This window comes from Camponotus vicinus, unplaced genomic scaffold (genome assembly GCF_025532165.1).
Source record: "Camponotus vicinus isolate PSW18456_S1 unplaced genomic scaffold, iyCamVici1.0 SCAF_10, whole genome shotgun sequence".
Lineage (NCBI taxonomy): Eukaryota > Metazoa > Arthropoda > Insecta > Hymenoptera > Formicidae > Camponotus > Camponotus vicinus.
In genome coordinates this window covers 10,875,722-10,947,810 of record NW_028141946.1, presented here as the reverse complement: position 1 = coordinate 10,947,810, position 72,089 = coordinate 10,875,722, and the positions used below count along the sequence as shown (strand labels likewise).

Sequence of the window (72,089 nt, the reverse complement as noted above, 5' to 3'; positions counted from 1 at the left end):
TACAATCTTCAGAAAATTTCCTCATGAGAACACAAGCTCTCAAATATTTAAAACGTTTTCGATTATAACTTGGAAGACCAAAAATGTATGGATTTTCTGCAGGAACTTTAGCTTTTTCGCGAAAATGTAGTATTAATTTTACACATTCTAACAAATTAGAATTTAATATCACAGGTACTGTGCGACCAAGTTTGCCTCTAATCACAAATCGTACGTATTTTTTTGCTGCTTCTTGTGCCTTTAATGAAATTTTCTTAAAGAGACCATTAGTTGTGTCTTGATCAATATCTCTGTACTGTTCAAAATCAGCAATCAAAATGCGTTCAATTTCACCAACTTACGATTGAACAATTGTACTGAAGTTAACGTACATCCTGCTTACGTCAACTAAGAGTTTTCTGTCGTTTACATTTTAAATACATGTACAATTTACCTATGTCGTCCAATGATGGAAGATAATCACTTCATTATCTTTGATGTTGTAAGCGTGATGTTCCATAACTATTTTGTTAACACTGGTACCGTAATCTTCTGTTATAATAAAATAGATATAATATTTGTATATTTGTTTAATAATGGAAACATAGGTAAAAAGAATGTTAAGAAGAAATGTTACATACCATTACATAGCTCCATTAAATAAATCAATTATTATATATGTTATAATTATAGCAAGCAATGTAAACCGTAATCTTCTGTTAATAACTCTAAAAAATCTTTGACTAAAGCTTTTTTTCATCATCCTGACGTTTTATACATTCCGTAATAAGTATGTGACCAACTTTTTTTATTAATGTTCCTAACAATGCTGCTGTAGTAGGTTCAGAATAAATTCCTACTTCATCGTCTAAACCTGCTACTTTGTTAACTGTACTAATAACGTCTTTATAAAATTTTGGATGATATATAGATTCAAAATCAATTATATTTTTATTATTTTCTTCAATAGTTAATAAAAGACGACCCAACAATCTTAAATGCGCGCAAATCATATCATGTTGGTGTTGAAGTTTATACTTTATAGATAATTTGTTATCATGTAAAATATTAAGCTTATCATATTTTATTACGCAACTATAAGTTATTACAACAAACTTTATTATCTCTTAGACAGGTAATATTACAGATCGTAATTTTTTATTAGCCGCGTATGAACTCCACCTAAAATTGAACGTCTCAAAATTGTTACTGCTTTAGCATGTTTGCTACTACGACCAGTGCAGCGATAAAAATGTTGACGAAGTGAAATTTTTGAAAAAATTCCATAACATTTTGCGCAGGGTAAATAATCTTTAGCTTCCTTATTTTTCTAATCTTGTGGTCTTCGACAGACGATTAAATCACATTTGCCAACGTTTTTTGTCAGCGTTGTACTAAAAATTTACTTTGCGTTTAATTGTATCTATTATTTTTAATCTCTCTGTGCATTTTTTAGGTAGTAAACTGAATTTCTTAACTTCATTTTCATTCAAATTAATGGTCTCTAAATGACGTGCTATTTTTGTATATAATCTTTTACAAAAGAGGCAGCAGTTTCTTTTTTTATCTTTACTACTTTTAGATGAATTTTCAATGTATAAATCTTTATCATCAAACGTTCCTGCTGCTGGTACTTCTACAGATATAATTTCCAGAGATGTATTTGATTTAATAGGTGGTTTTGTATATATTTTGTATATAACTTTGTATATAACTTTTATATAACTTTGTATATAACTTTGTATATAACTTTTGTATATAACTATTGTATATAACTTTGTATATAACTTTCACAAAAGAGGCAGCAGTTTCTTTCTCTATCTTTACTTTTAGATGACATTGATGAGTATGCAAAGGCAAATAATTGTGGTATAATATTAACAACAAAAAATTATTTCTTTATTATAAAAAAAATAATTTTTATTCCTTTGAACTTTTTATTACATTAAAACTTGTAGCATCATAGTGATGGTGATTTTTCTTTATCAGAAGCATTATTATATTTTAAGCAGTTATTTTTTAATGAAATACTTCTATGGTTGTTTAATGATAAGTCAAAATTAAAAATTTAAATTAATCTTTCATTGGTTTTCATATACATGTGTGCATTTCCATATCAAAGCCATTATTATCCTTATTAGTCAGTATGCAGTTGTAAATGTGCAATACATTACTAGAACTATACTATATTCTTTTAGTTACATATGCGTTTACTCACTAATATAAATACCATACTGTGTAGACTGTGTACTGTTTCAGCACTTTTAAATTCTTTTTCTAACAAACTAGATATAATATTTCTCAAGTAATGGTAACATAAGTAAAAAGAATATTAAAAAGGAATGTTACATATCACTAACTCAATTTAAATGAATCATTATTATGATTATAGAAAAAAACAGTAAACAAACATCTAAGCAAACATTTTGAATCGTATAAAATTATTTTAATATATCAAATTAGAATTAATTTTGAATATGCGTACTTGTTTTCTTATGATGTTTTGAATTTCACAGTCAAATTTTTGTTTCTTCCAACGACAAGTATACAAATACGAATGATTGTGGTATTATATTAAGCAAGGAATTTTTGTTGTTATTGTTCAAAATGTTTTTTTGGATCACTATCACAAACCATAAAACTTGAAGAATCATATTTATACAGACTTATTTATGAAAAGCATAATAAATTGTAAACAGTTATTTTGTAATGAAACAACTATATAATATATAATTGTATTGTTACTAAATGATATGTCAAAATAAAACTATATCATATTTAAATTAATCTATCATTTGTTTTCATATATGCCTCTTTACGTTTCCTTAACAAAACCAATAGTTTTAGCTGCCAGTATGTAATTTTAAATGCACATTACATTACTGACAAAATAAACGATATTCTTTTAGTTCCATATGCGTCAACTTATTTATATGAATGTATTACTATGTAGATGTAATTAAAAATTAAACATTTTTTTCGTTCTTAACAAAATCATTTGGTTCACGCTTTGTTTCTATATGTACTTTAATTGTGGAAAAGCATTTATTATTTTAATTAACTAATTAAAAGAAAAGAATGCGGAAATATGTTTTTATCGATAAAACGGCGTTTGGGAACTCCTTAAAGAGATGCTGGAGTGACGGCCGAACTCCGAAAGGTTAGCACCACACATATACAAACATATGCACGTATACACATATACACACGATAGGTTAGCACCACACATATCCAAACATATGCACATATACGCATATACACACACATATGCACGAAAATTTTCTGCACCGTTTTCTTATTTATTAGGTTTCTAAACTTATATCTAAAAGTTCACTAATACTTCTTCATTCAATTTCTAGTAGAAACCTATCTTATTTTGTACGTACAAACAGCAGAACTTTTATATTAAACAATTATTTTTTTGATCTGACGACAAAAGCCGTCTCTCTGCCGATAAGAAAATTATAGTTTTTTAATTTTTTCTTGTTTTTTACATAAAATCGATAGGTTCCCACTTTGTTTCTGTACGTAATTTAATTGTGGAAAAGCATTTATTATTTTATTAAATTAATAAAAAGCTTTCGGTACAGAAAGATCTATAATCATCCGATCAATAAAATAGACCTTCCGGCATCCCCTTAAGGGGATGCTGACCAGGTCTGTTTTATCGACAAATATTTTCATTTAATTCTTTATTGACTTTACAGAATAAAAAATCCTTTACTATAATTAAAGTATTGATAATAATAAATCTGGACTACTATATGTGTATTTAAAAAGAAATCAAGAAAATTAAATCATTACAGTTTTCTTATCGTTTAGGTTTAGGTTAGGTTGACCCAATGCAAAAGACCGATAGAAAAACTGTAATTATTTAGCTTTCTTGTTTTTTTATGTACATTTGTAGTAGCCCAGATTTGTTATTATGAATACTTTAATTCTAGTAAAGGATTTTTTATTCTGTATCGCCAATAAAGAGTTAAATGAAAATCATGTTTGTCGATAAAACAGACCTAATCAGCATCCCCTTAAGGGGATGCCGGATTAGTTATATTTTATCGATCGAAAAGTGAGGTTAGATTCGACTATAAATCAAGTTATTATGGTTATACAGATTTATTACCTGAAATTATAAGTTAACACGGTTTGTTAAAATTAATACTTTAATTGTGAAAAAGGATTTATCAATCTGTATAGCCAATAAAAAAATATAAATAAAAAATAAAAATATTTTAATATAATACTAAAATATTTTAATTTTTAAAAAATATTTTAATTTTTAAAATTTATATTTTGATTGGCTATACAGATTGATAAATCCTTTTCCACAATTAAAGTATTAATATTAATAAACCGCGTTAGCTTATAATTTCAGGTAATAAACAATCCGTATAGCCAATAAATAGATTTATAATCGAATCTAACTTCACTTTTTGATCGATAACAAAACTACTCCGGCATCCTTTTAAACCTGTATCAGACCACGTATTGAAGATCGAATTAAAAGATTGAAGATGGAAATTTGTCAAGGTATCAGTCAAGACAAGAACATTTTATTGCATTTTATTTTAATTAGTTAAATTCCAATCTTTAATCTTCTATTTTCAATTTTCAATGTATTCTGATATAAACTTTACGATTACGACTAAAATTTATTTTTTAAAATAATATTCCATTCATCTAAGCCACTCAATTATTGTGATAGTAATTCGTCGGTGTCTTTATTGAAGACCTCAAAATACATATTTTACTAAAAATGTTATTGAGGACACTTAGTGTCCTCCATAGTAACAATGTAACATATTTCACTAAAAATTTTATTGAGGACACTTGGTGTCCTCCATAGTAACAATGTAACATATTTCACTAAAAATGTTATTGAGGACATTTTGGTGTTCTCAATAGTAACAATGTAACATATTTCACTAAAAATGTTATTGATGACATTTTGGTGTCCTCAATAGTAACAATGTAACATATTTGATTAAAAATGTTATTGAGGACATTTTGGTGTTCTCAATAGTAACAATGTAACATATTTCACTAAAAATGTTATTGAGGACATTTTGGTGTCCTCAATAGTAACAATGTAACATATTTGATTAAAAATGTTATTGAGGACATTTTGGTGTCCTCAATAGTAACAATGTAACATATTTCACTAAAAATGTTATTGAGGACATTTTGGTGTCCCCAATAGTAGCAATGTAACATATTTTACTAAAAATGTTATTGAGGACATTTTGATGTCCTCAGTAGTAACATTTTACTAAATATGTTATTGAGGACATTTTTCTCAATAGTAACAATGTATGGTTGTGATTACCAACGAGGACAGTCCTCGAAAACGTCTATGTATATGTACATAAACGAGGACGGTCCTCAATGAATACAAATGTCCTCAAAAACTATTATTCTTCATAAGAAATGTCCTCGGAACCATCGATTAATATATATATATACTTTTATTGTTTTAATATATTGTGCCCCGAAATTTTATTAATGAATATTTTTTATTTTCAGTGTAGTACGTTCGTCGGGTGATGCAAGTGTTGACATACGGGAGATAACGGAGCGAACGAAGATTACCTTGGACCCTTGGACACTTATAAGGCTCATAGTTCGGCGTGCAGCATAAAGTTATGTATAAATTAAATTTTATTCATATTATTATTTCTTATTATACTAGAGGCCTCATTTGCATCTATTATTTTTAGTTAATTTATAATTGGTTCAATACATTTTTTTCGTTATTAGATTTTCTTATTTTTATATGCATGCATGCATCTATAAAATATAGATTTGACGAGCTTTATGATTTTAATATTTTACAATAATAATACCTTTTACACAGACTGGTTTCTTAAAATATCTATTACATTTTATATTAGGTTAACTTTCTATATGGTCAAATATTATTTAACTATTAATTTTCAGCTTTCGAGGCCTGGAATTTCTGCTGCTTATTTATGGCAAGCTGCCTTGTACTATTATGACGGAAATGTATGCAGAATCATAGGATCATCTATCAACGGAATTCAGGTATGTATTATTTTTATAAGTATTTTACCTAATATTTTATAATAATTTCCTTCCTATATGGTTATTATATTGTAAATATTTCGTTCATTCCATCTCAATTACTTTAGAACATTGTGATTATGTTATTAAATTGGATATGATAAAAAAAAATACGATAAAGTATCTAAATATTTTGATTTTCAACAATTGCTAATATTTTGTTAATAATTTATTGTTTAAATAATTTTTGTATATATATATATATTAATTAATTCACTTTTTACAGTATTTTCAACATTGCTTGCATGAATTTGCAGGAATATATTTTTCGAAGCTATGAAGCTTCGAAGTTGTCAAAAGTAACAGCTCTAGCACTTGATTTTTAACAATGAACATATAAGTATGTATCTCTTTCTTTATGGACCTATATCTACCTTCAATATTTAATGAAAATATTGAACAAGAGTTGGAGACCAGAAGTTAATTAGAATTTTCGAGAAAATATTAAATAGAGATTTTGCTCAATTAATTATACTTTATTAATTAAGAAGCATTTAAGCCATTGATTTAAAGAGGTTATTGCTTGTATCTGATTATAATATAAAATGATTGACTATTTAGTCAGTACTGGTTGTTTATTATTATATTCTTGATAGTGTATAAACTTTCATAATTGAATAGTCGGTGTGAGCATATATATATATATATTTCATAGTCATTATATTTCCAATGGTTTTGAAAATAAGAGTTCAAATTTTTAATGATTAATAATTGATATTAATGTCTGGTCCTTAACACTTGAATACCAATATTAATGCTTTAAGAAAATTTTATGTTTTAATGTTTTAATACTACACTACGAATTTATGTATTGATATTTAAAACGAATTTTCTTTTGAATAATTACATAGAGTATACGTATATGAAAGGAGAATTTTGTGACATCTTAATGAGATTGCACATTCGACAGTACCCTTGCATACTGAGAATATATAATGGAATTTTTATTATAAAGTTTCAAAGAATTAGTTTAAAGAATTTATTAGTTTTATTTTCCTTGATTATATAGAATATTAGTTATTCCATTATTATCATTATTATTAATATTCAAAATTTTATAAGGCGAAGTTAACATATTATTTCAATAGTAATTATTATTCATGGATATTGATTCTTTAATTAATTTGGTACATCTTGTTTATTATTCATTTCCTTATTTTTTCATATGTATATGTATACGTGTAGTTATAGAATATTAATTTAATAAATTTCCTTTGGTTACACGTAACTCTCTATTAACGTTTTATATTAGTAAAGCTTTATGTGGACTTTCTTTCAAAGTGTTTGTTAGTATTTTTGCTGTAGGTTATGCCTCGTTATATCCAAATATTAATTTATTTTTTTTCATGTTTCAAGATTTGTAATTGCTGCAGTTCACTTTTGGCAAGCTAGTTATACTATTTATTGAAGGGATACCCGCAGGATCACAAGGTTATTTATTAACAGAATTTAGGTAAGTATCATTTTATAAAATATTTTGACTCGTATGCAGGTTTTCCCATAGAGCCTTTGTAGTATCTTTCTTTACGGCATTATTGCCCTGACGATATAAATTACTTGAATTTACAAATATCCAATAAAAATTTAAATCTATCCTTCTTTCAACTACAGGAGTTAACTATAATAATGTTTTATATAACATATGTTCACTTTTCCCGTAATTAATTTAGAATATATAATTGTTTTGTATGTATGATTACTGCTAGTATAATATAATATTATTTCCTATATTCTCTATATTCCTTTTTGTTATATGTAATATATTAATTAATTAAGGATTACCATATATGGCATATAGAATATATATATATAATAGATTTTTATAATGAAAACTTTTTGTTGTTCATAACATAATATTTTATGGGTAATTTTAACGTGATTATATAAGATGTGAGTAGTTAAAACGACTTAATGAATTGTTTCTATTATTACTCTATAATTTTCAGGTGGAGAATGGTGTCTTATTAGATAGCATAGTTGGTCCATGAATGTTTCCATGTTCTATTGCCGTGGAGGTTTTGTGGAGCTTTATAATATGGTAAGTATATATGCGCGTACAGATTATTTAATAAGATTTTGAGTCTGCCCTTGACAAAATTTAATTTCACTATTTGATTTATATATATAACGTAAAATATTTTGATATATATATATATATATATATATATATACATATATATATTGTGACGTGACACTTGGCGGTCCGTCACAAGGATCGCGAGATCCGACCGAGAATGAATTTGGGCCCTCGTTCTCCCCTAATTTAGGGAGAGAGCGGCTATTGGAGGCGAGGTTATACCCGCCTCCCGTGCGTAATTTATTTGTTAGCATAATAAGATTAGGCTTAAGCGCGGATGTGATGGGAAACGCTGGCGGGATCTCACCCGGTGGCTCAACTTGAGGAAGAAATCCAGTATACAAGAAAACGGGCGAGCGGAGGCGCCGACTAAAAGGAACACGCCAAACTAAGTATTATTATCTAATTTCGTCAATAGTAAAGTCCACTTAAGGCTGTCGCTGCCGCCCCTGTGAACATTCATATGCCCAGCAGGTGCGGGGAACAATAGCGGGGAAGGCCAACCAGCGGATAAATTAACACTGGGACCCCGAGTCGGAGCCCCCTCGGCCAGAACAGCGCTAAAGAAGAACATTATAAATAACGGCGAGTGACTGCCGAAAATATCCCTCCTGACGGGCATCAACGAGAGGAATTAGGAAAAATCCAAGAGAAAACGGGGTGCGACAGGCACATGTACGGCCCTGAAGGCCGCAGGATAAGATGGACCACACGACGACCCTGAGGGTTGCGGAAGCGCCACAGGTGGCCTAGTTACGCGTTAATTCGCCGGCGTGATTTCGACGGGCCTTCCGCTCGCCACTGTTCGGCGGACCGGCGAAGGGAACGACGGCCCAAAAATATCGATCCGATGTTACGTCCCGCAACAAAATTTTTATTTTTATTTAAACACGCAAAATTTGCCTCTATAATATTTAAACTGTAATTCCACCAACGAACATATAAATCTTAATCCCACCGCGTAACATATTATTGTTAATATAAATTAATATTGTTAATTAAAATTCCATCACGCCATCTATTATCACCAATATTTCTTATTATAAAATCTCACCGCGCAATGTAATATCACCAATACTTATAGTACATCAATATCATTCCGCCGCACGATATACTATTGTCAATATCTCCGAAAATAATCTTTCTTTGTTAAGAAGCTAACTATACATAACATAACCTCACTTAGGAATGATAGAAATAATTTTAAGTATTTGCCCACATATAGTATCATTCGCATAAAAATTACCTACTTTACCGACAATAGGCAAAATCACCCACACGAAAGTTACCGACAGTCGATAAAATAAATTCCTACTTTACCGACAGAGTAAAAGTTACCGACAGAAAAGTTACCGACGGATGGTAAAGTAATTTCCTACTTTACCAACAGTAGGTAATGTTACCCGCACAAAAATTACCGACGGTCGGTAAGGAAGTTTTCTGCCTCACCGACCGAGCAAAAGTTACCGATAGAAAAATTACCGACGGTCGATAAGGAAGTTTTCTACCTTACCGACCGAGCAAAAGTTACCGATAGAAAAATTACCGACGGTTGATAAGGACGTTCTCTACCTTACCGACCGAGCAAAAGTTACCGACAGAAAAATTACCGACCTATGATAACACAGTTACCGACGTTACCGACTGAGGATAAAGTCATTTCCTACCTTACCGACAGTGAAGACTGTCCGTACCCACATTACCGACAGAGGGCAGCGCCACCTCTGGGGAAGCGATGATACTAACTTTACCGACATATAAGAGAATACCTCCTTTATTAATATGTAATCCTGATACACAAGAAATTTTACAAATCAAAAACCAAAAGACTTTATATACATATATATATATTTTTGAACACGTCTCAGCACCGACTACACGTATATCTAATTATTTTGGGACCTAAATTATATCAAAAATCATTGATTCCAGATTACTAGAACTCGAAAAATACTATAAATAAAAATCTTATGACAATTTTCCCTTAAGGAGCATAAAAAGTCAGACCGACACGTGTATACATAATGATGAAAACTCCAATACTACTAATTTTATAAACGAAGTTTTAAAATATAATTTTCCGTATGCGATATTATGAGTCATCATCACATTCCAAACTAAGACTATGGAATATTCCGCTCGAATACTATTGCACAACATTACGCAACATGATGAAATAATTAATTATCATTAAGTAACAAATGAATTTATTGTTATTAAGCGTATGCAATAACTTCCATTTATATATTAATTCACAAAAAATCCGTTCAAGAGAACATTGCGCAACATAACGAAATAATTAACTTATTAATATTAAGTATATGCAATAATTTTTATTCAAGAACCTAATAGATATAAATATTAAAAATAAAAGCAAAGAATAAAAATTGTTGCACCATTTATTGAAATAATTTATAGTCTTATATCCCACCGCATAATCATAAATACTTATGTTAAAATAATTGTAATTATAATAATTATGATGTCAGAATTTATTAACAATATTTAAAGGCATTTTCCATAATAATACATAGAGACAAAAATGAACTTTCGAACGGAGCATGCTAGAAACTTCGTTGACATTTCTACAGCTAGAGCTTAAAAAACTACATTAGAAAATATATGCATGTAAACTGCAAAGAAATTCTGATGGTCTAATAATTATTATAAAACTTATGTGTCAAAATACAATGTAACCAGTATAGCCGATTCTATACTGACCGCTCCGTCACCCCCACTCCAATTCTGAAGAGTCCCACCATCTACAAATTAAACTACGCCCAAACTACGCCCAATTCCTGCGGCAACGCCCAGCAGCGCGCGCATCTTCCCCACGCTTGTGCCAGCGGCGCGCGCAACCAGCCCGGAGAAGGGAACCAATGAGCGACCGCGCCGCCCACGCCGAGGCGCGCGCATCTTCCGAGGCGCGCGCATCCGTCAAGTCAGCGGGAGCCAATCCCAAATCATTGCGCAACAATCACGTCAGAGAAAACCAATCACCCGTTGACAACGCGGCACATCCCTCGAGGCGCACGCATCTTTCGAGGCGCGCGCAGCCAGAAGCAGAGGAGGGAACCAATCACTGCTCGACTCCCTCCACGGAGAAGCGCATCTCCTACTATTGGGACCGTGTGCAAAACTGGGACTGACGACTATATAAACCCGTGCAGAGCGGTCCTCCTCGCCCAGCGCTTTCAACACTTAACAACTACAGGCATTTGGCCCAACGATATTCAACATTCAACTACAGTTAACAACTACTGGCATTTGGCCCACCGATCTTCAAGTTAATACTTATATCTCCGAGATTTTGTACGTGTATTCAGTTAATAAATTCAGTGACTATTGAACATTGAGTTTCTCAATCGAACTCCTGGACTGCAACCTCCATCCCGAACTGTCACTGAGGTAGACGGTATCCAGCGGAAGGAAGCAGCATCCACTCATCAGCCTAGTGAAGGGAATCAGCCTTCACACACTAGGACATTTCAGACACTGGTAAATATCCGGCCACTTGTCATTAATCTAACCTTTAATTTCTACTAACAACTAAATTCAGTGAAACAGTGCGCGACAATTCAGGAACCTTACCTTTGATTACCCGTATCCCTTAATCCAATTATTCAACTTAGTAAATATCATTTTCAATTGGAAAATTTATCTGGGACTTATCTCTTTGATAAGACGACGCGATAGACAGTGAGCGAGTGCGAAACTGCAGCGGCAGGTCGAACCCAAGTCTGGCTCGGTGGAAAAATAATTATCTTGAGGAATTTATTCCCATGATGGAGGTTGTTTCTCAACCTAGAGCTGGTGAGGCAATAGAAAAAATAAGCGGCCTCCTGTCAATCGACGTTTGAGTAGGCGAAAATACAGTTTTCGATTAATAGGCAATTATCTTGAGGGATTTATCCCAATGATAGAAGTTGACCTTTTGATCGTGGATTGAATTTAGCCTTAACTTCAAAACACGAGATACATCCCAGGACTTAGAGACAATACACTGGCTTAGTTTATAACAATTTGAATCATTATCACTACTTGCAATTATAACCTAACCTTACGAGGTTAATACTAAGCCAGCCGTATGATAGGTGGATACCTTGTCAGCGTATCCAAACTCCTAATTTTTCCTCGAATCCCCTTTCGATTTTCAGAGAATCAAAATAAAATAAGAATTTATTTGAAATCAAGATAACACATTAACATTTCAAACAAATAAATTCTCGATAATCCTAATTTACCATCAGTTGGTAATTTTTCCAATAGTCATCAATCTAAACTTACCATCGGTCGATAACTTACCATCAGTCGATAACTTACCATCGGTCGGTAAAACAGAAAGTGACGTTAACCATCGGTCGGTAAAACAGAAATCTAACTTACCATCGGTCGGTAAAACAGAAATCTACATTACCGACGGTCGGTAATTTTCGGGAGTCAACGTTACCAATAATAAAATTTTTTTATACTAATCTTTCTATTTCTGCCGGTCTATACTTCTATCAACTTTGGGGACATCTATCTGACTATACTCGGGATAACAATTACAAATTGTACATTTATATGGAATTCCTTTTTCTTTTTTTTTATTAACAGGTATCGGGTATTCTTAAATTCAACTTTACGCAAAAGTAAGTGACTTCAAAATCATCAAAGACTCAAATACTAAATAGACAGGTTTATAATTGGTTAATTAAACGATAGATGGTCCGAGTGAGACAAGGTAACTTCAATACCCGTCGAAATATTCTACGCCGTGTGAGACGAAATAGGCAAACGCGACGTACCTTCTTCCCTATCATCACTCTTGAGAATGAAATCATTGCACCAGTTCCCGAGATCATCGACTTAGAACCTCAGTCACCTATCCCCATAATCACTATTGAGGAAGAAAGCCACGAAATTATCCCAGTCCCACATAATCAATATTCTCCCGCCAATCTAGTAGAAGGAATTACCGAAGATAGAAGCAACTGTTCAACCATCTCGTTAAACTCCGACCAGGCATCCATCCCCGGACCTTCAGTGGATTGAAGTCAGAGTCCAGAGACTGCTTCCATCTCGGGGACATTCCAACATCTTGACACCGTACCCCTATACAACTACTATCCCGAGGAAAACGGCTTATATAGTCCTCCTAACTATTCCCCCGTGGCATGTGAAGATCCAGACCCCTTCGAGCCCTTAGAGATTTCCCTAGCTTCCCCAGAAAGACCCATCTCAACCATAAACATCGAATATTCTTACTTTCTACCAGAATTGTACGGTTACCCGAGGGAGGAATAAAAGGATATTCAAATTTGTAAAATAAAAAATATATATACTTTGAACAAAATAGAATAAACTTATAAAATTCAGTGTGAACGTTTATTCACTCTCCACCTAGAATCCTCTCTGCCAAGCACAATAGATCTTCAATCTCTCGGCGTCCCAGGGTATAGCCGGCCAAGCAGGTTGCCCTAAAACAAATTGAGAGATTAATTGCGTCCAACTGGGAAAGTAAGACTTCCAGACCAGTCCTGAGGAACTGGGGACGTAACACCGACAAGTGGATGCCAAGAGGACGGAGAACCGCAAGGAGTCACCGGTGAGACAAGCGTCGACCCCATCTGGCCGTCTTTGTTAAATCATTCAGGTAGAATTAGCTCGAACAATGTCGGTGCCGTATAGCTGCCGTCATTAAATTCATTGTGAGATTCTTTTTCTTGCGTTCTCGATATTTGCGTCTTAAAGTACGACGGCCGGCCGAAAGACTTTGTTCGAGCTTTCGTAAAATTAAGTGCCCTCTCTCCCAGTTGCGCGCCGACAGTCACTATAAGTGTTTATTTATACAATTATTACTGCTAGCTGTAAAACTTTGTCTGTTAAAAGTACTGTAACCGAGCTCACACACACAAGGCGATCTCGATATTCGATAGCTGGCAATTGCGTTGCGGCGTCGACTCGTATACGCCCGAGTCTCGCATTCCGTGTATTATATTATAGTGAGTAATTACTCGCGTTTGATTTAGTGTGTCTTTTATTAATTAATCGAGTCGTATCTAAATTCTTTTCGTTAACGTGTAACATACCGGTAATTGATAATCAAATTCATTGTGTAAAGAATTCACTCATTTTGCGTCCGGCTATTTATTCTAATCTTATAATTCGCTCTCTTTCTTTCACGCAGGGTAAATAAAATTAACCGGGCGAATAGCGCGGTGATTATTATCAAAGATTAATTTAAATTCCTAGCTGTCGAGACTCCGACAAGCCTCGCATAGCGCGGAATTCCAAAAACTCTCTCAACGCTTTTTGTCACCGCTTGGCGTGTGTTACCGCGATACTTGTGTCCGCACACCGGCCCGTTGCTGCCGGTGATAAAATAAAACCAATTGTATAAACTTTTTCTCGAACCGCCCGCGTAGGCCTGTTATCAAACATTAATGTTCTTAATTATCCATGTCAAATATACTACCATTTTTGTCATTTTAATAACTTGTGTTATTTCTACCGACCTTGCATTCTCGATCCTTCCTAATTAAATTAGAAACTAAACGGACCGCCCCTCTACCATTCTCGATACGGGGCTAGCCGAGTGTCCGTCGCGATAGCTTTGAAATTCTTTCGCTTTCTTTTAAGTGTCGTATATCGTCCAAAGACTTTATTAGAGCGGTGCGTATTCCCGCACCTGGCGCCCATGCAAATTTAGAGTTGAAGTTTGAAGAGAAATCGCGCCGAAGGTGTGCCGTGGGCCAAAATCACCGGCCAAGTAATATCATCAGCCCTTAATAAATTAACGGTCACAAAATGGCGCCCAACGTGGGGCTCACTATAAAAAGGGCATATCGAAAGTTGTTAGCATTATCTTTTGAATAAAATCCGTTAAGACGGAACGGATCGAGAATAGCAAGGTTAACCTGTTAGTACTACGCTTGTATATTATTTGTATTTTTTTTTCTTTGTTATACTGTGCCTTGTATTATTCGCGTATGTTTGAGGGTCGCAAGCAAATACGATTTTGAAAACAACCGTTTTGAAAGTATCGGAAATTCTCAGAAGCATATGTAATATAGATTAATATTTTTCCCGTACGGGAAACTTTTCAAATATTGGTAATACCTTCTAATTAATCGATTTGATAAAATATCTCAAATTATAGCTGTCGATTGGAAGAAATTTTGTAATTAATTTTAATTAAGGAAAATATTCTTTTTTTTTTACCGGTATTAAAACTTCTGAGGTACTATATATTGGAATTCGATTTTTTTTTGTAAGAATTTTATTCACTTCTAGAGCCTTTATTCTTATTTTTCGGTTATTATTAATGATTGTTGATAACTTTTTGAAAACTTCGTAACCTTTTGATTAATTTTTTTTTATATTATGGCTAATTCTTCGTTTTTATTAGGCTGTTGAAAGGTCAGTATAGAGAATTAAAAGTCAATATAGAGAACCTTATTATTTATCTAATTATGGAATGCTTGCGCACCCCTCTTCCTTTCTTTCATTTATTGGCGCATTAATTGCTGCCTACTGCTATAATCCTAGACTTTATTTCTTGTATATTGGTGTGCTACTATTTTTGACTTATTTTTCTTGTGTATTTTTTTTGTGTGTTTGCGAGGGAGATTATTTGCTTTGATTTATATTTTGTGTGTTAATGTGCCTTTCTTTCAGGATCTAATTACTGTAGTAAAATTCTTATTTTGAATCAATCTTTGCCTTTTTTTTTATCTGTGGAATTTCGGTGTGATTTTGTAAAAGGAAATTATTGGGGAAAATTATATTATTAGTAAGGATTGCTTGCTCGGAGTTTACGGAACGCGAGAGTCGTTTGTCTTCGCACGAGTGTTTATATTCTTTTTTTGGACTACCGTTCGGAGCGATCGCCTATTATTTTCGAATTTAACGATTATCATTGTTCGCTTCTCTCAAGGATCTCTCGACTAAAGCCTTCACAGCATATCATACATATTTGCGTCCTCGGGAAACCACAGCCTTCGTCGATCGAAATACGTTATATTTTTGACTCGTGTAGTTGCCGTGAGATAACGGCCAATTTTGAATTTTATTTCGAGATCGAGTGGTCGCGATGAGCGTAGAAAATAGGAACGATACGGAATGGGTTCACACGCTGTCGGTGGACCAGCTTAGGGCGAAGTTGGAGCGACGGGGTCAGAGTAGTGAGGGTACCGCCCCCGCGTTAAGGGCTCGATTAATCAAGCATGAGAACTGTACACTACTGGGATGGGAGACGCCGCGTACACCCACCGGAGTCGATCTGGAAGCGTTCGAACAGCCGAAAGGAGCGCCCAGAAGGCCCAGTGCTAGAGAGGAGCGGTCCGTAGCTGCCGAAGGGGCGGCAGAGGGGGATCGCTGTCGGTTGCGTGTACGACCCCCATGAATAGAACTACCCCCGCAGCCCGTAGATAATCGAACCACTCCGAGATCGACGTCTTCCGCCATGGACGTTTATCATATCATGCGTCAGTGGAACTTGCAATTTTCCGGCGCGAGAGGTAGCGACGCGGAAACGTTTTTAACACGTATCGAGGAGGGCCGCGCGTTGATAACGGTCAGCGACGAAGAAATTTTTAAATGCATTCCGTTCTTTTTATCGGGCATCGCGCTATATTGGTACCGTGGGGAACGTAATCGGTGGAGGACATGGCGAGATTTTGAGACTGCATGGCGTGAAAGATTCGGGAATCCTGACTTCCAATTTGCCTTACGAGACGAGATCATGCGGTGTACGCAGGGCGAACACGAACTTATCGCGGATTATTTAACCTGTATTCGCGCTCTTTTCGATAGATTAAGTCCTCCGTGGAGTTTGGAGGAACAGTTAAATTACGCCCATCGTAATATGCTGCCGCGCTTACAGATTTCGGTCCACCGCTGTAATGTTTACGATTTCGCCTCGCTGGAATATGCGGCTACGCGTGTTGAACGTAGCTACGACGCTTTAGCGCAGTATCGCCCTCCGCCAACTCCGGACCAGTCTATTTTTCCTGATCTAGCGTATCGTCCTCCGCGCAAGACCGCGAAAGGCCCGACTGCCGTAGCTGCCGCCGGAATAGCTGACGTGCAGTCCACTAAGAAGAAAAGGAACGACAAGCGAGCCCAGAAAGGGGCAACCGATACCCGGGCTGCACCGGCGACCGTTGCCGTTGCGTCTCCCGCGGCCGCGACCACAGGTACTTCCGTTCCAACTCCTAGCGCCTCAGTGTCGTCCAACCGAAAGGTGAAGTGTTGGAATTGTGAAAAGACCGGCCATATAGCGCGTGAATGCTCGGAATCGCGTCGCCAATACTGCTACCGCTGCGGCAAGGCGAATGTCATCGTGAAAACTTGCCCCTCGTGCTCGGGAAACGAGGCCGAGAGTCGTTAGGGAAGGCCGCTGCGACTCTGAATAATGAAGGGGAGGCCCGCGTCGCGAGCTTCACGCGCGAGATAGTCTTGTCTTCGAACATGGTCGATCCCACCGATTCTTTAGAGCTACCACCATTGCATTATCTTATAGTTGCCGTTAATAAGGAACCTTTAAGGGCGCTCGTCGATTCAGGATCGACTCGTACGATCCTTGGAGCTGAGGCCATTCAGATCGTTCGAAGATTAAATCTGCCTACTCGCCAACGAGTTACTCGGATTCGCACCGCGAATGGGCAGATAGCGAGAGCACGCGAAGAGGTCGATCTATCGTTTCGATTGGGGGATCGGATTCGTACCATTTCAGCTTGTTTGCTGCCGGACTTGACCGTCTCGTGTTTAATCGGCATGGATTTTTTGCGAAAATTTGGCGTGGTTATCGATTACGAGCTATCGGAATGGAATTTGAGAGATAGTCCTGCCGTAAGATATCCATTTGAGTCGCAGAACGAGGACTCGCGAGTATGCTGTGGACTCCCCGAGTTAACGCTTTCGCAAAACGAACAGTTACAGTCGTTCTTAGAGAACCGAATACCCGAAGCGGTCGAAAATCCCGGTGTCACTTCTCTTACAGAGCATGTTATTGACGTTGGCCAACATCGACCTATTAAACAGCGATGTTATTTGGTTTCGCCTAAGGTTCAGGAGGCTATTCGCGATGAAGTGGATAAAATGTTAGAGGCTGGAATTATAGAGCCTTCTTTTAGTGAGTGGTCAAATCCTGTCGTTATGGTAAAGAAATCTAACGGGAAATATAGATTCTGTTTGGACTTTCGGAAAGTGAATGACATCTCAAAAAAAGATGCGTATCCGCTGCTGAATATGAACGGTATCTTAGATAAGCTAAAATCTGCTAAATATATCTCAACTCTCGACTTGAGCCAGGCGTACTTTCAAATACCGTTGGCCGAGGACAGCAGAGAGATTACTGCCTTTAGTGTTCCCGGGAAGGGGCTGTACCACTTCACGCGAATGCCTTATGGACTTACAGGAGCACCTGCGACATTCCAGCGACTGTTGGATAAATTGATAGGGCCGGAAATGGAACCGCACGCGTTCGCGTATCTAGACGATATCGTGATCGTGACGCCGACTTTCGAGGAACACCTGGAATGATTAGGACGCGTGTTGGATAAAATTTTTGCTGCCGGTCTTACTATAAATCCGTCGAAATGTGAGTTTTGCCGCTCACAAGTTCGGTATCTCGGGTTTATTGTACAGAGAGACGGGCTAACAGTAGACCTCGATAAAGTACAACCGATCTTAGAATATCCGGCCCCGCGGAACATTAAACAGTTACGTCGTTTGTTGGGTATGTCCTCCTGGTACAGACGATTCATTCCGCAGTTCGCGACGGTTAGTGAACCATTAACGCGATTGTTAAAAAAGAATCAACGCTGGGAGTGGACGGAGGACCAAGTCCGTGCGTTTGAACAGATCCGTTACCACTTAATGACCGCGCCTACGTTATCGTGTCCTGATTTTAGTATTCCATTCACGTTACAAACCGACGCGAGTTCCGTCGGGATAGGAGCCGTCCTAACGCAAATTATTGACGAGAAAGAAAACATAATAGCTTTCGCGAGTCGAGCCTTATCGGACCCCGAACGGAAATACTCCGTGACGGAGCAAGAATGTTTGGCGGTAGTATGGGCAATTAAGAAATTTAGACCGTATTTAGAGGGCTACAAATTCACCGTAGTGACCGATCATAGTAGCTTGCGATGGCTGCACAATCTTAAAAACCCTACGGGCCGACTCGCGAGATGGGCGTTAGAAATGTTCGAGTACGACTATGAAATCGTACATCGAAAGGGGGCGTTACATCACGTACCGGATGCTCTGTCGAGAATGTACGAGGGTAACACCGAGGTTAGATCACTAGTTGCCGTAGAGGCGAACATAGCCGCAAATACCGCGGATGAGTGGTACCGCAAGCGTTTCGGGGAGGTGGCCGACAGGACTAAAAAATATACAGACTGGAAAGTAGTGGACGACCAGCTGTATTACTGTCGGCCGAGAGAGATCATATCGGATATCGTGGAGGACCTCGATAGGTGGAAATTGGTCTTACCACACGAATTACGGGAGGAGGCTTTGGGAGAGGCTCACAATGAGCCACAAGCGGGACATTTGGGAGTAGAGAAAACATTTCAAAGACTCGTCCGTTTGAATGGTGATTTTGCTAGTAAAGTGCATGTGCAAGATCTCAAACCCTATCATATTTCGCTTCCTTAGATAACCACGAAAGGATCTTAGAGTCCTCCTTAATAGCTGCCGAAGGGGAAAGAGATAAGGGATGGACAACGGTTGGCGTCTTTTCAGACTCCGATACCGGGATGTCATTGACGGCATCCACCGGGACCATCCCGGCTTCTGGGCGGAGCTCCACGATTTGGCGGAGAACCGTGAGCGCCGAAGACGCACCACCAGAGGGGCCGTAGTGCGCGAGTTCCCGGACACCCGGGAGCAAGGCGCCCAAACTGAGGATGGGCGCACACTGGGGCAACGAATTTTCGGGGTCGCCGCTCCTGACTGGCGCACCCAGGGGACCCAAACGACCCCTGTCGAGAGGAAATCCAGGGAGGTCCAGGCGGATCCCCCTCCGCCTATACTAGCTGCCGTCAATTTGACCTGCCGGAGGGGAAGGGGGCGAGGACGCGAAACCCCGGCGCCATCGATGCCGCTCCGCCCGGGAATAACGTTACAAGGGACACCCCCACCGATTGAAAGACCAATGGTGCTCCCAACCCGCGCAGCACCCGAGCAAATCAGGCGGGAATCCTCACCACCTCGGACAGTGGCGATCTCGCGTGCTCAACCACCTACGAGGGGAGCCAACCTATGTTGGAATTGCCGTTCGGCAGACCACCGTTACTCTCAATGCCCACTGCTTAGGGACCGGCCATACTGCTACGGATGTGGCCGGGAGGGGGTGACCCTCCGTACCTGCCCCAACTGTCGGGAAGACTGGAGGGATATGGGACCCTATCACCTGGACCGGGGCCACCTGGGTCAGAAGTAGCTGCCGTTTCTTTTTTTTTCTTTTCTCTTTTCTTCCGACCACGGACCTTCTCCGCTCATAAGAAACAATAAAAAGATTGAGGAACCGAATCATCGTCTTGTTTGACTACTACCCTTTTCTCCACACCACTAATAACCAGCGTACTCGGCTAAGGGATCCGCTTCGCTCATCCTGTGTTTTTGCTTTCGGTTTTATGATTGAATGGTCGTTGGTTGTGTCGCATGCTCCTAGCCCGAATAAAATTGACTGAAAGCGCAATCCACTGCGGAAGAGAGCGGACTAATGTTAGAATTTTGTTTAAGGAACGCCACGAGGAAAATCCTCGAGAGATTAGCTGGATCTGAGAAAATTAAGCGGCTGTCGATGTTGGTCGGTAGCCGAGACTTCTTCGGTCCTCTCCTAGGAAGGGGGAGTTGTGATGTGACACTTGGCGGTCCGTCACAAGGATCGCGAGATCCGACCGAGAATGAATTTGGGCCCTCGTTCTCCCCTAATTTAGGGAGAGAGCGGCTATTGGAGGCGAGATTATACCCGCCTCCCGTGCGTAAAAATTTATTTGTTAGCATAATAAGATTAGGCTTAAGCGCGGACGTGATGGGAAACGCTGGCGGGATCTCACCCGGTGGCTCAACTTGAGGAAGAAATCCAGGATACAAGGAAACGGGCGAGCGGAGGCGCCGACTAAAAGGAACACGCCAAGCTAAGTATTATTATCTAATTTCGTCAATAGTAAAGTCCACTTAAGGCTGTCGCTGCCGCCCCTGTGAACATTCATATGCCCAGCAGGTGCGGGGAACAATAGCGGGGAAGGCCAACCAGCGGATAAATTAACACTGGGACCCCGAGTCAGAGCCCCCTCGGTCGGAACAGCGCTAAGAAGAACATTATAAATAACGGCGAGTGGCTGCCGAAAATATCCCTCCTGACGGCCCTCAACGAGAGGAATTAGGAAAAATCCAAGAGAAAACGGGGTGCGACAGGCACATGTACGGCCCTGAAGGCCGCAGGATAAGATGGACCACACGACAACCCTGAGGGTTGCGGAAGCGCCACAGGTGGCCTAGTTACGCGTTAATTCGCCGGCGTGATTCCGACGGGCCTTCCGCTTAGTGATGTGCGATCGTATGATAAAAATCGATTTTTGAATCGATTTTGAATCGCACATGTAAAAATCGATTCTCATAAAAATCGGAATACAAAAAATCGATCTCGTGAAAATCGATTTTTTTTACATTATAAAAGAAGAAATATGCCGAAACATAAAGAAATTAATTAAAGTGTACTTTTTTTATTTAAAAAATCATAGCAGACCTTCGGGAATTCAAGCTGGTCGAGCTAATCCTAAAGAGAGCCGAGGCCGAGATCCTTTGCGAGTCGACAATTTTAGTCGAGTGTAGAATCGAATTCTAGCTAAAGCCGCAAACCTTGGAGGACCGACGATTACTAGTTCAGGAGTTAAGTAGGTTTTGAAAGGTGTAAGATAAATACTTTAAATAACGCATTGATCTTTTTCAATTTTCTTTATTAATCATTGAGCCAGTCTTTAAATGAAAGCGACGAAAGAAACAACAATTGTTGTAAATGTGTTGGTGAAAGCCTGTTTCGACGTTCGGTTACAATATTACCTGCCTTTGAAAATAAGCGTTCTGACGGGACAGATGTTGCTACTGCAGATAGATAACGATGTGCTACCTTACTTAATATCGGATACATATTATTATTGTACCAGTATTTCAAAGGGTCATCATTCAATTTAGATGTCGATTGATTCAGGTAATGTTTCAGATCTGCTGGCATTTCACTTTGAGAAGAGGTTTCTTCTTCATTAACTGTCTGATATTTACTGAGGAGGCTCTCGTGGTAAGACCAGAGACTATCATCGTTGGGGAGCTCTTTCTCTGGAGTAAAGTTTTCTTTATTTTGAACATTTAGTGATTCTTTAGAAATTAATTTCATCTCTTTTATAATCTTTTGCATCGCTTATGAGTACGCGAGTGGACTATTAAAATACAATTTTTTGAACCTTGGATCCAGGATTGTTGAAACAGCGAGAAGAGTAATGTATTCGACTTTTCCGAATCTCTTCTCAAAACTGTCCAAAAGTAGCACTCTTAACTTAATTCCTCCGCTTGTGGTCAAATTCGTCTCTGATGTATCGATTTTATTTTTCACAAAGTTTATTAAAGGGATGACTCTGCTGGCCGTTACATAAATTTGTCCACACGCTTCTCGCGATGCGCTTTCGACAGGCTTCAATATTTGGACCGTCTCTTTTGCAAGCTGCAATTCACTTGCTGTTAACATTACAGGCGATTTGGGAAATTTGAGTAGTACTGCGCTGACGCTTTCTGATATTTCAATAAATCGATCGAGCATAAAGTATGTCGAATTCCACCTGGTGGAAACACTTTGAATCAGTTTTTTATCAGTGTATTTCCTAAGCTCATCCGCCGCTGCTACAGATTGTTTAAGAAACGTGACAAGTGCTTTTACCTTCTCGCATAAAGCGTGAATCATCGGTTCTCCATCGATGACCTTGGATGCAACGAGATTCAAAGTGTGAGCGAAGCATGCTATGTGTTTTTGTTTTCCGAAACTGTCTGTGACAGCCTTCAATATGTTTGCACCGTTATCTGTTACAACAGCGACAACTTTCTCTGTCGCGATTCTCCATTGTGTACAGGTATGCAGCAACCATTCGCTCAAATAATCCGCTGTATGTCGTTCTTCGAGTGGAGTTACGCCTAGCATAACGGATTCTAGTTTATCTTCCGATATAAAGTGTGCAGTCATTCCTAAATAACTTCGTGTATTCAAAGTATCCGTCCAGACGTCTGATGTTAACGTTATTGCATCCGCAACCGAAAGCTTCGATTTGATAACCATGGATAATAATTCGTATTTTTCTTCCATCAGACGTGTGATCGATTTTCGGCTAGGAATCTTATATAGAGGAATTGCTGTTTTAACAAAATGTTGAAATCCTTCGTCTTCCACTATTTGATAAGGCTGGTTATCCTACGCTATCATAAATAAAATAGCATTTGTGATTTGACCAGCTTTGGAACCTCCTTCTGAAAAAATAAATAACATTTATATATATTTATTATATTTACATTTATTATTTATATATACATTTATTATTATATATATATTATATTTATTATTATTATTATATTACATATATATATATATAGTATATTATATTGTTTTGATATAAAGAGCAGGTACGAAATTACTCAAAAAACAAGGCATGAGAGAAAAAATAAAAATAATTTAAATTTTTACCACGGAAGGATTGTACATCTTCAAATGTACTGTCAATCTTCGGTTGTTTAGATTTTGATTGAAATGATAACAAAGCTTCAGATCTAGATGCAGGCCTGAATGTGGTTGGGACATTTGACGAATCTGAAAGTAGTGCGGTAATCTCACTACATTCTATCTCTTTAGTTTGTACCCTGTTAGGATTATCAGCATCACTTTGTTCGGCCTATATTAGAATATAGAGAATATGAGAGAATATATATATTAAAATAACCAATCAGTACTTTCACTACTTTCAGTCTTCAAATAATTAAAATTGTTCATTAAAATATACAACAGAATGAGTCATATCATACGTTAGATTCTGAATTCAGACACATTTTTTTAATTACAGGCTCTGTTTCGATGACTTCGAGATGATTTCGTTTAAGATGGTTCATCAAATTCGTCGTGTTGCCGCCTGTTTTAACGTTAACATGACAAATTTTGCATTTAGCACTGCCACCACTTATAAAAAATTTCCACGTAGAACTCTTCTTTGACTTAACAGACACTGCAAAGTGCAAAAACAATCATATTTTAAAGCAATAAAAAGAATGTCACTTCGAAAGATAGTTTCTTATGCAGATTAGTACACTAAGCTAAGCACTGTTTAGTATTATGTTGAATATTTTTTTTTCTATATGTACAAAAAGTTATTTGAGTAATATTGAGTAGGTCATGCTATTCGACATTACTTGAAATAGATATTTTTTTTGCTTACTGCTTACTCTGGTCAGAGACAAAAGACAAACCAATGAAAACCCAAAGAGTCCAATGAAAGTTAATAAAAATTCCTTCTTCCTTCTAGAAATTAAATTCAGAGTTCCGTGCACATGCACACACAAAGCATATCATTAGAACCTATTAGCCCATAACAATCTGCTATATTAATATGAAAAATAGGGTAAAGCGCTATGCTAAGAATAGTAAATTTGAGGTTAACGGCATACATTTAAACTTTATTATCTATTTAAAACTTAGTATTCACTATTTAAAACTTAATACTCACCGATATCAGTAGAATGTCAGAAAAACGATGACGAATAACGAATAAAACTTGATGTACGTATCATTAACGAGAATCTATCAGCCTACGACGATCCGCTATATTTATTACGTCTTACGAAAAGTGTGTGTTAGTGTGGGTCCACAACCTTGCTTTAAGTGACGGAGTCGTAAGAAATTAGCCGATCACAGTTGAATATGAGAAGAATAATTGAATACAATTGGTTAGTTTCTTACGACTCCGTCACTTAAAGCAAGATTGTGGACCAAGGGTTATGCGTCGTCTACAATGAGATTTAAAGGAGACTTAAGGCGTAAGACTTAAGAAATTGACCAATTACAGTCGAGTATTCTCTTAATACTTGACTGTGATTGGCCCATTTCTTCAGTCTTACGCCTTAAGTCTCCTTAAAATCTCATTGTAGACGCCGCATAACATCAGTAGAATGTCAGAAAACAGCACAAAAAATAATCGATTCTAGCTTTAAAAAATCGATTTTCTCAAAAATCAGGTACTATGGAATCGATACAAAAAATCGATTTTTCTCGTCGAGAAAATCGATTTTCATGAAGATCGATTCAGAATCGCACATCACTACTTCCGCTCGCCACTGTTCGGCGGACCGGCGAAGGGAACGATGGCCCAAAAATATCGATCCGACAAGTGGATGCCGAGAGCACGGAGAACCGCAAGGAGTCACCGGTGAGACAAGCGTCGACCCCATCTGGCCGTCTTTGTTAAATCATTCAGGTAGAATTAGCTCGAACAATGTCGGTGCCGTATAGCTGCCGTCATTAAATTCATTGTGAGATTCTTTTTCTTGCGTTCTCGATATTTGCGTCTTAAAGTACGACGGCCGGCCGAAAGACTTTGTTCGAGCTTTCGTAAAATTAAGTGCCCTCTCTCCCAGTTGCGCGCTGAAAGTCACTATAAATGTTTATTTGTACAATTATTACTGCTAGCGGTAAAACTTTGTCTGTTAAAAATACTGTAACCGAGCTCACACACACAAGGCGATCTCGATATTCGATAGCTGGCAATTGCGTTGCGGCGTCGACTCGTATACGCCCGAGTCTCGCATTCCGTGTATTATATTATAGTGAGTAATTACTCGCGTTTGATTTAGTGTGTCTTTTATTAATTAATCGAGTCGTATCTAAATTCTTTTCGTTAACGTGTAACATACCGGTAATTGATAATCAAATTCATTGTGTAAAGAATTCACTCATTTTGCGTCCGGCTATTTATTCTAATCTTATAATTCGCTCTCTTTCTTTCACGCAGGGTAAATAAAATTAACCGGGCGAATAGCGCGGTGATTATTATCAAAGATTAATTTAAATTCCTAGCTGTCGAGACTCCGACAAGCCTCGCATAGCGCGGAATTCCAAAAACTCTCTCAACGCTTTTTGTCACCGCTTGGCGTGTATTACCGCGATACTTGTGTCCGCACATCGGCCCGTTGCTGCCGGTGATAAAATAAAACCAATTGTATAAACTTTTTCTCGAACCGCCCGCGTAGGCCTGTTATCAAACATTAATGTTCTTAATTATCCATGTCAAATATACTACCATTTTTGTCATTTTAATAACTTGTGTTATTTCTACCGACCTTGCATTCTCGATCCTTCCTAATTAAATTAGAAACTAAACGGACCGCCCCTCTACCATTCTCGATACGGGGCTAGCCGAGTGTCCGTCGCGATAGCTTTGAAATTCTTTCGCTTTCTTTTAAGTGTCGTATATCGTCCAAAGACTTTATTAGAGCGGTGCGTATTCCCGCACCTGGCGCCCATGCAAATTTAGAGTTGAAGTTTGAAGAGAAATCGCGCCGAAGGTGTGCCGTGGGCCAAAATCACCGGCCAAGTAATATCATCAGCCCTTAATAAATTAACGGTCACAATATATATACTATTCCAATTAATTATCGATTAAATATACTTAGATATTTAAAATAATGGAATTTTGTGATGATATTTATATAATGACTTATACTAAAATTCGTCGCGAATACTTTTAACACAGTTGCATTATTCAGAGTAATTTTTGTTGAAGGGTTTTCCTTGATAATAAAATTTTGTATCTATTTCTCTCTTGAATAAAGTTGATTAATAATAATACCTTATATAAATATCTTCGTACTGGTTAGTACTGTCAATATATCATAATATACTTATGGCTATATACTATATTAATCAATTTATTATTGATGATTGAAATTTGTGATATATATATATATATATAAAATTATTAGTAGCATATTACGGTCTTCTTGGTGCCGTACAACTTTTATAAGTACAAAATTTTTGTATCTAAAAATAACGGAGATATTCTAGGTGGACAGAGTTATTGGTCCACCCTGTATATACATATATTCGGTATTTTCGATTATTGATTTATAAAGTTTTATGAGTGATTTTTAAAGTAGTCATGTGGGAATTGCATATTCATATAGTGAAATCTTTATTACAATAGTTATAAACAACTAATCTGAGAAATTTATTAATTTTACTTGATTATATAATATATGTATATAAGACCAGCTATTCAGTTAGCACTGGTGGTTTGCTAATATTTTGGTTATATAAGATAACTAAATAATATGAATATTAAGTGAATACGATTATATATAATTACACGTAAAGGTTATATGGGATGAAAAATTCTTTATACTATTCTACAAAGCAATATTTAAATTTTTTGTTGCGGGACGTAACACCTCCCCCCCTAATAAGAACAAAATCCGATTGTTTTCGGAGGATTTTGGTCTAGGGAGATTAAATATTTTCGTCTAGAGTGTTTAAGCGGTCTCTTAAGTTTGTACATGATGTAGGCATATTTACGTTTTTGATGGTTTCCTCGTGGCAAGGTTTCATTGTCCTTGCAGGTTTGACTCGAGGAGGTTGTTGAACGATTACTTCCGGTGGTGCAGTGGGATCGATACTGGAGGTTTGCATGGTTGTTTCTCTGCCAGGTGATTGAATGTCTCGGTTATCATTTCCGTTCTTCTTAGAAGGTTCTTGTGCCAAATGAAGTAACAAGTTTGCAAGGGAGCTCCACAGTACTCCGAATAAATGAAGGCTGCAACCATATACAGTGTGGAGAGCGTATCCGTGGATGACTGTGTCAATAACCAATTTGACTAGGCGAATAATCATGAAGATTCCAACGAGTCCTGCGGTAGCTGATCCAAAGTTTATGAATCCTTTCCAGATCTGCGAGGCTGCGCTCTCGACAATTTTATTTAGAGAATTTTCATCCAGCAGGTTATATACTGAGATTCCTTCAGTGTTCATGGAATGGCCAGTTAGTCCTCTAGCAACGGCGTTGAGTAAAGCTGGCTTTTCGGCAGGGAACATAATATGGTTTCATAATGTCTCCAGGTCTGTATCAGAATATATTCCGCTTATGGCCAAAGGTCCTGGTGTGAGGTATCTCCCAGATTAGAGCAGCCATAGGTTTTAGCTGTTGAGGTGGTAGCTGTCTAACTTGGATATTAGGTGTGGACCCATGTATCTTCGATTCGATACAAGGTAGGCAGTTCTATACTGCATTCTCTTTCATTGCCGATTTTGGTGATGATTCTTGACTTAGGCGTAAGGAAGAAAGAGTGGTTGCGCACAGAAATGGGAAGTTCAGTATAACATTTTTCTGTTTTCCTCACCATCACTTCGACAGGAATGCATTTAATTATTTGTACAGCTTCTCCCGTGGTGACGGCCATATATCCCGGTCCTTTCATTAGTCGATAGGCGAATTCATCGTTGAAGAGTGGCGAAGGACAAGGCATTAGTGATTACTTGTCTTTCGAGTTCACATTTTTGTAGGATGACGTTATTATAAAGAGACGTCATTTGCTGCTTGACATGTTTCTCGATAAACACGAATTTAGAGTTCATGTATGTAACTCCCCCGATGGTGCGCCACCTTGTCGTGGTGGGGGAGCTCCCTTCCCAATAGGGAAGGGTCTAAGAGCGCACCTAGAGAAAAGAAAACCTCGATAAAAAAACCCGGTCTGGACAGCCCGTTAGCCTCTGGACGGCGTGTCCTAAGGGAAGGAAAAACCTCGACAGAAAACCATCCTTAATTTTTCATGAATATGTCGACTAAGGATAAAAAACGTACCGGCCCAGGGGTTTCGGACCCCCAGAGCCCTGCGGGTGTGGGGGGTATCGTCCCGGCCCCCTCCCCGTCATCATCTGGCGTCGGGCTACCCTCGGGGTCTCCAGAGAGCCCCGGGGGAAAATCGGCTATCTCTGTGATGGCAGCAGGGCTAGCGAAAGCCCTTTCCGCATCCAAGCCGAAGGGCGCTAGCCGAGAAGGGAGCTCCGGGCAAAGATCCAGCCCGGAGACGGACATCGGGGCGCGGGCCGATCCAGGGCCTTCTACCCTGGGTCCATCAAGAGTGGAGGCAGTGGCCGGGGATGCTGCTTTTAAGCGTCCCTGACCACTGTCCAAAAAGAAGAAGAAGGCCACCGTGGAGCCTTCTGGTAAGAGCTCGTCCGATGGCATGTCGGGGACGGTGACATGACGTCGTTCTCCGGCATGTCCTCGGACACTAACAGGGTGGTGTCCCAGGGAGGACATCAAGAGGTCATTGGGAGGCTCTACGAAGAAGTGGCGGTGGAGCGGAGTCTCCTCGCAGGCCGTTTTGGGGCGTCCTTCAGGACGGCCGTGGGGAGGATCCCCTCCGCTGATGACTTGATGAGGGATTATGCGGATTACACCGTGGACTCCCTCATCAATATCATTTTTGAAGAGATGGAGGTGGTTGAGTTCATCGCGGAGCGGTCGGGCTCCTTGAGGGTTATAGGGACCTGTTACGTCCCGGGATGTCGCGGCTCGATCGCTTTTTCGAATCAAGCGAACCTATGCGGTTCTTCCCGGGGATACGTGCGGTCTGAAGCGCTCGGAATTATTGTTCGGGCTCAGAATCGGTGGACTCTTCGTCGGAGTACACGATAGGGATGACTATATTACCGTCTTGTATTACTGGATGATTGGCAGAGCGTAGCCAATAGTCTAGAAGTCGCTCAGGGCACTCGGGCCACTCGTCGCTAATTCTGATGCTGCTTAATCTATTTCCACATGGCCGGGCCGCATTAATTAGTCAGGCTGCACTGGTCGGCGGGGATCGCGGCGCTCCACGCGGGTCTCCGGGATGAGTGGAAGTGGATTGATGCGGCTGGTTATCAACGTCAATGGGGATGAGATGATCCGACCACTTTATTAAGCACGTGGTTTTGTTAGCACTCGCGAATAATTGTTCGTATTCGTGGTCACAACGGTAATCTGTTTCAATGAACGTCGTATGCCTGTCTACGGTGCCGCGTTCGTATCTCGCGAGTAATCTGCGGAGCTGATTTTTCCTACCAGCACGGCGAGTTTTAGGCATTGCGTAATGAAAAGTAATTAAGCATTCTTGGATTCGCTGTTGCTTCAGATATGTCTCAATGTGCGGTGGTCCTCACTAATTGAGAGTTCTTAGGCTGTATCTGTGAGCGGTGATCCTCTCTTAACAGATACCAGTGAAGCCAGAATTTATGAGATTGCAATTTATTATAAAAGTGTGCACGTGCGTGATGGAAGTATAGCTTTGATCGCATAGGTTAATATGGGATGTATGAATTTGAATAAACACGAGTTTTAATATGAACACTAATATATTTCCTAAGTTAATACACACAAAATTAAATAGCGGTTGAGTAAGAACTAGAAATTGAATTTTTAGACTTAGAATTTAGATTTGGAAGAGGAGTCCAGCTTAGGACTTGCTAGTTCGAGATCGCGGGTTAGACTGGCTGAGTCTGGGCCTGCTCCGGGGTCCCTCGATTTCGGCGGCTCGGCCGCTGCGGCGGTCGAGAGTGGGGAGCTTGGAGAGAGAGGGTCCTTAGCTGAGCGCCATCTCTGGGCGCTTGGCGTGCTTAAGTCTAACACAGTGCCGCGTTCGGCCGCTAGTCGGGGTTCGGTGTCATGGCACGCCTTGGCGCGCGTTTCAAATGCGCTGAAAGGAACTTAGAGGATTTACATGGAAATTCGCGGAAAAAATTCAGGCGCGGGACGTAACACTTTATCATGTCATATCTAAGTGCAGTATATTGTATTTAATATCATATGTAATATGTGTATTATATGTATATATTATCTGTGTCCAAAGAGAAGAACTTTATAATATGTTGTTCTTAATCGATGTAGCAACTTAACAATTTGATTGAATTGTATATATGAGAACACACTATTTTTGAATGAAATAATTCTACATCAATATAATAATTATACTTATATTAAGTACACTTGATGTGATTAACATTTACATATAGTCTTGTATAATGCATATACATATTCAAGTATAGTATTAGAATAGGTATATTTATATATTTGTATATTGATGTTTTCCATATGATATGCTCCCATATAATGCATATACATGTATGTACATGTTATAATATATAAATACATAAATATACCTATTTTATCTTATTTCAATATATATGTATATTGAAACATGATAAAATAAGTATATTATATATTTACATATCGGTATTTTTCGTATGATATACTGTTTATAAACAATTAAGAATAATACTTTCGTTCTCCTTAAAATCTCACATATGTCAGAGCGTTGTAAGATTTTAAGAGCGTAGCAAAAGAATATAGTATAATTCTTAAATGTTTATAAACAACATACCGGAATATATGAAAAGCTCGGATATACAAATATACTTATAAATATATAAATATACCAATTCTATTATTATATTTCAATACATGTGTATGCATTATGTGAGAACATACCATTCGAAAAACGATATACAAATATCGTTTTACAAATATATAAATTTATAAATATACCTATTCTAATATTATATTTGCAAATATATATATATACAGGGTGGCCCATTTTAATACATCCAGTCGAATATCTCGAAAACCAAGCCCGGGAGAGAAAAATGTTTCAGACAAAAGTTGTTTGGTTTCGAGGGGGCCATAAGATAGTATCATTGGTTTGACCTTGAAGAGTCATTTGAAGGTCACGTGAAGGTCACCTCAATTTTTTAACATGGCACCCTCTATTTTTTATTACATATTCTTGTAGCTGATTTCGAGAGCTTTCCAAAACACTATAATTAAGTACCTTTTCGTTAAGTACTTTTTGAGTTATGCAGCTTGAAATAATTTCTTAATTTTACATAAACCGTAAAATATCTTGTAAAATATTCATTTTTCGATTATCTTACCTTAATACTTTTTCGTACAAAATAATGAGAGGAATCAATTGGTGTAAAGAAAACACAGTTGTTTTGAAAAAATATGTAATTTGCAATTAACAATTCCATATTTTCTCTTAAAAACAACTATGTGTTTTCTTTACACCAATTGATTCCTCTCATTATTTTGTACATAAAAATATTAAGGAAAGATATTCGAAAAATGAATATTTTATTAGATATTTTACGGTTTATGTAAAATTAAGAAATTATTTCAAGCCTCATAACTTAAAAAGTACTTAACGAAAAGGTACTTAATTATAGTGTTTTGGAAAGCACTCGAGATAAGCTACAAGAATGTATAAAAATATATAGGGTATTCCATTTAAAAAAATTGAAGTGACCTTCACGTGACCTTCAAATGACTCTTCAAGGTCAAACCAATGGTACCATCTTATGGCCCCCTCGAAACCAAACAACTTTTGTCTGAAACATTTTTTTCTAAAATGCAACGTTTGTGAGATATTCAGGTGTATCCAGACTTTTGGCGCACCTTGTATATAGGTTTATTTTCTTTTATTAAAATTTTTATTTTGTATATATATATTTTATTACTTCATACTATTTATTATTATTTATTTTTATAATGAAACCTTTAATTTTTATATTTCATATGTGTATATATTATGTATTCCTCATAATTTGTAATTTGTTACTTTGTCATACTGCAAAATATGTTTTATTAATATTCGTGTATATAAAATTATTAACTGTAAAAAACTATTGTAAAAAACCTGTCTCCAAAATAGTGTTATTTTAAAACTGTAAAAAACCTATCTTCAAAATAGGATTATTTTAATCTACAAAATAGTTATTTTAATCTGCACAAAATAGTGTTATTTTAAACCGTAAAAAATTGTTCTACAAATTATTTTAATTTTGTGTAAAATTGTATATCCTACAAAAATAATGATATCAAAAAAATTGCGCTAAGTGAAAATAAAAACTTATAAAAATATTTTAACCAAAAGAAGTTATATAAAATGTTGTTTTAATTTTCTACATTATATCCTAGAAAAATGATGATATCCAAAAATTACGCTAATTGAAAATAAAAACTTAAAATATTTTAACTAAAAAAAATTGTACAAAATAATTGTTTTAATTTCCTACAAATAATATTAAAAAGTTGCGCCAACTGAATAAAAATTTTCACTATAAAATATACATTTCTTTTTTATTTCCAATATTAAAAGAAAAATGATATTAAATGAATTGTAATATATCTATTATAAAAAATCGTTGAAAATATGAACAATCATATACATTGCAATAATCATATGCATATATCCTGAAAAGTTTAATTGAAAAAAAAAAGGAAATGATAATACAAAATACAAAATTAAAAATTATTAAAAAAATTAAAAATTAGAAATTAATAAAAAAAAAAATAAAAATTTATATAAAAATTAAAAATTAATACATATAAAAAAATTTTAGTTAAAAAACTTAGCGCTGCTAATTTCATTAGCACATTATTCAACGTAGCAGCGCTAAGTTTTTTAACTAAAATTTTTTTATATGTATTAATTTTTAATTTTTATATAAATTTTTATTTTTTTTTTATTAATTTCTAATTTTTAATTTTTTTAATAATTTTTAATTTTGTATTTTGTATTATCATTTCCTTTTTTTTTTTTCAATTAAACTTTTCAGGATATATGCATATGATTATTGCAATGTATATGATTGTTCATATTTTCAACGATTTTTTATAATAGATATATTACAATTCATTTAATATCATTTTTCTTTTAATATTGGAAATAAAAAAGAAATGTATATTTTATAGTGAAAATTTTTATTCAGTTGGCGCAACTTTTTAATATTATTTGTAGGAAATTAAAACAATTATTTTGTACAATTTTTTTTAGTTAAAATATTTTAAGTTTTTATTTTCAATTAGCGTAATTTTTGGATATCATCATTTTTCTAGGATATAATGTAGAAAATTAAAACAACATTTTATATAACTTCTTTTGGTTAAAATATTTTTATAAGTTTTTATTTTCACTTAGCGCAATTTTTTTGATATCATTATTTTTGTAGGATATACAATTTTACACAAAATTAAAATAATTTGTAGAACAATTTTTTACGGTTTAAAATAACACTATTTTGTGCAGATTAAAATAACTATTTTGTAGATTAAAATAATCCTATTTTGAAGATAGGTTTTTTACAGTTTTAAAATAACACTATTTTGGAGACAGGTTTTTTACAATAGTTTTTTACAGTTAATAATACACTATTTTGCAAATACATATACTGTTTTTTACGCGGACTTAGCACCTTTTTTTACCTTTTTTTTAAAAGGGTAATTTTTTTAGGGATATCACTCTTTTTTGTACTATATGTTAAACATCTTTAAATAAATGAGCAAAGAACCCGCCACCACCCCCGTCATATTTCATTAAAATTCGACGGTCCTCTTTGCTTACTATATAGATATTCAGATCCTTCAAACTTCTTTGCTATTCTTATTGCAAAAATAACGGATAATTACAAATCAATATGTCATTAGAAATCTACATTTATTATTCACAATTAATACTTATAAATCCATTAATGAATAATCGTTGCTTTGCTTATCTAATTTATCATTGAATATATAAATGGAACGGAGAAAAAGTGAGTTATTTTCCACTTTTTACAATGGCTAATCGCAAAAGGTAAGCATGAATATAAATACATTATATATATATATATATATATATATATATATATAAATTTTATTAATATACAAATAATAGATAATATTGGTTAACCTTTATTTTAATCTTTTATCGTAATACACACATTATATGTTGCACGCGTGATACATATTATAAGAAAATATTAAAATAAAGATAAACCAAAACGTTATCTATCATTTTTATAAAAATATTTTATAATTTATATTATATATTTTCACTTCCAATAAAAGATAAAAACAAAAATTAATCACTTATCTATCATTTCTATAAAGATATTTTATAATTTATTATTTTATTATTCTATTATCTTAATCTTTTATTATAATGCATATGTATTGCATGCACAATACTTGGCTAATCTTTATTTTAACCCTTTATTATAATACATAAAATATATGTTATACGCAGAAATACATATAGTTATTCATCGCAATAATTAATGATTATTTTAATCCTTTATTATAATACATTTGTATTGTGCACGCAACATATAGCAATATAAATGCATTACAATAAAAGTTAACTAAATATTGTGCACGCAACAAATATGCACAATAAAAGATTAAAAATATATAAAATAATAAAATATTATAAAAGATCTTTATAGAAATGAAATAGTTTATCTTTATTTTAATTCGTTATTGTAATATGTATATGTTGTGCATGCAATACATATGTATTACAATAAAAGAATAAAATAAAGATAAACCAATACGTTTTCTATCATTTTTATACAAATATTTTATAACTTATATTATACATTTACAGTTCCAGAAACGAAAAAGAACCAGCAATTAATGATAATGAAACTCACAAAAGGTAAGCAATGATTATTAATAATATCTATAAAGATATTTTATAATATAATTTATTATTTTATATATTTTATTTCAATCTTTTATTATAATCTTCTATTATATATGTTTCACGCATGATACTGTTTAACTTTTATTTAAATGTCTTATAATTCATATATGTATTATACATACAAATACATATAATTACTCATCGCAATAACTAATGATTGTTATAATACATATATATTACTATATGTTGCATGCGCAATACAAATACATTATAATAAAAGATTAAAATAGACCATTAAAATTAAAACTAACCATTAGTTGTTGCGATACGTAACTATATGTACTTCTGCGTATAACACATATATATGTATTACAATAAAAGATTAAAATAAAGGTTAACCAAGTATTGTGTGTGCAACTCATATGCATTACAATAAAGATTAAAATAATAAAATATATAAAATAATAAAATATTATAAAATTTTTTATAGAAATGATAGATAACAATCTATTATTTCATTATAAAAATGTTTTATAATCTATTTTAATATTTTATTATCTTAATCTTTTATTATAATGCATATGTATTGCACACACAATACTTGGTTAACTTTTATTTTAACACTTTATTGTAATACATATTGTAATACATATATATAATAAAAATATAGAAATATATAATAAAAATAGATGACAAAGAATTAATTTTTATTTTAATCTTTTATTGTAATACAAAAATATTTTATATTGTACAATATATTTTATACATTTCTATTTTCAGATCTAACGAAAAGGAAAATGAAGAAAATCCTAAAAAGTAAGTGTAACACATTATATTATTAATACATATGCGTAAGAAATGATAGATAACAAGGGAATAAAAATTTATTTTACTATTTTTATTGTAATTCACTTATTGTAATTACTTATTTTTTATTGTAATTCATATTTGTGTTGCACACACAATACATATATGCATTACAATAAAAGATTAAAATGAAGATTAATCATTTATTATCTATCATTTCTACTATCATTTCTAAACATATTTTATAATATGTATTTTATATGTTTCCATTCTTTCAGAACCTACAATATGAAAGAAATGGAGCCAGAAATTGAATTGTCGTCCTTTTTACGTGTTGAGGCTGAAGCGGCTTTAAAAGAAAATATAATACTTAAAAAAAAAATACAAAAATTAATGGAAACACAAAAATTAATGGAAACACAAAAAGAATCGCCGCCACCAACGATGGCATCACTACCACCGCCACTGCCGCGGTCAACGTCGTCACCGCTGCCATCGCCGTCAGCGTCGTCACCGCTGCCACCGCCGCCGTCGTCACCGATAACGACAGCGGGGCAAGTAAGAGGTAAATAATTTTGAATTATATAATTGGCACGTTAATTATAAAGGAATCAGCTAAATGAATCAGCTATGTTAAAAGTTAATAAATCTATTACATTTTCAGATTTATGAATTTAACATTGCCCAAAGTATTTTTAGCCTTCTATAGAATTAAAATTTGTATTTTCATGAATTTTTGTGTCGTATAAATTATATTTTACAAAAGAAATTTTTAATTCACAAATAATTATTTTTATATTTTAAAAGGCTAAAAGTATTTTGCGTAATGTTAAATTCATGAATCTGAATGTACATATATTAAAATTAGATTTATTAACTTTCAATATAGTTAATCCGTGCAGTTCTTCTTTAAATATTATATTCAAATAAAATAACATTAAAATATTTCTTTTATTGTAGAACAACCGCGTGCACGATGGGCTAGAGCGGGACGGTCGAGAGGACGAGCCCGAGGCCGAAGTTCCAATCCAAGAACCTCAGCCCGTTATAGAAATAATATTTTTAATTTTTATTAATATTTAAATGTGTATGCGTGTGCGTGTGTGTGTGTATCATCATAACATAGAATATTTTTTATAAATGTGTCTTTTTGTTTTTTCTTTCTATGCTTTGCACAAACTACTTTTTATTTTTCATTTCCTTTTGCAAAGCATAAGCTATTTTTAATTTTAAAAATTTAAATATTCTACGTTATGATGATATAAAAATATGTTTGTATATGTGTACATGCGTGTGCGTGTGTGTATGTAATATCATCATAGCATAGAGTATTTATTTTTTCTTTCTATGCTTTTGCATAAACTACTTTTCATTTTTAATTTTCTTTCGCAAAGCATAAGTTATTTTTAATTTTGAAATTTTGAATTTCAATACTCTATGTTATGATGATATAAAAATATGTTTGTGTGTGTGTGTGCGTGTGTATATGTGTGTGTGTGTGTGTACATCATCATACATAGAATATTTTTTTTTATAAATGTGTTTTTTCGTTTTTTCTTTCTATGCTTTGCATAAACTACTTTTTATTTTTAATTTTCTTTTGCAAAGCATAAGCTACTTTTAATTTTGAAATTTAAAAATTCTATGTTATGATGATTTCTTTTAAAATCGCTTCAGCCTCAACATGTAACGATGACGATAATTCAATTACTGACTCCATTACTTCTTCCATGATTAGTTTGTGCGTGTGCGTTTGTGCGTGTGTGTGTGTGTATCATCATAACATAGAATATTTTTTATAAATGTGTCTTTGTTTTTTCTTTCTATGCTTTGCATAAACTACTTTTTATTTTTCATTTCCTTTTGCAAAGCATAAGCTATTTTTAATTTTGAAAATTTAAATATTCTACGTTATGATGATATAAAAATATGTTTGTATATGTGTACATGCGTGTGCGTGTGTGTATGTAATATCATCATAGCATAGAGTATTTATTTTTTCTTTCTATGCTTTTGCATAAACTACTTTTCATTTTTAATTTTCTTTCGCAAAGCATAAATTATTTTTAATTTTGAAATTTTGAATTTCAATATTCTATGTTATGATGATTTTTTCTTTCTATGCTTTTGCATAAACTACTTTTCATTTTTAATTTTCTTTCGCAAAGCATAAATTATTTTTAATTTTGAAATTTTGAATTTCAATATTCTATGTTATAATGATTTTTTCTTTCTATGCTTTTGCATAAACTATTTTTCATTTTTAATTTTCTTTCGCAAAGCATAAATTATTTTTAATTTTGAAATTTTGAATTTCAATATTCTATGTTATAATGATTATATCAATTGCAATAAAATGAGCATTATATTTTTTCAATGCCATTGCTAGAGCTGTGATGACTATACCAGAACCACTACCTATTTCTAAACAAATCACAGGTTTCATCGCATGCAGAATGTCTAAATCTTCTTCCAAATCATCTATTAAAAGATACGAATCCTCAGAAGGATCATAAACTGTCTTAAGTTCTTCATCTGATAAATTAACTACTGGAGTTTCCATAAAATTTACGGTGAAAATTGTAAGAAATTTCTTTTATAAAACTTGCAAAGTAATCAATGTTAAGTAATAACAATCCGCTGCTTCAGCTCTATTTGACATATCCTATAACAAAGAGAATAGTTATGCATAAAAAATAATACTCTTCGCAACTTTTGTACGCAACTTGTAGTACATGATAGAAGCACAATTTTTTATAACATTCCAATAATTATATATGAAAATTGAAAATGATTTTCAAAATGCTCAAGAATTCTTGTAAAATAGGTAACAATAAGATATATATGTCGCTTGTGTAAGTAAATCGCAATTTTTTATCGTTACAATTCGATGAATAAACATATATTTTGCAATAAATAGTACATACTGTGAAAGAAATATAAGAATAATAAATATACGTAAATTTGCAAGAAGAAACGCGAAAAATAAATGTTACTATTATTGCATGCGCGCTGAAAACAGAAAACTTGACGTCACCTTGTGGCGCGAATTCTCTCGTCCAGTTGATCCACCGTAAGTTTCAAGAGACTCATAAGACCTTCCGTTAATGCATCCCGCGTCGGATTTTCGCAAAAGTCATCTATCTTGTCGTCGATAGATGTATTGTCACTCGCTGTGTCCACGTCCATGTTATAGCTGTAGTGAAGTAGACACTACCGTGTCTCTTGATATATATATATATATATATATATATATATATATATATATATAATCTGAAATAATAATATAGATACAATCTAATCTAAATATATAAATGTTATATGTATATTATTAATTATTTTATATAATTACCTGAAGTGACACACTTAACCTTTTACAACATATTTATAAGCACCGTTAACGCCACAGAGCGCTACTAATGCTGCGTCGCGTGAATCACTGCTAGCGCATTCTTGTGGCAGACGTTGGAAACGTATTTCTGTATTTTCTTTGTTACGTTAAGAGGAGTTGATGACGACCATGACGACGTTTCTTAATCGAAATTTTCACATTTCAGACTTTGCATCATGATATCTCCGTTTACAGAGCACGTAGCGCAAAAATAAAAACACTTTTATTATTTAATTTAAACCCAAGCTATCGATTAATTCTACTAAGAACTCGATCCGTTGAGCGGTTATATGAGAAATAAAAATATCGAGTTATACTCTCAATCCGACTCGCGTAATAATACACGGAGTGCATTTTGCTTACGCTGGGACTTAGCAAAGACACTACCGTGTCTCTTGATCACGTTCTATTTTATTCGCATTGTTTACTTTTTACTATATATATTTATTATTTTGACATTAATTATTACGGTTCTTTACTTTTAAATTTTAGGTTTGTTATTAATTAATTAATTAAGATTTCTTTTATTTTATTTAGGTTACCTTTACATTATGTGGATATTTAAAAGGATATGAGCCAATGGATTATTTGCGGGCAGTATGCGGGCTCAAAGCATAAAAATATGTTTCATTCAGATGGCATTGAGGCTGCTGCATAAAGCATTCATAATACTGCATTTGGAAATTTATCTGGTAAGTTTATTAATTTTTATATTATATAATGTATTAAAATTATTAGTATACATATTGACACATGTATACATATATGTCAAATGATTTATTCCGAGACATTTCTTGATGTATATTGGTAAATTCCGGGACATTGTGGGGTTCCAGGCCTGACTTATTTATGTCTTTAATTACGTGATTTAATTATCTAATTTTGTGACGTGATTTCGGGATGTGCTTTTTCCAGTAAGGATATATATATATATATATATATATATATATATATATATGTTTGGGAATAGTATTTTAGCGGGACCAAAAAAATTATTTAAGTTTCTTAATATACATAACTTAACATTTGTTTACATACGTGTACATTAAATCAATATATCTAATGTATATAGTATAAAGAAAGTTATTGCAGAAAAAAGCTTTAATATATGTAAAGTATTATATCGGTACCATTTTTAATAAGTAGATATATTAATATATATATTAATAGGACCATGGAAAGACTTGTATTTACATTTAGTCCATTTTTATTTCAAGACTATCTTAAATAATGTCTAAAGATGCTAATACGGCTTTGTGATTGAAATTGGTGACGCTCTGGTGACTATCTGTAATGTGCATAATTATCAATTTTTTTACATCGATATATTTTAAAAGAAATATATACATAAATTTATTAAAAATATTTATATTTTTATTTAATTTATATTTTTGTATTTTTATTTATCTTTATAATTTTATTTTTCTTATTTAATATTATGTAAATCAAAAATAAAATGCACACAATAGTATTGATTTTATGATTGTATCGTTGCTAGTTGAACACTTATCGATTGTGAATACTTTCCATTTAGCACCGACGAGATACTGTTAAAGACCGACAACCCTGGGTAAATTTTCGTGACCACCAAGTGTGCCCGGTGGGCCCAGAGATAATAGAAGATTAATGATATTACCGGCCGTTTTGATTATATTGAAGACAATTACAAGAGTTATTTAAATCATACGAGTATTTTAGGTCATTCAGCTATTGTTTTATTATAGAAAATGTATAAATCTTTTATGTACCTGTTCAAAAAATGACAAATTATGTATCAAATCATTATTTTATTATCGACAATGTAAAGATATTGTTACCTACAACAGCACTTTGCACGTTTTTTTCTGGTCACGCTAAATCCCATAAGACCATCGGTCTTTAATAGTATCTCGTCGGTGCATTTAGTGACACAAGTCGATACAAATCTCATTCTGCCTTATTTTAACATCAATGAATAAGAAAGATAGAATAATGTTTATACCAACTGTTGTTAAATGGAAAACACTTTGTGCTATGTTACTAATTGTGAAGTAAATTATTTTACAAATATATGATGATATGAGATATATATACAATTAATTGCACTCATATATCATATGCCATACTTATATGTCATATGTCTATGATTGCAGTTAATATGCAAAAGATTATGTCAATGTTCTTTAATTATTGTAAAATGTGTTTTCTGATACATTTTGTAACAAAATTTCACATATTGGTATATATGAGATATTGTTAGAAACTATCAGAGAGTATCAGAGAGAGAGAGAAGAGAGAGAGAGAGTACATTTCAAAATAATTGAAGAGCATTGCATTATCAGCTATTTACATTAACTGCAACTATAGATATACAGAGAGACAACATGAATCGTATTGAAAAAGAGAGAGGAAATATTTCTGTCCCAATATAAATCACTCTCTTCCTCTCTCTCTTCCCCCCCCCCCTAATTGATGAATATCATAAACAGAGGAAAAATACTGAAAGTACCTCTAGATATATAAGTTATATAATGCGGCAAGATTATGATCTACTTTACCCTAATTGTTTGACATGTGTATTAAATAGTAGAGTTATTAAATTAGTTTAATTATTTCTTATTCAGCTCAAATACACTACTCAATAAGAGTATCAAATGATCGATGTAAACTGAATCAGTGACCAAAGCAAAATATGCTCTTCAAAATGAGTATTCTTTTTCTTTGTTTTTCGCTCTACCATTGCACATAAAAAAGTTTTAATGCAACCGTAGAATCTCATGTTAAATAATCACAACATTCTTATACATTGTGAAAATGTTTGATTGTAATTGAACAATTTGTTATGCCCTCAAAGCGTATCGCATATTTACATAGATGTATAATGTATATACATAAAAAAATTAACTAATCACATGTCGAATATATAAGATATCATTGTTATTTTCTTTGTATTAAACAATAATTGATTAATTTTTCCGTGTATATGCATTATGCATCTATGCAAATTTATCTTAATATGTTCTTATTTAAAAAGAAATTTTAGTAATATCATAAAGTATATATTTATAAGCAGCTCAAGGAATTGATAGTGATAATAATTAATAATTCGCAATATAATATAATTCAAATTCTAGTTCTTCAGAATGTAATAAATTTTAATTAATTGTAAAAATGGACCAAAAATGATAAATGCATTATTCTTGAAGTGTATAGAAAATATTAAAGTATATTTTAATAATATTAATATATATATTATTATGTATGTTTTTTATGTTTTAAAATGTAATTATTTAATATTGAAATATTAAGTTCACAATCAAATATTTAATGTCGATAATAGACAACTAATTATATTTAAAAAATGTAACATGTTTTCAAATAATTATGTATATAAATAAATATATATAAATGGAAGTTGTTTTCAGAATAAAATGAGACATTTATTGCAATGAGACATTTATTACAAAATAATTATTTGTACAAAATACTAATAATTACTTATTTTATATAATATACAATAATTACTATAGTAATTACAATAATTGCTATAAAAATTACTATAGTAATTATTGTATTTATATTTTACCAAGTTTTCTATTTTATATAAAATTGCATTATGCATTGCACATATTTTGTAATTACCTATTTTAAAGCAAAATGAAAAAAATTAAAATAATTTAACATAATAACACATCATAAGTTATATCACATATCATAGAACATATTATCACAGAACATGTATAACTTACATCAAACTTCTATAACTTATATGTATATCGTAGAACATGTTATAAACTTAAAGTATATTATATATCTATATATATGTATATATAGAATATACTTTAAGTTTATAACATGTTCTACGATATATATATTATGTAATATTTATAATAAAAAATATAATTTAAACGCAAACAATTATATATATTATATAATTTTTGGTACGATTTTTGTACGTGTGTTTGTACTGTGCTTATAACATATTTATATTTTGTTAATAGTGTTAGCTAAATTATTACGTTTTTGGTTATGTAACCATGTTTTAATAGTAGCCACATTTCGTCCCTTTAATATATAAGGATGCTTTTTAATAAGATTTCCGATTTGAATAAAAGTAGGTAGTTTGGCTTCATCTTTTTTAAGATAATATCCAAAAGCATCAAGAACCACGCGTTTTTCATCTTTAGTCCATCGTGTACGATTAGAGTGAACTAAAAAAACAAGAAAAAAGATAAACACAATAATCAATGTTTAAAAATAATAATAATAATAAATATAGAAATAAACAAACCTTTCAAAGTATTTTCTTGTAAATTCTGAGTTTGTTCATTGTTATCATTATGTGTTTCTTTAAATGATTCATCTTCATCATTGTTATTGACATCATTATTGACATCACAATTATCTCTATTAAGCTCTGAAGATTCAGAATCTGAATTATCACCATCATCTTCATCATGATCAATTCCTTGTGCCGCTTCTAAATACTGCCATATTTCTAAAATTTCTTTCTGTATAATAGATTGCCTATAATGAACCATATGTATCTTATCAGCATGACCCATGAAATTTGCGAGTGATGAGATTTCGTTTTCCGATAAATTGTAATTAATACACATTGTCGCTATATGTTTTCGGAATTGAGTTGCTCGCAAAGTTTCAGGATTTTCAGCACCGCATTCGATTGCGTATTGTCGCAACAAATCACATGCCAATAGATATCTGTATTTATCCTTTACAAGAGAAGGGAGACCGAATAAATATGGATTATTTCGTAAAACTTTAGCAGCTTTCCTATGCTTTAATATCATATCTATGCAATCTCTCAGTTCTCCTGTCAATAAAACTGGTACCGTTCGTCCAAGTTTACCTCTTAGTGTAAAACGAACATATTTTTTAGCTATATCTTTGGCATGTGTTGAAAGTGCTTCATACACTTCATTAGTTTAATAATTAATTCCTTCGTAAGCCTTGTAATCTTCAATATGTGTTCTTTGTATTTCTCCAGCTCTACGACGATTAAACACTTGTACTGATGTCAATGTTACTTTCATAAGTGTAAGCCATGCCTCATAAGAAAATTCTTCTTTTAAATTATCGTAAGCTGATCGACGTTTTTCTTTAAAAAGTTATGAAGTTTAATTATATCTGATTTTGAAGGCAAAACAATTTTTTTACGTCTTTTATTTTGATTTATCGTCTCGGATATTGTTTTAGTAATATGTGTTGTAAAGTCTTCGGAAAATACTTTTAAAAAATCTTCAGCAAGTAATTTTTTATCATATTCTTCTTTTCTAATGAATCTGTTAATCAAAATTTTTCCAAGTTCTTTTACTAAACCTCCAAGTGATAATGCTAATGATGGAATTTAATAAAATTTTCCACACAAAGATAAACCTGCTAATGTGTTAATTGCTTCAATGCAGGCACTGCTATATCGTGGGAAATAAATGGAAGCAAAGTCTGTAATTTCAGGATATTTATATTTTTTAATGTTTGTAATAAACGGCCCACTCTTCTCATTTTTTGCCTTATCATTGCATCATTATGTTCTGATACTTTATACTTTTCACATTGTTGATTTCCAAATGCAATAATTAATTCGTCGTAACGTATGAGTCGCACTATATTGTCTTCTTTTAAAACAGGAAAAACACGTAATCTTAAAGCATTATTTGCTTCTGAATGTATTCGACCAATTACCGTCCTTCCTAAAACAGATATCGCTCTTGTATCTTTATTTCTAGGACCAATGCATTTTTGAGAATAATGTCTCATTGTACACTTTAATATAAATGCTTTACATTTTGGACATGCAGAATAATCAGAAGGTAATCTATTATATTTTTTCTTAGAACGTCTTTCTACGAGTAGTTCACCATCATTTCGTGTATTATCTACATTAAGGGATAACACCACTCTAGGATTTTGAAAAAATCGATTTTTTTTGCTTAAACAATGCTTTAACATCATAAAAACAATATGCACTTGGTTCTATAGTAAAAAAAAATTTTTTAAAGGCTCTGCCAACTATTTTTCCGCAGCGCCTCGGAGCGCCCCTTGAGCACGGTCAATCACTAACGCGGCGCGTTCTGATTCATCGCTTTTATACTGCTTATACCTTTCAGGATAATAAGTGGCCCTGTTACCTATAGTGCAGAAGATGCTTAAGGTTACTTAAAAGGTCACCAGGGTACGCTACTGCCGTAATAAACTTGTATGTGTGAGTCAGTACAGCTGCAAAGTGACGCCAAGCATACGCATTGTTTTGATTTTTCCATTGCTTTCTCATATATATTTCGTTGTTTCTGAGTTAATTTTAAATAAACAAGATGAGTGATAAAAGAAAAATGTATAAGGAGAAAAAAGGCCCAATGGGAAGTGCTAGTAATTTAAAGAGACCGAGAATTTCAAAGCGGCGACCGTTGAACTGTTACGAACTGGAGATGCCGGACGTCGAGAAGGCTGGCACATCGGCTCGCAAATTATCAAAAATGGACCTTGAAGAATTTGAAGTAGAAGAAGGATTTGGATACCAAATTTTAAACTTTTTAGCCGTTTTCTCCGCTATATCGCAAGCTGTTGTCTGTAAAAAATGCAAATCTGAAGTGACATTCACCGAGTCTGCAAAGCGTGGCTTGGGTTTTAAAATTGTGATTTCGTGTCAAAAATGTGACAAAATTTATATTCCTAGTTCTCCATTTATTGAAAAAGGATACGATATTAATCGTCGAATTGTGCTTGCTATGCGGCTACTCGGAGTAGGATTAAATGGAATAATGAAATTTTGCGCGTTTATGGATCTCCCACAGCCAATTTTTCAATCATTCTACGACAGAGTCGTTAAAAGGATCGCTATTGGAGCAGAGGCGGTTTGTCAGCTCAGTATGAAAACTGCAGCTCAGGAAGAGAAGAAAAAAAGTGATGAGAAAGAGAATACAGATGGTATTACTGTATCTGGTGATGGTTCGTGGAGAAAGCGGGGTTTTTCGTCACTTTTCGGATTCGTATCGCTTATTGGAAAAAAGCTTACCGCCGCAAAGCTTTGGCTTACCGGCAAAGTGGTTGATGTTGTTGTCAAAATCAAAATATTGTAAACCTTGTGAATTTTGGGAGAAACAAAAAGACACTGAGAATTACAAGGAATGGGCCGAAACACATGAAAACGAATGCCAAGCTAACCACGAGGGCTCCGCCGGAAAGATGGAGGTGGACGCCGTTATAGAAATGTTCCAGCGCTCAAATTCTTTGCACAATTTAAAATATGCAAATTACGTGGGGGACGGAGATTCTAAAACTTTCAAAGGTATCGTGGATTCAGAGCCTTATGCTGATTTCACAGTTATGAAGAAAGAGTGCATCGACCACGTACAAAAGCGAATGGGTACTCGCCTTCGCAATTTAAAAAAAATGACAAAAGGGCTCGGAGGAAAAGGCAAGTTAACAGGTAAATTGATCGACGAGTTGTCAATTTATTATGGATTAGCTATACGTCGCAATCATGATTCCGTAGAAAAAATGCGGAATTAAATCTATGCGACGCTATTCCATAAATTATCAACCGACGAGAAACCGCAGCACGAAAAATGCCCGTCCGGAGAAAATTCGTGGTGCTCGTGGCAAAAGGCACAGGCCATTGATAGTGTAGATTACAAGCATAAACCAGCTCTCTCGACTACAGTTTTTGAAGCTATTTTACCAATTTACGAAGAATTAAGCAGCGACGATCTGCTTACTCGTTGCATCGGCGGCTATACTCAAAATAGCAACGAGAGTTTTAATTCGACAGTTTGGTCAATGGCTCCGAAATCGACCTCCAGTGGCAAGCATGAGCTTGATACTGCCATATATTTTGCTGTAGGCACATATAATGATGGCCTATCAAGTGTCATGAGGCTCATGCAAAATTTAAGCATGAAAATTGGGACGAATTGTTACAATTTCTGCGTCGAAACGGACGAGCGCCGCATCAAGTATTCGGAGCGATCGCTGACTGAGGCTGCAAAAGAGGCCCGACTGCTGTTAAAATCATCCAGGAATGAAGAAGAAGAGGCGAGCATCAATCTGGATGGCCAAATGTATGGTGCAGGCATCACCGATTAAAGGTAAACATAAATTTCAAGCATTTAAGTGCTCGTAAAACTTTAAACGTGTTTTTCTAGAAACCGCTTTTTTCAATCTTAGCGAACACATTACTTCAACACGGTTCCATGGATCAGTTTGAAATTTTGACAGTAGCTTCACAATTACATCCTTTATAGAAGTACGTAGGGATTTTTCGATTCGATGTAAACTTTTTATTTTATAAACAATTTACTGCTTATTTTTTGGCAAAAAACCGAATTTTTTTTTCAAAAGTGCACCGTTTCTACAAAATTTGATTAAATAAAAAATCCCTACGTACTTCTATAGCCAATAGTATATAGATTTTAAATTTTTTTGGTTTTTTGTTCCAGGTCTTATATTTCACGAGAAATTTGTTCGCTACTGGAAGTGTTTTTTAAAAAGATCATTTCGAAGATTGGCTCTCTCGCCGCCATTTTGTACAAAAATAATAATAAAAAATTTTTTTCTATACTTACATATATGCTGAATAAACCCTCTAAAAACAATTCCCATTCCTTTTATTATACTCCCAAAAAAAATCGTCAAAGTTAGGCCTTTTTTTCGGCCGCTAGAGTGGTGTTACCCCTTAAAGTAAAAATCTCCACGTCTTCGAAGTGTTTCTATAATTTTTCGTCGCTCTGCAGTTCCTTTTGCCAAATGCTTAAATTTTTGAACTTCTAACTCATTAGCATGTACTCGTTCAAGGTGACGAGCTATTTTGCTTTGAAAAGTATTATAGTACATGCAAAAATGTTTTTTGGTGTCTGCATCAGTTGATAAAACGAACATTTCGGCATCATCTCGGGCACAATGGCCTATTACGTTTAATGACGTTGATATCTAATCCACTAGATACATTTTCTGAACTATTAACCTCCTTGAGGGAAGCACCTGTTGTTTGATTGATTTCAGTCTGAATTATATTTTCATCAGACGAATTGCTCGATGGTACGTAAGAAGAGTTCTTGTCAAGTGTATTTTCTAAATCATTGTTTTGTGTGTTTGCATCAACATATTCTGTAATAATATATATATATATATATATATATATATATATATATAGTTATTCTCAACATATAAATTATAAATTATTAATACATGAAAGTTATAAAATAAAAAAATATGTATTTTATATGATAATTTTGCTTATTATTATTTTTTAAATAACTATGTACCTTCAGTGGAAACATATCTATCAGATTCGAGAGACTGTTCAAGTGTAATATTTGAAGTAATGCATTGTAAATCATTAGAACTGGGTTCAAACACCTCAAATTGCATTGTATTTTCATTCCAATCCCAAGGCAGTAAGTTATCAGAAATGATTTGGGCAGTATCTAATAAATGATTTAAGTAATTATGAAACTTAATCATACATTTATTATTTAGCATATACCTTCCTTCATTATTTTTAATATATACTTATATATACTAATATATATCTAATATATACAAAGTATCTATACAAATATTTCAAATTTATATATTGCATTTTTTAAATTTCCTCGAATTTTCAGATATTTTTGTTTAAAATATAAAAAATTAAAGAATTTTTAGAACTCATTTTCAAATAAATTTATATATAAGTATGATCGTGAATATTTGTATAATTTTAATAACAAACCTTTATTTAAATTTTCAATTTCATTATTATATTGTACGTTACATGTGCTGTGACATTCTGTTTCTATCATTGACTTTTGACTTATTAACGAATATACCGCTCCATTTTGATCGTGCTGATTTGATGCATGTAAAGTACTATTCAAAGACACAGTACATTCATCTTGTATTATATTACTCACAATATTGCAGTCAATAATCTCATTATCATTATTTATTCCTATTTTATTCGAACTTGTTTCCTGAGAATTTCCTGTAATAATATATTAATTATATTAAACATTATATATGCACATAATTATTTGTATCAATATTAAAACACAATTATTATAAATTCTATTTTTGTAATTATGAGATATTATAGAGCAATTATTTATTATAAAAAAAGTAATATTAACAAATATTTTTAAAATTTCTTTATATATTAATATATATCATTATATAGAATATTAATATATTATTATACCAAGAAAATAAATTTTTAAGTATGTGAACATAAAAAAAGTTTTCTACTAACTTTATAACAATTCGCACATATTTAAACGAAAGTTCATGTCATATTAATGTAAATTTACAATTATATATAAGTATGATCGTGAATATTTGTATAATTTCAATAACAAACCTTTATTTAAATTTTCAATTTCATTATTATATTGTACGTTACATGTGCTGTGACATTCTGTTTCTATCATTGACTCTTGACTTATTAACGAATATACCGCTCCATTTTGATCGTGCTGATTTGATGCATGTAAAGTACTATTCAAAGACACAATACTTTCATCTTGTATTATATTATTCACAATATTGCAGTCAATAATCTCATTATCATTATTTATTCCTATTTTATTCGAACTTGTTTTCTGAGAATTTCCTGTAATAATATATTAATTATATTAAATATTATATATGCACATAATTATTTGTATCAATATTAAAACACAATTATTATGAATTCTATTTTTGTAATTATGAGATATTATAGAGCAATTATTTCTTATAAAAACGTAATATTAAAAAATATTTCTAAAATTTCTTTATATATTAATATATATCATTATATAGAATATTAATATATAATATCAAAAAAATAAATTTTTAAGTATGTGAACATAAAAAAAGTTCTACTAACTTTATAACAATTTGCACATATTTAAACAAAAGTTCATGTCACATTAATGTAAATTTACAATTAATTATATGTGTTACGTCCTATTCGATCGTTTATTCAACGATTCTGCAGGGCGCACCGTGCAGGGACGAACAATATTATATCTCTCTATTTTGTTTTTCAGGGCAACCTGCCACGCCGGCTATACCCTGGGACGCCGAGAGATTAGGATCTATAGGAAGCTTATTCTGAGGTGTTCAGGTTTGACAAATAAATATGAGTTGAATCCTTGTTATTGTATTCCTTTATAAAATTTCCCTATTTATTATGGTTGTATTGAGAATACAAAATCGCAGTGTATATATATATATGTATATTAGATTTTTCCTTTAGAAATATATTTGGTTAACCTTAGAAATATATTAGGTGAACAATTTATTGTTGAATTAGGTATGGTACATGTCGTCGACGGTATCTAGGAATTCTTCGCTGTTCAGATAGTCCAGAAAATGATTAACCGCTTGGTCCGCCAAGCCTTCTTCTGCTGGGGAGATATCCACGGGGTCAAACTCGAATTCTCCGGGTCTGACCGGGGAATAATCTGGGGTTGAATAGTCTGAAAATGAGGCCGGGCTATCAGGGCGACGAGGAGACGTTTGGACCTGCCTGTCCCGCCTTATTTCGGCGTTGGCCTCCCAAGCTCGGAGTAATCCCCGTGGTATTCCAGCAGTAAGGTTATCCGGGTCGAGGACAATTGTGGAAGCTGTTGAACTGACAGAGCAACTATCTGACGATTCCTGTTCTTCTTCCGGTTCTTCTCCAGCCGGTATCGCTTGGAGTTGTCTGCTGTTCTCGGGGTTTAGTTCGGGGAGCAAAGGGGCAAATGAAAGGTCGTGTGGGGTGTTTTCACGATCATTGACTGCTCGAATTATCTCGCTCGGAATTTCATCTCGGTCTATGTATAAATGGTAAGGAACAGTACGTCGGTCTCTCAACAGACGCTGTCGGAAATACTCGCGACGCCTTATACCTGCCCGATGGAAGGGGATCTCGCGACGGAGAACTGGATCGATGCGTAATGCGTTTACCATCTATTATTGAAATAATTTAAGTTTTAAAATTTGTTTTATCGAAAGGATAATTTGAAATTATTTCGCGGCATCTAATACTTACGATGGAAATTTCGAGGGGTCACCTGTCAAAAAAGAATGTACCGCGTAAATCTAAAGTTTCGTAACCGGTTTAGAGAAAGAGACAGGACAGATTCTGAAATCGCGACTCCTCACTTATTATAAGAGAAAATTATTAATTAGTTACTTCTCATGCAGTGACGTGGTAAAGAAGGGAGTGCAGGGATATTTGAATATAAGATGGATACCGTGCCTGCTGGTTTAGTTTTATTATTATAAAATAATTCCTCTAATATATTATACTAAACCAGAGTTATCATACTATGTGTCAGTCGGTCCTTAAAGAGCGCGTCCCGTGCTCTACGACAAGTTTCGATGTGCAAGACGTCACGTCACAGCGGCACAGAGTCCGTAAAGAAAATTCCTCTAAAGAAAATTCTTCGCGGAAACGGCAGAGGGGTAGGGTAGGCTACCCAATGCACATCGATTGACAAGTCGAAGGCGACGATTCACTCTTGTGGATAAAACCAAAGACAGACTGAGCGTTTAACGTTCAAAGGCAATCAACGTACTCGTGTTATCAGAAGGAAGAGACGTTGGAATTGTATGAAGGTAAGTTGTTGACTATTATGTGTAATAAAATTCTTCAATATGTCATGCAAAAATAATAATAATATTCGGTTGATGGTTGCAGATCACGAGAGATGAAAAAGGAAAATATTGAATAATTAAAACGAGTACTTACCCAAAAGTACTGCGGTTGGAAGTGCTCGTCGAACCTCCGCTGTGGACTGTCGACCTCAGTGATGCCTTGGCAGGAGAGTCGAAGGAGCCGGTAGTAAATAAATGGCAGAAGACCGCGATGATGTTCAAATAAAACACTTTTATTGTTCAAGTATACTACTGTCTTACAGCTCTCGCGACTAAGTTTTTAAGTCGAATAATGTTTTGAGACTAAGTCTTTATTTCGATTTTAAATGGTTCGTGACTGCTACTGTTCTTGTTCTTCAGAGAGCTCTGGTCCCTACTCCGTGCCGGCTATCCGCAGTGGTAGGAGAATGCGGCGCTCCCGGGCGTAGGCGGCTCGATCGCCGCTTGCCGCTATAGCTGTCCTTCTTCTTCGAGCGCGCTATGACGTGGTGGCCGCGCTCTTGCGTGGGGATAGTGGGGACGACGGAGCTGTCAGTATTGTCCGTGCATCGAGCTCGTTAATTCATTTTACAAAAGGTAAGGCTTTTACAATAGGTTTTTAGTCACCAGAATTTTAATAATTTGCATGCATATATTTTTTAATGTAGAATTTCAACCTCTTTCAATAGAAGTGTGAATGATTGTTCTAGCATGTTCTGTTTAGAATTAATTTTTAACTTTCTTTATATTAATTATATAGTTTTAGTTAACAATGTTATAAACAAATTCTGGTGTTATAAACCATTATAATTACAATTTGCTATATAATAATTATACGATATATGTATATATGTATGTGCATATGGGTGCATGGTCTAGATAGTTGTTAATAATAATTGTGTTACATTATAATATAAAAGTGTATTAATTATTCTTTTTATTATTCAGCTCTTGGAACAAAGGATGTGGCGAGCTGTTTTATCACCGGATGCAGGTGTTCGCCGTGCCAGGCAGTCGCGCCAGGCAGTCGCGCCAGGCCTTATCTTATCGCTGAGTGAGCTCATGTGCAGCTGCACCGGATGAAGCTCGGAGGGTCGCTTATCTTTTGGTGAGTGAATTTATAACGCTTTATAAATCGATTTAATAATTTCATTCGTTATAATTTATTCATATATTCCTTACTTGTTAATTGTATAGAATATATATATATATATATATATATATATATATACTTATATATATTGTTTGTAAAAGTTAATAAATGTAGTTGTTAAAAATTTTAACTTCATTATTGAATTTATTTTGTGATTATTTATTAATTAAATATGTATTATACATATTGTTATTTCTCTTTTGAAGGCTTGAAAGTTTGCTAAAAAAATTGCATTACTGTTGGATCTTTGTTAGTTAATGATATGGATTAATTTAACATATAATATATATATATTCTTTTATAATTTATAATTTCGTAATGACTTATTACTCTTGCAATAAGAAGGCGCTCTTTATAATATTCATACATTATATATTCGCGAGTCCCTTTCGCATTAAGACTCGGCGCGGACGTCGAAAACATTAGGGGAGATAACAAAGTAATAGGGGAGATAACGCGGTACGCTGGACTTAGCCTTGTGCTCTTATAAGAAGACTTATTATTCGTCTCAATAATAAAATTATGCATAATGAATTTTATAAGACCATACATTCATTATTATTATTAATATGTATATTTATTACCTTGTATTATTATTATTTAAACTTTATATTTCATGTGTGTTATATATGTGTAAAGTTTTGTTATAACAAAATTTATTTAGTAGTTATATAGATTTATAATTCTGCACACAGTAAAGAGTTATGAGCTTTATTTTGCATTATTGGTTTTATTAAATCAGAATCTTTATTATTTATAATTATTAATAATTTAAATAATTTAATATATTTGTCTTATATAGTTATTATATTTTTCAGATATTTTGTAAAACGACATTCTATACAGAAGATATTCGAGGGTGCATATCATTTATAGCTTGGCTGTATTTTAATCGACAATATAGAACGTTTATTAGACTATTGTCGGAGCGGATCAAAATACTCACATATGATCGTCTGGCCATGACTTATTAACTCTATGCACCTCTAATTGCGGATAAGTTTTGGATATTTTGGAATATTTTAATATTATTTTGAATGTGCTTGACTTGACAACTTCCGGTCATTTATTAAATATATATATACATTAATTAATGTTGAGCTTTTCACATAATGAAAATGGTTTATTATTTGGTTATCATTGCTTACTTATTATATTTTAATTGTATATAAAATTTTGCAATTAAGTAATCAAAATGAAAAATATATGTATTATTTGGCAATAATGGGTGGATAAGAAATTAGATTTTATATAATTTATTATTATGTAGTGAAGTTTTATTTGAATAACTGCATAGAATATACGTATATGAAAAGAGATTTTTATAACGTGTTAATTATTATGTTCTTATGCTTAGAGTTTAAACGTGTTATTATTTGAATTTTTCTTATTTGTATAGGTTACATTTACATATATAATATATATATGTTGGAAGGAATATGGACCAATGGATTATTCACGGACAACAGACAGGCTTAAACCATATAAGAATATGCAGGATTGAAAGGATTTTGAGGAATCTGTGCGAATTATTTCGGAAGTTTATTTGGTAAGTTTATTATTTTGATAAGTTAATTAATGAATTAAAGGTTTTATTTAATTATATCATATATTTATAAAATATATATTATATATATATATATATATATATATATATATATATATAATATATGTATTCATGTATAATATTATGTACCTTTAGTATTTTAATGCATTATCTTTTAAATTTTTATTAATAACTACATATGTATTTATACGAATAATAAGAGTGACAAATCTATTCGAGCTTGTTTCGCGATTTAATTCTTATTAATTTTTATATATGGTATTACGTATAGCGCTGTCTCTCTCACTCGCGCGAGTCACCCGATAGTGCGATCTCTCTCACTTTCACGTACTACTACCTATTGAGGTCTCGTGTATAAATTTCGATAGATGTAGTCTGTTGATTATATATCTGAGGAGGCATATTTGTGGTTTGTTATTGAAATATATTTCTAAGGAATTTTATTAATAAATATATTTTTATTTTTCCGTATAGCGTTTTCGTTAGGTGATGAAAATATTGGGACACCCGGTGGACAACCAAGTGGAGGCTATGTTTATAGGGTGACTTATTATTCTGCATGCAGCAAAGAGTTACGTATAAAATTTTATTCATAATAATTTCTTGACATTTCTTTATTATTTAGTTATTGTTTAGTAGTTATTATTTAATTTAATATGTTTATTGTTGAAATTTAATATATTAATATTTGATTTATTATACTTCTTTTACTATTTGATTTCTTTTACTCCTATATAATTATATACATTTATAAAATATTAAACCTTTTTAATATAGTAATTTTGATCAATCAAACTTTTATAGATTTTTGTATAGATTGATTTTTTAGTATATTTTTGTTAAGTTAATTTTTCATACGGCCAAATATTATTTGATTATTATTTTCAGTTGCTGGGACTTGGAATTCTTGCTACTTATTTATAAGAAGTTGTCTTACATTATTAGGAAGAGGATAAATATTATATATATAGGATCATAAAAAGTGTGTAAGTATGTATTATATTTTGAATGGTTTATTTAATAATTTCTATAGTAGATTTTCTTATACATTTATTATATTTTTCAGGTATCAAGACTCTGAGGAAAATTACTTCCTGATAGTGAACATATATATATATTTACGGGAACTCTACGAGGACCAAAAATTAAAATAATCTAGGATTTTTAAAGGAAATTCTTGCTTGATTAATTATATTTTGTTTATTAATTATATTTTATTCATTAATTATATTATATATATATTTTATTAATTATATTTTATTAAGAAATGTTTAAATCATTAATTTCTAAAAGAGGCTCGTTACTTTATAAAAGATTATTATTTAGTTATTATTGGCCATTTACATTTTGTAATTAAATAGTCAAAGTTAAATGTTGTTCAATAATAATTAGAATTTTATACAGACATATTTGGCCAATGGTATTAAAGATTTATTATCACGCTTGGAAAAATAGTTAGTCAAGGAAAATTAATTTTGTTTCTTTTGAATATATATAAAATATATATTGTTAATTATTTTATTACTGAATATTATTACTGATTTTTAGAGCGTATTGTTTTAGTAACAATTATTATTCATGGGTATTAATTTTTGATTGACTTGGTACATTTATTTATTGTTTCATATTCTTATATGTACATAGAATATTAACTTTATAACTTTCCTTTTGTTATTGATGATTCTTTGTAAATTTTTGTATTAATATTTTATTCGTATTAATATTTTATGTGGCTCACTTTCGGAGCATTTGTTAGTATTTTTACTGTAGGTTATTTATCCCAAAATATTAATTAATTATATGATTTTCAGGTTTCAAAATTTATAATCGCTGCATCTCTTATGACAACTGAACATACTATTTATTAAATAGATACGCATGGGCTCACAAAATCATTTATTAATAGAATTTAGGTGAGTATCGTTTGATAAAATATTTTGATTTATGCCTTTTCCTTTGTAGTAAGCGCGTATACACGCATAGGGATATCTTTTTTTGGTTATATGTGATAACTGAATAATATGAATATTGAGTGAATATCTATATATATTGGTTACATATAATATAAAGTGGATTTATAGTGATTATATATAATTACAAGTAAAGATTATATAAGATACGAAATTCTTTATACTATTCTTCGAAACAAATTATATTTTATTCGTTAAGAATTATTTAAATCATTTTCTTTTTAAAAGAAGCTTGTTATTTTACAAAAGATTATTATTTAGTCGTTACTGGTCATCTGTTTTTACATTGTTTATTGATTTATGTCTTTATTTATCTAAATACTAATTAGTTATATTATTTTCAGGTTTCGGGATTTATGGCTATGGAAATTTTCCCATGCCAAATTTACCAGAAGAATGGAGGAATAAAGGAACGCACAAGAGGCTATAAGGCCAGTTACCGACGGATTTGTTCGTATACCGATTCATACGAAGTCTTGTTGCAAATGTTTTTGACGGTTACATTATTTAGAGTGATTTGCTGAGAGTTTTTCTTGATAATAAAATTTCGAATAAATTTCTTTTCTTAGTAAAGTTAATTATTAAGATAAATATCATTATATACGACCAGTACCAGTACTGCTAATTCATTGTAATATCTTTTTGGCTATATACCACATCAATCAATGTATTGTATTAATATGAGATTATGGCGAATATATATATAAATATATATATATATATATATATATATATATATATATATATATATATATTTTCAGTATTTTGCTATTGATTTATGAAATTTCATAAGCGATTTTAAGGTGATTGTGTGGGCTTTTGCAGTCTTATTAAAATTGCATAAATAATAATTATATATATATTGAAATTCTTTTAAGATTATTATAAATGACTGTTTCAAAGAGCCTATTACTTTTTCTTGGTTGATAGATGTGTATAAGTCCAGCTTTCGGTTAGTACTGGTGATTACTAGTATTTTGATTATATGAGAACTGAATATTATTAAATTTTGACGTATATATATTGATTATATATAATATTATGACGCAAATATATAGTAATTATATATGATATCTCGCAAAGATTATATAGGATGAGAGAATTGGTAGGGATTATATTTTTATAAGTAAAATTTTAAATTTTTTCGTTGCGGGACGTAACACTTTATAAAAATTTATTCGTCAAACACTTAATTTCCTCTCAGAAGCTTAGATCCTTTTTGGCAAATCCCACCGCTGCCACCAAAATTTATGTTTGTTACGTCCTATTCGATCGTTTATTCAACGATTCTGCAGGGCGCACCGTGCAGGGACGAACAATATTATATCTCTCTATTTTGTTTTTCAGGGCAACCTGCCACGCCGGCTATACCCTGGGACGCCGGGAGATTCTGGATCTGTAGGACGCTTCTTTTCGGAGGTATTTTAAGGTTGACAAATAAATATGCAAATTTATTATTTTATAAATTTCTGTTTTTTTTTCTCTTTTATTTATCTCATCCTTCCTCGTTCCCTTACATTAAAGGTATATATGTATATTGAATATATTTGTATATATGTGTATTCAAAGGTTATTTAGGATTTTATGGTTCGACAATAGAATCGAGGAACTCTTCGCTATCTAAATAATCAAGAAGTTGGTTAATTTCATAATCGATGAAGTCCTCTTCACTCGGAATGATATTTGGGGAATCTATATCTACTTCTCCAGGCAAGACAGGAGAATAATTTGGCGGCGAGTACCCCGGAAAAGAGTCTGGGGTTCGTGGGAGGCTAGGCGGCGGTGAAGTTTGGACCCGTCGATCCAACGTCACTGGGCTCCTCCTTATTTCCCCGTTTCGCTCCCAAGCGCGGAGCAGTCCCAAGGGAATTCCGTCCGTTCGGTCGTCCAAATCAATGATTATTGTGGACGCGTCGCTTGATGTGTCCGAACCCGCAGATTCAATTTCCTCTTCCTCGGACTCTGCGCCAGCTGGTATCGCAGGGAGATTGCCGTTGTTGTTTTCTGGATTTAGCTCCGGGGGCAAGGGTGCGAAAGAGAGGTCGAAGAGTGTGTCTTCGCGGTCGGTTGCGGCCCTTGCTATTCCGGTAGGAATCTCGTCCCTATTCAAAAGTACTGCTGTCAGGATATGCGATGAATCTCCGTGGAGGACGGTCTGCCTCGGCGATGTCCCTGTAGGAGAGTCGGAGGAACCGGTGACAAATGATTGGCAGAAGACCCAAGTGATGGTTCAAAGACACTTTATTTTCTTAAAGTATACTATAATATTCGACTGCTCTCTAGACTAAGTTCTTAGTCCGGAAAAATATCCTGCGACTAAGTTCTTTTTCGACTCGAAAATGTTCTGTAATACGCTCGTGATCGCTTTAGTTGTTTTCTTCTCGAGAGCTCCAGGTCAAAATGCGCGGAAGACTGAGCTGCGCTCCCTGAGGTACCCTCTGGTCCCTACTCCGTGCCGGCTATTCGCAGTGGTAGGAGAATGCGGCGCTCCCGGGCGTAGGCGGCTCAACTGCCGCTCGCCGCTATAGCTTGTCCTTCTTCTTCGAGCGCGCTATGACGTGGTGGCCGCGCTCTTGCGTGGGGATAGTGGGGACGACGGAGCTGTCAGTATTGTCCATGCATCGAGCTCGTTAATTCATTTTACAAAAGGTAAGGCTTTTACAATAGGTTTTTAGTCACTAGAATTTTAATAATTTGCATGCATATATTTTTTAATGTAGAATCTCAACCTCTTTCAATAGAAGTGTGAATGATCGTTCTAGCATGTTCCGTTTAGAATTGATTTTTAACTTTCTTTATATTAATTATATAGTTTTAGTTAACAATGTTATAAACAAATTCTGGTGTTATAAACCATTATAATTACAATTTGCTATATAATAATTATACGATATATGTATATATGTATGTGCATATGGGTGCATGGTCTAGATAGTTCTTAATAATAATTATGTTACATTATAATATAAAAGTGTATTAATTATTCTTTTTATTATTCAGCTCTTGGAACAAAGGATGTGGCGAGCTGTTTTATCACCGGATGCAGGTGTTCGCCGTGCCAGGCAGTCGCGCCAGGCCTTATCTTATCGCTGAGTGAGCTCATGTGCAGCTGCACCGGATGAAGCTCGGAGGGTCGCTTATCTTTTGGTGAGTGAATTTATAACGCTTTATAAATCGATTTAATAATTTCATTCGTTATAATTTATTCATATATTCCTTACTTGTTAATTGTATAGAATATATATATATATATACTTATATATATTGTTTGTAAAAGTTAATAAATGTAGTTGTTAAAAATTTTAACTTCATTATTGAATTTATTTTGTGATTATTTATTAATTAAATATGTATTATACATATTGTTATTTCTCTTTTGAAGGCTTGAAAGTTTGCTAAAAAAATTGCATTACTGTTGGATCTTTGTTAGTTAATGATATGGATTAATTTAACATATAATATATATGTATTCTTTTATAATTTATAATTTCGTAATAACTTATTACTCTTGCAATAAGAAGGCGCTCTTTATAATATTCATACATTATATATTCGCGAGTCCCTTTCGCATTAAGACTCGGCACGGACGTCGAAAACATTAGGGGAGATAACAAAGTAATAGGGGAGATAACGCGGTACGCTGGACTTAGCCTTGTGCTCTTATAAGGAGACTTATTATTCGTCTCAATAAAATCATGCATAATGAATTTTATAAGACCATACATTCATTATTATTATTAATATGTATATTTATTACCTTGTATTATTATTATTTAAACTTTATATTTCATGTGTGTTACATATGTGTAAAGTTTTGTTATAACAAAATTTGTTTAGTAGTTATATAGATTTATAATTCTGCACACAGTAAAGAGTTATGAGCTTTATTTTGCATTATTGGTTTTATTAAATCAGAATCTTTATTATTTATAATTATTAATAATTTAAATAATTTAATATATTTGTCTTATATAGTTATTATATTTTTCAGATATTTTGTAAAACGACATTCTATACAGAAGATATTCGAGGGTGCATATCATTTATAGCTTGGCTGTATTTTAATCGACAATATAGAACGTTTATTAGACTATTGTCGGAGCGGATCAAAATACTCACATGATCATCTGGCCATGACTTATTAACTCTATGCACCTCTAATTGCGGATAAGTTTTGGATATTTTGAAATATTTTAATATTATTTTGAATGCGCTTGACTTGACAATTTTCGGTCATTTATTAAATATATATATATAATGTTGAGCTTTCACATAATGAAAATGGTTTATTATTTGGTTATCATTGCTTACTTATTATATTTTAATTGTATATAAAATTTTGCAATTAAATATATGTATTATTTGGTAATAATGGATGGATAAGAAATTAGATTTTATATAATTTATTATTATGTAGTGAAGTTTTATTTGAATAACTACATAGAATATACGTATATGAAAAGAGATTTTTATAACGTATTAATTATTATGTTCTTATGCTTGGAGTTTAAACGTGTTATTATTTGAATTTTTCTTATTTGTCTAGGTTGCATTTACATATAATATATATATATGTTGGAAGGGATATGGACCAATGGATTATTCACGGACAACAGACAGGCTTAAACCATATAAGAATATGCAGTATTGAAAGGATTTTGAGGAATCTGTGTGAATTATTTCGGAAGTTTATTTGGTGAGTTTATTAATTAAAAATTTTATTTAATTGTAACATATATATATATATATATATATATATATATATATATATGTATATGTAATATACATATTTATGTATTTTTATTATTTCAATGTATTGTCTTTTAAGTTTTTATTAATAACTATATATGTATTTATACTAATAACAAGAGTGACAAATCTATTCGAGCTTGTTTCGCGATTTAATTCTTATTAATTTTTATATATGGTATTACGTATAACGCTGTCTCTCTCACTCGCGCGAGTCACCCGATAGTGCGGTCTCTCTCACTTTCACGTACTACTACCTATTGAGGTCTCGTGTATAAATTTCGATAGATGTAGTCTGTTGATTATACAGGGTGACCCATTTTAACTTAGGCAGCCAAATAACTCGAAAAATAAGCAAGATAGAGAAAAATGTTTTAGACAAAAGTTGTATGGTTTCGAGGGGGCCATAAGATGGTATCATTGGTTTGACCTTGAAGAGTCATTTGAAGGTCACGTGAAGGTCATTTCAATTTTTTTAAATGGAACATCCTATATATTTTTGTACATTCTTGTAGCTCATCTCGAGAGCTTTCCAAAACACTATAATTAAGTACATTTTCGTTAAGTACTTTTTGAGTTATGAGGCTTGAAATAATTTCTTAATTTTACATAAACCGTAAAATATCTTGTAAAATATACATTTTTCGATTACCTTACCTTAATAGTTTTATGTACAAAATAATGAGAGGAATCAATTGGTGTAAAGAAAACACATAGTTGTTTCGAAGAAAAAATATGTAATTTGCAATTAACAATTCCATATTTTTTCTTAAAAACAACTATGTGTTTTCTTTACACCAATTGATTCCTCTCATTATTTTGTACATAAAAGTATTAAGGTAAGATAATTGAAAAATGAATATTTTACAAGATATTTTACGGTTTATGTAAAATTAAGAAATTATTTCAAGCATCATAACTCAAAAAGTACTTAACGGAAAGGTACTTAATTATAGTGTTTTGGAAAGCTCTCGAAATAAGCTACAAGAATGTATAAAAATATATAGGGTATTCCATTTAAAAAAATTGAAGTGACCTTCACGTGACCTTCAAATGACTCTTCAAGGTCAAACCAATGATACCATCTTATGGCCCCCTCGAAACCATACAACTTTTGTCTAAAACATTTTTCTCTATCTTGCTTATTTTTCGAGTTATTTGGCTGCCTAAGTTAAAATGGGTCACCCTGTATATTTGAGGAGGCATATTTGTGGTTTGTTATTGAAATATATTTCTAAGGAATTTTATTAATGAATATATTTTTATTTTTCCGTATAGCGTTTTCGTTAGGTGATGAAAATATTGGGACACCCGGTGGACAACCAAGTGGAGGCTATGTTTATAGGGTGACTTATTATTCTGCATGCAGCAAAGAGTTACGTATAAAATTTTATTCATAATAATTTCTTGACATTTCTTTATTATTTAGTTATTGTTTAGTAATTATTATTTAATTTAATATATTTATTGTTGAAATTTAATATATTAATATTTGATTTATTATACTTCTTTTACTATTTGATTTCTTTTACTCCTATATAATTATATACATTTATAAAATATTAAACCTTTTTAATATAGTAATTTTGATCAATCAAACTTTTATAATGATAATAGATTTTTGTATAGATTGATTTTTTTAGTATATTTTTGTTAAGTTAATTTTTCATACGGCCAAATATTATTTGATTATTATTTTCAGTTGCTGGGACTTGGAATTCTTGCTACTTATTTATAACAAGCTGCCTTACATTATTAGGAAGAGGATAATTATTATATATATAGGATCATAAAAAGTCTGTAAGTATGTATTATATTTTGGATGGTTTATTTAATAATTTCTATAGTAGATTTTCTTATACATTTATTATATTTTTCAGGTATCAAGACTCTGAGGAAAATTACTTCCTGATAGTGAACATATATATATATTTACGGGAACTCAACGAGGACCAAGAATTAAAATAATCTAGGATTTTTAAAGGAAATTCTTGCTTGATTAATTATATTTTGTTCATTAATTATATTTTATTCATTAATTATATTTTATATATATATATTTTATTAATTATATTTTATTAAGAAATGTTTAAACCATTAATTTCTGAAAGAAGCTCGTTACTTTATAAAAGATTATTATTTGGTGATTATTGGCCATTTACATTTTGTAATTAAATAGTCAAAGTTAAATGTTGTTCAATAATAATTAGAATTTTATACAGACATATTTGGCCAATGGTATTAAAGATTTATTATCACGCTTGGAAAAATAGTTAGTCAAGGAAAATTAATTTTGTTTCTTTTGAATATATATAAAATATATATTGTTAATTATTTTATTACTGATTATTATTACTGATTTTTAGAGCGTATTGTTTTAGTAACAATTATTATTCATGGGTATTAGTTTTTGATTGATTTGGTACATTTATTCATTGTTTCATATTCTTATATGTACATAGAATATTAACTTTATAACTTTCCTTTTGTTATTGATGATTCTTTGTAAATTTTCGTATTAATATTTTGTGTGGCTCACTTTCGGAGCATTTGTTAGCATTTTTACTGTAGGTTATTTATCCCAAAATATTAATTAATTATATGATTTTCAGGTTTCAAAATTTATAATCGCTGCATCTCTTTTATGACAACCGAACATACTATTTATTAAAAAGATACGCATGGGCTCAAAATCATTTATTAATAGAATTTAGGTGAGTATCGTTTGATAAAATATTTTGATTTATGCCTTTTCTTTTGTAATAAGCGCGTATACACGCATAGGGATATCCTTTTTTGGTTATATGTGATAACTGAATAATATGAATATTGAGTGAATATCTATATATATTGGTTACATATAATATAAAGTGGATTTATAGTGATTATATATAATTACAAGTAAAGATTATATAAGATACGAAATTCTTTATACTATTCTTCGAAACAAATTATATTTTATTCGTTAAGAATTATTTAAATCATTTTCCTTTTTAAAAGAAGCTTGTTATTTTACAAAGGATTATTATTTAGTCATTACTGGTCATCTGTTTTTACATTTTAATTTTATAATCAAAGTAAATATATTTATTATTTGATAATAATTAAACTTTTATATATATATATATGTGTTTTTCATTGTTTATTGATTTATGTCTTTATTTATCTAAATACTAATTAGTTATATTATTTTCAGGTTTCGGGATTTATGGCTATGGACATTTTCCCATGCCAAATTTACCAGAAGAATGTAAAGGAACGCACAAGAGGCTATAAGACCAGTTAACGACGGATTTGTTCGTATACCAATTTATACGAAGTCTTGTTGCAAATGTTTTGCTAAGAGTTTTTCTTGATAATAAAATTTCGAAATTTCTTTTCTTAGTAAAGTTAATTATTAAGATAAATATCATTATATACGACCAGTACCAGTACTGCTAATTCATTGTAATATCTTTCTGGCTATATACCACATCAATCAATGTATTGTATTAATATGAGATTATGGCGAATATGAATATATATATATATATATAGACTCAGTATTTTTGCTATTGATTTATGAAGTTTCATAAGCAATTTTAAGGTGGTTGTGTGGGCTTTTGCAGTCTTATTAAAATTGCATAAATAATAATTATATATATATTGAAATTCTTTTACGATTATTATAAATGACTGTTTCAAAGAGCCTATTACTTTTTCTTGATTGATAGATGTGTATAAGTCCAGCTTTCGGTTAGTACTGGTGGTTACTAGTATTTTGACTACATGAGAACTGATTATTATTGAATTGATGTATATATATATTGATTATATATAATATTATGACGCAAATATATAGTGATTATATATAGTATCGCGCAAAGATTATATAGGATGAGGGAATAGGTAGGGATTATATTTTTATAAGTAAGATTTTAAATTTTTCGTTGCGGGACGTAACACCTCCCCCCTAATAAGAACAAAATCCGATTGTTTTCGGAGGATTTTGTACTAGGGAGATTAAATATTTTCATCTAGGGTGTTTAAGCGGTCTCTTAGGTTTGTATATGATATAGGTATATTTACGTTTTTGGTGATTTTTTCGTGGCAAGGTTTCATTGTCCTTGGGGGTTTGGCTGGTGGAGGTTGTTGAGTAATTACTTCCGCAGGTGCAGTGGGATCGATGTTGGAGGTTTGCATGGTTGTTCCTCCGCCAGGTGATTGGTTGTCTCGGTTATCGTCTCCAGATTTCCTAGAAGATTCTCGTGCCAGATGGAGCAGTAAATTTGCGAGGGAGCTCCATAAAGCTCCGAGTAGATGAAGGCTGCAACCATATACAGTGTGAAGAGCGTATCCATGGATGACTGTGTCAATGACTAATTTTGCTAGGCGAATAATCATGAAGATTCCGACGAGTCCTGCGGTTGCTGATCCAAAATTCACGAATCCCTTCCAGATTCGCGAGGCTGTGCTTTCGACAATTTTATTTAAAGAATTTTCATCCAGCAAGTTGTACACTGAAATTCCTTCAGTGTTCATGGAATGGCCAGTTAGTCCTCTAGCAACGGCATTGAGTAAAGCTGGCTTTTCGGCTGGGAACATTATGTGATTTCGTAATTTCTCCAGATCTGTATCAGAATATATTCCGCTTACGGCCAAAGGTCCCGGTGTGAGATATCTCCAGGTTAAGGCAGTCATGGGTTTTAGCTGTTGAGGTGGCAGTTGTCTAACTTGAATGTTAGGTGTAAGTTGCACCCATGTATCTTCGATTCGATACAAAGTAGGAAGTTCTAAACTGCATTCTCGTTCGTTGCCAATTTTGGTGATAATTCTTGACTTTGGTGTAAGGAAGAAGGAATGATTTCGTACAGAAATGGGAAGTTCGGTATAACACTCTCCAGTTTTTCTTACCATCACTTCAACAGGGATACATTTAATTATTTGTACTGCTTCTCCTGTTGTAACGGCCATGTATCCTGGCCCTTTCATGAGCTGATAGGCAAATTCGTCTGGTTGGAGTGTAGCAAAAGATAAGGCATTAGTAATTACTTGTCTTTCTAACTCGCATTTTTGCGAAATGACGTTGTTATAGAGAGACGTCATCTGTTGTTTGACATGTTTTTCTATATACACGAACTTGGAGTTCATGTATGTAAAGATGTCAAGATTATTGACAGGAATAGTTTTCCGACTAGCGAATGTATTGCCAGGTTTAGCTTCAAGAATGAATAATTTCGGGTGTTCCGTGCACAGGAGAGTATAACCACATAGAGGTATTTCCTTGGTTTTCATAAGGGCGAAAGTGATTTCCTGAGTCACAAGACTATAGATGATTGGGGTATCTGTCTTGGAGATGTCTTCAGAAATTTTGTTTGCAGGTCCTTCGTAGAGGACATCATATTGTTGAAAATTACAAGTATCCGTAGGCATAGGTTTCCAGTAGGTGTATCCGTCGTCAGCGTCTAAACAGTAGCTGTCAACGAGTTTGCACACTGTTCCAGATTTTAATTTAATTCTTCCAGTATTCAATTGTACGGGAACGTAGGAAGATTTTAGTGATATTTTCACAGCAGCTTGGACGACTACGTCGTCCCATGTTCCGTATGGATCGTTGTACTGGGATCCCTTGCAGTATCCGTCAACTTGTACGCGGCCCACCAAGGTGATACTTCGATAGGTCGTCTGATTTGCTTTTATGCCAGCGACAAGGGTGTTGTCTCCCAGGGAAATAGTTCCGTCTTGAAACATCCTTAGGCACTGAGTGTATCCAGTCTCATGCACATAATCGGCTCTTCCATTGTGAACAGCAGATATATGTGAATGCATGCCACAATGATATATATTTCGGGATATTTCAACCTTGCACTGTATGACTTCTGTATAACTGTAGTCGGATAGAGTTGTAGTAGCTGAATATGAACATCTGTAGTGTTGGGTTGTCGTATATTCAGATCGCATTCGCCAACATCAAGGAGAGAGACGGCTGTTACGTTGAGGTGTTGTCCTCCGCAATCAAATCCGATTAAGGCGGCAGTTTTACTTAAGAAGATTACTAGGATTAGGGGCGTCATGATGGTCTGAAATGATTACAATTTTGATGTACGTGTAGATGTTTATATTACATTTTGCGATTACATGATTGATGGTACAGTGTTCGTGAAATTTTGATTATGAATAAATGTCGCAGAATTGATTCATAATTATACATTGAATCTTAGGTGTGTTTAAATTACAATTACTTATGAAAGTATTCGAATACACAAGAGGTATCTTTGTAGCGTCGCTCAATGTGAATATAATATAACATGGGTATATGTATCTATCTATATATATACATATACAGGGTCCGCCACCAAAATCCGGACAAAACGAATAATTTCTTTAAATAAAATTTTATTTATCAAAATGTAAGAATTACAGAAAAATCTTTTACACATTAATAGTGACATCCTTTTACGAGAAAATTATTCTATATAACCTCCTTTTGCATCGATAACTGCTTCGATTCTTGGCCTAAAGCGCTGGCACGCTCTCTGCAATGCGCCCTTGTCCATATTTGCGAACGCTGCCTCAATAGCCGCCTGGAGAGATGTCACGTTGGGATGTCTCGACTTGTTGGTCACTCGTTCAATGACGCTCCACACGAAATAGTCCAAAGGATTCAAATCTGGACTGTTCGGAGGCCAGAATTCCTTAGACCAAAACATGTCAACGTTATCCGACAGCCAGTTTTGAACTAAGTGACTCGTGTGCGCAGGCGCGCCATCCTGCTGAAAGATATACGGTCTTCCGGCGGTCACAGTATCCAGCCATGGCTTCACAATATTCGTCAGAACATGTAAATAAACCTCTTTTGTAACAGTCTCGTGTTTTTGAAAGAAATGTCGCGGCATAATGTGACCTTCATTGGAGACGACGCTTAGGACGTGAACAGAGGCCGGGAATTTCGTCCTAGCTATTACGGGAACTTCATCAGGGTCGTGGGCGAGCCAACGATCGTTCCTTCGGTTCACCTTGGCATCGACAGAAAAAATTTTCTCGTCCGAAAAGAACTTTATGCGCCCCGCAGCTTCGTTTTTCAGCGAACTTAGAAGCAAGTGACAGCGAGCAACTCTCTTCATCTTAGCAGCCTCGGAGAGCATTTGACGAACTTTTATTACGTAGGATTTATAGCGTAGATCCTCTTCAGCAATTCGACGCATTGTAGTGTCACTCACATCCAAACTTTTAGCTATTTTTGTCAGAGACTGCCCAGGGTCCTCTAAAATGAGCTGTTGAGCCTTTGCGATGATTTCTGGGATTCTTACAGATTTTTCTTTCGAGTGCCTCTTCCTCATCGGGTTTGCAGAACCTTCTGTGGACTTCTCCGAAGCAAAAAATTTAGCCGCAACATCATACACGGTTGATCTTGGGTAACCGAGAAACCGAATAATCTCGGTCTGAGAACGTCCAGCGCGAAGGCCTTCTATTATCGCCGCTCTTCGGTTATATTCCGCACTCGATCTTATTTGTTCGGACATTTTGAGATTACGTACGTTTATTATAAACAATTGAACTGGCGGAAAAACAATAACAACCCACTGCCAAAGTTCAATAAGGCGGGAAATTCAAATTTAAATTTGTCCGGATTTTGATGGCGAACCCTGTAGAGAGGTATTCTAACCAAAGTTGTATGTATATTGTTATCATTATACTATGTTTTTTTTTTATATTGTTCTTTATGATTATTATTTCCTATGAAGTATTTTTGAAGCATTTTCTTTCCCCTTTTTTTTTGTTTGTTTTTTTTTTATTGTTATTATTATATGTATATATATATTTATATGGTAAGTATGAGTGATTATTATTACTGTTTGTTAATAGTAAATCGATTAAAGGATAATTATATATGAATATATAATTATATATATATATATATTTTTTAGAATATATATATATATAAGAAATTTTATGTGTTATACGTATACATAAAAATATATATTTTCTTTTTATATTTTTTTTTATATATATATATTTGTATTTTATTAAAATTTTTTTAATTAAAAATTTTTTTTTTTTTTTTAAATGCAGTTTGTTAACATATTTATTATGGATATATATATATATGTATAGTTCCTAATAGATAAAGTATTTAAGTTTATTGGTGAAACAAGGATTGAGATGATCCATTTTCTTTTATTGTTTAATTTAATAATCTTTCCTCTAAAATTTCTGGATCATTAGGATCAACCGTTATTTCAGCCACTCCATAATCTATCTTCAATGTGATTGAGTTTACAGACAGGCCTATAGTTTGCCTGTAAGTTCTTTCTTCTCCCTTCTTAACGATCATGTCTACAAATTGACTATAGGCTTTAAAACATTTAATGCATTCAAGAAGGGGTCGTATTTCATGACAATTACTCCCGCAATTAGCACACTGATTCGTTGGCACATTGCCATATTGGAATGTGTGTGAATATTGCGTCAAGACCCTGTTATAAGTTGCAGGATTGTAGCAATCCGTACATATAAGATGAGGACTGTTAGCGGTTAGGACATCATGTGTCATTATAACCACGCATTTTACATTAAGGCTGTTGAAGAGGGAGTAGTCTAGTAGTGGGTGAGCAGGTCGCTTAAATTTGGAAAGCGGGCACATTTTATGCGTATATGCCTTGTCTGTGAGTCCTGCAAAAAGCAAAAGCAGTTAGGTTACTTATGTCCCTTCCCTGATTTCTTTCAAATATTGCTCTTTCAAAATAGGAATATACGCATTCCTGGCATTGAAGAATGGGACGAACAGCTTCCAGGGTGGATTGACAGTAATTACACTTAGCAAGATTTATATCTCCCGAAGTTACCCAGTGGCAAACAATTAAATCAGGCTTGACTCTTAATTGTCGAAGTCTATAACATGCGCAATACATGCGGGAAGGAGTGCGGGTTTTTCCGGTATATCTTTTGTAGAAAATTACTTTTCTGCATTTTGCCTCATGCATGTTGGGGAAGTGGGACAATAGTTCATGGATTGGGTGATTGCAACAGAGATTGCTTGCGTTATTCATGTTGCCTTGCTCTAGCAAATTCTCTTTTTCGTTCTTCTTCCAGGTAATTTAGGAAGCACGGCCTGCAATCAATTATGGGAGTTATGAGAGACACTTTACGATTACATAGACAGCATTTAGAAGGACTAATATGAGGAAAGTTTTCTGAGATACTGTGATAATTTATGTGGACTAATTCATGATCCGCGTGTATTTTACATATAGGGCAGTAATAAAGGCCTTTTTCCAGAGAGTAATATCCATCGAATTCTTCGTGCACAGTACAGTTCAGGGTGTCGGAAGATGTATCCGATAGCATATTAAATCTTCAATTCTTCAAGGTTGGGAGGTTGGGGGATTCTCTTCATTTATTGAGAGAAAGGTTGGGTGAGTCTCTCGGAATATTTGAGCGATATTCCTAGTACAGGTGGAGCAGGTGTGTAGGGGTCGTATTATGGTGATGGGTCGTTGACAGTACGAACAGATCGTTCTATAGGGGTGTGGAGCTATAGAAATAATATGGGAGTCTATTGGAAAGAAAAACCTTTGGTTACAGGGAGTATGTAGCATACAATAACATGCACAGCAATAGTGGTTGTGATTATTTAGATTGAGATAACCATGCAGTTTGATGCATACAGCATTAAGAGAAAGCTGAGACATTATGAAGCATTGTTCAGTGTAAGCAAGTAGGATATGGACAGAAGTTCAACAATACCTCGAGTGCAGATGAGACACTGATCTAAAGGTCTTTGTGTGACAAGTGTTCGGAAGCAATGTGCACAATGAGGATCGATATGGCGTGGTCCCGGAGAGAGAAAGTGTAGAGATATTAGAGGCAATCGTACTCTAATAGACAACACGTAGTGATAGCAAAGTTCACATAGATAGACGTTCAAGGGATCATACCGATATCCTCTGAATTCTACACAGCAGGCTGTGCCGATAAATGGCATCCCCTTATAACGTAGGAGTCCTGTCGTATACGTTTAAGACTAAGGGGTAACTATAACTATTGATAGAAGTCGAGGTGTTGTGTAGAAGTTCTAAGAATTCGTGCGCTGTTAGTGTACAGGAGATGCACTTGTCAAGAGAATTGGTCTCGATGACCGTTGTGCCACAAGCTGAGCAATGGTCATTACGCACGATGTGACTATTCACAAAGAAGTGTCTCCGCAAGGGCCGGTATTGTTGCTTAAT

The 72,089-nt window shown here is 33.4% G+C and overlaps 1 protein-coding gene, 2 long non-coding RNA genes and 3 pseudogenes across 3 annotated transcripts; 3 read left to right on the top strand and 3 right to left on the bottom strand.

The window, feature by feature from the left end:
• LOC145960044 (uncharacterized) overlaps positions 1-1,591 on the bottom strand; it is an 11,728-nt pseudogene extending 10,137 nt beyond the window's left edge.
• Positions 1,592-34,363: 32,772 nt separating this feature from the next.
• Positions 34,364-36,478, top strand: LOC145960469 (uncharacterized). Its single transcript, XR_014435372.1, has 3 exons — positions 34,364-34,831; positions 35,624-35,674; positions 36,443-36,478. It is a non-coding gene; the product is annotated as an uncharacterized LOC145960469 (long non-coding RNA).
• Positions 36,479-36,767: 289 nt separating this feature from the next.
• Positions 36,768-40,108, bottom strand: LOC145960467 (SNAPIN protein homolog). The gene is made up of 3 exons (XM_083079968.1): positions 39,822-40,108; positions 39,507-39,742; positions 36,768-39,134 (listed from the first exon to the last, which is right to left on the bottom strand). Exons 2-3 carry the CDS (start codon positions 39,656-39,658, stop codon positions 39,092-39,094), a joined length of 195 nt encoding a protein of 64 aa, XP_082936094.1. The 5' UTR covers positions 39,659-39,742; positions 39,822-40,108; the 3' UTR covers positions 36,768-39,091.
• On the top strand, positions 36,770-37,823 carry LOC145960466 (uncharacterized). The gene is made up of 2 exons (XR_014435371.1): positions 36,770-37,034; positions 37,430-37,823. It is a non-coding gene; the product is annotated as an uncharacterized LOC145960466 (long non-coding RNA).
• Positions 40,109-43,823: 3,715 nt separating the features above from the next.
• LOC145960043 (uncharacterized) lies at positions 43,824-45,377 on the bottom strand (annotated as a pseudogene).
• A 794-nt stretch (positions 45,378-46,171) lies between these two features.
• Positions 46,172-47,942, top strand: LOC145960582 (uncharacterized; annotated as a pseudogene).
• Positions 47,943-72,089: the final 24,147 nt, after the last annotated feature.

Coding starts and splice junctions, on each gene's coding strand:
- LOC145960467 (XM_083079968.1), bottom strand. CDS start 39,658: ATGGACGTGGACACAGCGAGTGACAATACATCTATCGACGACAAGATA. Junction 39,135..39,506: donor GAGAGAATTCGCGCCACAAG/GTGACGTCAAGT, acceptor TCTTTGTTATAG/GATATGTCAAATAGAGCTGA.